This window comes from Hemiscyllium ocellatum, chromosome 32, assembly GCF_020745735.1.
Source record: "Hemiscyllium ocellatum isolate sHemOce1 chromosome 32, sHemOce1.pat.X.cur, whole genome shotgun sequence".
Taxonomy (NCBI): Eukaryota; Metazoa; Chordata; class Chondrichthyes; order Orectolobiformes; family Hemiscylliidae; genus Hemiscyllium; species Hemiscyllium ocellatum.
The window spans coordinates 32,767,558-32,839,646 of record NC_083432.1 but is presented as its reverse complement, the minus strand read 5'-3'; the positions used below and the strand labels follow the sequence as shown (position 1 = coordinate 32,839,646).

General features: G+C 39.5%; 1 protein-coding gene across 1 annotated transcript; it reads left to right on the top strand.

The window, feature by feature from the left end:
• Positions 1-28,966: 28,966 nt before the first annotated feature.
• Positions 28,967-52,362, top strand: znf281b (zinc finger protein 281b). The gene is made up of 7 exons (XM_060848645.1): positions 28,967-29,054; positions 36,189-36,587; positions 45,673-45,798; positions 47,327-47,447; positions 47,645-47,728; positions 48,732-48,850; positions 49,720-52,362. Exons 2-7 carry the CDS (start codon positions 36,234-36,236, stop codon positions 51,271-51,273), a joined length of 2,358 nt encoding a protein of 785 aa, XP_060704628.1. The 5' UTR covers positions 28,967-29,054; positions 36,189-36,233; the 3' UTR covers positions 51,274-52,362.
• The last annotated feature ends 19,727 nt before the right edge of the window (positions 52,363-72,089 follow it).

The window sequence follows — 72,089 nt, the reverse complement described above, 5'->3', positions numbered from 1 at the left end:
AACAGAAATTGCTGGTGAAATTCAACAACTGATGAAGGGTCACTGTCTTGAAATGTTTACTTGGCATTCTCCCCACAGATGCTGCCAGATGTGCTGAGTTTCACCAGTGATTTCTGTTTCTGCTTCAGATCTCCAGCATCTGCAGTTCTTTGTTTGATTAAAACATTCCCCATGCCCCCATCTCTGTCCCAAGGTTACCTCAAGCAGTTGATTCGGTCAAAATTAGAGACATATCAGCCTCAACCCCTTGTCTAGAGAGGTTACAGGTAAATTAAATAAATATCAATTGGGTTAGCTATACAAAATTTGAATGTTAGCCCTTTTCTAAAGGGGTTTAGAGTAGGGAAGTCCTACTGCAACTCCACAAGGTGCTGGGGAGACAACACCTAGATTATTGTGAGTAGTTTTGGTGCCCTTCTTTGATGAAAGATATTATTTCATTGGAGGCAGCTCAAAGAAGGATTACCACGTTGATCCCTGGATTAGAGAGATTGTGTACTGAGGAAAGACTAAATGGCTAATTACCTACAAACCAGAAAATACCAGCAGAAACGAGAGTGGCATCTCTCCAGCAGAATATAATTCCGAGGCACAAGCCTCATGACAACACAAGCCAGTTACAATATTCAATAGAGAATGTAACCAACTTCCCTTGATATCCAATGGGTGTTGAATCTCCCACCGCCAACATCCTGGGCATTACCATTGGCCAGGAATTTAACTGTACCAGTCACGTAAATAATGTCACCACAAGAGTATGTCAGAGGTTGGATATTCTGTAGTGAGAAATTCACTTTGTAACTCACCAAAGCTCTCCACTATTTACAAGGCACCGGACAAGAATATGGTGCCTGAAGGAATTCATTTACAGCAACATTCAACAAGTTTAACACCATCCAGCAAAAGTCACCTTGCTTCCTTAAAACCTGGTATACAATCTTAAGTATTTCATGCCTCCACCACCAGTGCACACAATGGCAGCAATACCATCTTTAAGGTGCAGTCCAGCAACTCACTAAATCTTCTGTAACATCACTTCCCAAGTCTTGTCATCTACCAAGAACAAGAACAGCAGGTGCATAGGGACCACACCGACTTCAGGTTTTCTTTCATGTAGAATACTTAGAAATATATTCCTGTTATTTTATTATTGCTGCATTAAAATCCTTGAACAACCAATCTAATTGACCTGTGAATTTTCCATATCATTTCAGGCTGCAGCAATTCAAGGATAATTAAGGATGGGGTAGAAATGCCAGTGACAGCACAGTCTGTGAATGTATTAAAAAAAAGCTTAATGTATTGAAAGTTCATATCTGTCATGTCTTAAAGCAGCTTTATCAATATCTTTCATCAGTTGTACCATGACTCCTTGCCGTGTTCAAAGTTAGGCGTATCAAGTTGATAAATTCAGGTGAGTTTTGCAGTAAGAATTGATCAAAATCATTATTTTTTCGACAGCTAGTTGCCACTAAGAAATGTGATGTGTCATGTTTCCTTTAATCTAATTAAAATTTTAGTTCAAAGACAAGAACAGTATTAGTTGAGATTATTCTGTCAGCTGCATCTTAACACTTGATCTTTCCTTAAGCACTTGTTTCATTATAGTTCTCCTCTATTTGACATTGTAGCACTGCTGAAGTTCTATCAGCTTCCAAAATGAAGTAGGAAAGGTGTTCCATTCCTTTTCCAACATAGGAAGAAAGTTTCTTGTACTGGAAATAATAAATTTAAACAAGTCCTGAAAGGATCCTCATATTGGTCAATTCAGACCATACTATGAGGGAGCAAGAATATGCCAGTCGACTCCACCACACAATAGGATTATGGCTGATCTGGTATTCCTCATGTCCACTTTCCTCTTGTTTTTGAATGAATGAATAATTCAATAAAAGAGAGTCCATCAGTCCTAAGTCAGCTCATCAACAACCTCTGTGCCATTATTCCTCCTCCACTGCCTTGCTGCCATCTACATCAGGTGCAGCCAATGTTGAAGTTGCCACACTTCAGGCGCTATCTTTCGCCGCTGGCATGACTCCCCTCTGCTACCACCTTGCCACAACCCATATCAGACCTACCAATGCCAGAGTCGCATCTCTCCCCACTGGGCCCACCTTGATGCAGCTGTGATAACCACCATTAAAATGTTTACAGCCAGAGTGCCTGGCACTTGTTGCCTAAAGATGTGTTTCTTCCTCTGATCCACCTGGTTTCTGTGCTTGCACCTTGAGGAATCCACCTCAACTGGCTCTATCTGGGCACCACCATCTTCTTCATAACCCTTGATTCCATGACTGACCAAGAATCCATCTATCTCAGGCTTAAGTATACATGAGGACTCTGGCCCAAAGCTCTCTTGTGGCGACAAGGTCGAAAGACTCACAACCCTCTGAGTGAAGTAATGTCTCCTCATTTTGGTCTTAAATTGGTGCTCCTTTATTCTGAGCCCTATGCCCTCTGGTCCTAGATGGGAAACATCCTCTCAGCATTTACCTTGTCAAGCCCCTTAAGAATCTGAAATGTGGGTGTAGGTTTGCTCGCTGAGCTGAAAGGTTCATTTTCAGATGTTTCATCACCATACTGGGTAACATGTTCAGTGAGCCGCCTTTGGGAAACCTAAGGAAACCCAAACACACGGATAGAAAGCAGGAATCATCAGCAGTGCTTCATCTGGAGGCTCACTGAAGATGTTACCTAGTAGAGTGTCAAAACGTCTGAAAACGAACCTTCCAGCTCAGCGAGCAAACCTACATCCAGAACCTCAACCTGAGCTACAAGTCTTCTTAAAACTCTGAAATATTTCAATGAGATCACTTCTCATTCTTCAAACTCCAGTGAGTGGAATCTCAACCCATTTAGCCTTTGCTGAAAAAACAAATTCTCCATGCCAGGGATCATCCAAGTGAACATTCTCTGAACTATCCAATAAAGCAATATATTTCCTAAAAGAAGCAGAGCAAAACTGCTCACAGTACTCAAGTGTTGTCTATCCAGTACCTTGTACAGTTACATTAAGACTTCCCTACTCTTATGCTCTAAACCCCTTGAATTAAGGACCAATATTACCTGTGCTAGCTTTCTGGGTTTTTGTGCTCAAGTGTACCCAAGTCCCTTGTATTGCACCTTCTGCAATTTTACTCTATTTAAATAATATTCTGTTCTTCTATGCTCCCTCACTTGCAACTTCACATTTTCCCACATTAGACCCCATTTGCCCACTTATTGCTCACTTATTGTCCAATTATTTAACCTTGCAATATCTCACTGTAAACTGCTTGCATCCCTCCCGCAACTTCCCTTTCCACCTATTTTTGCACTCTCCAGTGGACTGTGTTTTTACATAAGTACTTATTCTTCAAGAACTGATTGTATGAGTGTGAAATATAATTATGGACCATATTCATTGTGTAGGAGCGGTGGTCATTGCTTTGTGCAAGTTCAAGAGTGCCTGGTGAAATTGAACTGGGTTCAAAATTGTTGCAATCCAATGAGGTACAACATCTCAGCATTTACATTCTATACTAAACAGAAGGACACCAGGTTCAAAATTTACTCCAGAATAAATGTTGTAGTCTAAGTTTTAAAAACGTCATTGTGCAATCAACTTGAAACCAGGGGCTGAACTAACCAGAACCCTGAGTGGAACACCACCCCTGCTCATGACTCCACCCCCATTCCCCCCACCACTACGCCCACTCCAGTTACAGGCTCTGCCCCCACTCCCAGCTCCACACCCACACCAGGCCCTAGCTCTCAGCCCTGCCAAGTTTTCACCAACCCTCCAGACCTACCCCTCACTGAGGACGAACGATCAGTCCTCAGCAAAGGTCTCACCTTCAATCCCCTCCACCCACACATCAGTGAATTTAATACACATCGTGACGTCGAACACTTCTCCCGCCAACTCCGCCTCCGAGTGGACTCCTACTCACTTTCCGAAGACCCCTTCACCTGCCTCCAACACACTCCATCCACCTGGTTACCCCATGTTGGCCTATTACCCACCCTCGACCTCTTCATTTTCAACTGCCGCCGAGACACTAACCACCTCAACCTGTCTACACCCTCCCCCATTCCAATCTCTCACCCTCACAAGGCGCAGCCCTTCACTCCCTCTACTCCAATCCCAACCTCACCATCAAGCCAGCAGATAAAGGTGGCACAGTGGTAGTCTGGCGCACTGACCTCTACAATACTGAAGCCAAACGCCAACTCAAGGATACCTCTTCCTACTGCCCCCTCGACCATGACCCCACCCCCATCACCAAACCATCACCTCCCAGACCTTACAGCACCTCATCACCTCAGGAGATCTCCCACCAACAGCTTCCAACCTCATAGTCCAGGAACCCCGCACTGCCCGGTTCTACCTCCTTTCCAAGATCCACAAGTCTGACCACCCTGGCCAACCCATTGTCTCAGCATGCTCCTGCCCCACTGAACTCATCTCTACCTACCTCGACACTATCCTATCCCCCCTAGGAACTCCCACATATGTTCAAGACACCACCCATGCCCTCCACCTCCTCCAAGACTTCTGTTTCCCCGGACCCCAATGCCTCATCTTCACCATGGATACCCAATCCTTCTACACCCTATCCGCCATGACCAGAGCCTCCAAGCCCTCTGTTTGTTCCTCTCCTGAAGTCCCAACAGTACCCTTCCACCGACACTCTCATTCGTTTAGCCGAACTGATCCTCACCTTCAACAATTTCTCCTTCAAATCCTCCCACTTCCTCCAGACTAAAGGGGTCTCAGATCTCACACCTCCAACCGTAACAAGGACAGAACGCCCCTGGTGCTCACCTTCTGCCCTACCAACCTTCGCATAAACCAAATCATCCGACGACATTTCCGCCACTTCCAAATGAACCCCACCACCAGGGACATATTTCCCTCCCCACCCTTTTCCACCTTCCGCAAAGACCGTTCCCTCTGTGACTACCTGGTCAGGTCCATGCCCCCCAACAACCCACCCTCCTGTCCTGGCACTTTCCCCTGCCACAGCAGGAATTGCAAAGCCTGCGTCCACACCTCCTCCCTCACCTCTATCCAAGGCCCTAAAGGAGCCTTGCACATCCAATAAAGTTTTACCTGCACATCCACCAATATCATTTATTGTATCCGTTACTCCCGATGCGGTCTCCTCTACACTGGGGAAGCTGGACGCCACCCCGCCCCCTCCAACTGACTGGCCTGGATAGATAGCCCTGACTGAAGACTGAAGACTGGCCAGATCCCAGACTGATCTCTATGCAGTTTCCTGATTGACTTACCAGGACTCCCCAGACTAGTTGCATTGCGACTCACTGAACAAACTGTAGTGGTAAAGACCCCCTGACTCTGGAAACCCTCAGCAACTGACTGACAATATCCAAGTTCCAAGAATGATCTCAGATGCTGCCCTTTCCTTACTGTGTTAAGTCTTCCTTGGCCTGACTGTGCCAAATTTTAGACTTTAAGATACGGCTATTTAGACAAAGCATATGAAATGTGTTTGCCGAATATGCTGCTGGCTTATGGTGCAAGGAAGAAGTTGATGTAGCTCGGTGCTGTACAGCAGCATTGCCCACCCCCTCAACTGATGACTGCTAACATCCATGAAAGACCGCCTGGCTTTGTGCTTGCTCTAAACAGGAAAGCAAGTCAGATGCACAGTGAGCCTTTACGTTCTGGCTGATGAGGCAAAGCATAAAAAACCAAGGCAAGGCAGAGATGGTTTGAGCATCCAAGCTGGTGCAAAGTGAGAGAGCACTAAGAAGGCAAGTGAGGAGCCTTGCACCCTTATCCAATCCATGAAATGAGTGATTGTCCCTTCACTCAATTCATCTTGGCAACAGCATTGCAAAGAAAGGAGCCAGTGCACTCCAACTGCAGCATTAGAGTGCCTGAGGGTGCTGTGAGGCTGGTATATGTCCCATGCCAAACTGAGGATGTGCAGGTGGTCACTGCCTCTTCATTTTGTGCCAAAATGCTAAAAGAGAGTGATGAAATCTTCTATGAGTTCTGCAGAACAACAAGCCTGTATGCTTTGGTAATTCTAGGAGTGGGAAAGCCCAGGCTGAGACTGACTGAGAGCAAATTGTAAAATGTTCACCTTTGTAAACAAAGCTGCTGTGCTGTCTGTGGACAGGCTTTTCATCTGTAAGCTTTGAAAAGAGAGATTGAGAAAGGTCTCACAGAGACTGTAGCCTATAATCAGCAGAAAGGTAAGAGTGTTCCCTTTCTATGGGCTGCTTGGCAAATGTGGGCAAGAAAATAGGATCTAGTTAAAAAGACACACCCCATGGAATTCTTAGATATCCGGGGTGATGGACAAGGATGGAGGCAGGGGGAGGAATTCCAGAATAGACCTTGTTGCTGGTATTCAGTTCAGAAATTTTCCAGAATCTAAGTGCTTTTTGATGATCACTCAAAGTTACAATGTGGCAAAATGAGGAGACACGAACCTATAACAAATGCATTTCTACAGAGAGGGAGACATAAAGTATAGCTATGATGTGGAGTCAGAAGTTAAAGAAGGGCTATCTTTACTGTAGTTCATCACCAGTTGCCTACGAAATATCGTTCAGTCAATGTTGCTTATAATATATTTGTTACAGCAAAATACTCAAAGGTGATATCTTATGAAGTGATCCTTCTAGTCAGTCGGATCTCTTGTTTAGACTTAACAATCTCCGTGGGGATCATTAACAACCTCCATTAAGTTTTGAAATCTTTCTGTGATCCCTGAAAAGAGAGGTCTCCATGTGCAAGACTTACTCTACAGGCTTGGTTCTACCTTATTCAGGTACTTCAAAAATAAAGAGATATCTTTAATTACCCCATCCCTCCCCAAATGATTCATGGTTTAATATGACAGCAGCATGTTGCCTTTCTGTATCAAAGTTACACAGTCTGAAATTCTAAATAGAGAGTCTTTCTTCTAAACATCTAATATGAAGCACTTAACAAAACAAGTTCTAGTGTGTTCATCCCCAGCTGAAATATGCAGAAAAACCCACAAATATCAGTTCTGTAAAGTGCTTAATTCATATAGTTATCGTTCATGTAACACTGCTATTAAGCTTCTAAAATCAATGTACAAAAGCATGCAAAATGAAAAGCACTTTCTTCCAATAAAGCATATGATAAGGTTATCTTCCTGACCTGTAATTTGTACATTAAAGACCTATTGCTGCCTTGGATTAAATGACCCAAAAATCTGCTATTTAAAGTATTACTCTCTCTTTTTATTTCATGACTTGGAGATGCTGGTATTGGACTAGGGTGCATAAAGTTAAAAATCACACAACACCAGGTTATAGTCCAACAGGTTAATTGGAAGCACTAGCTTTTGGAGAGCAGTTCCTTCATCGGGTGGTTCATCAACCACCCGATGAAGGAGTAACGCTCCGAAAGCTGGTGCTTCCAATTAAACCTGTTGGACTATAACCTGGTGTTGTGTGATTTTTAACTTTTTATTTCATGCTCTTTGCTTCGAGCCCTCCTGCCACACAATGCTTCCCTCAACGCTAATGTTCTTCGCCTTCCCCAAAGCATCTGCCCACTGCTTTCTTTCTGCTTGTCACTTACCCTCTCCCAGTCCTCAGGTTAAGACATCTGAACTTTCCCACTTGCTGTTTAATGCTCCCTCCCAAAACTGTTGCTGATTCCTGCTCACTGCCATGCTGTATATTAGTACTCTCAGCAGAGGGTTAGGAACAGAGGCAAAAAAGCAGGAGGGATGGCAAATGGGATAGAGGGAGCAGGAGTGACAGGAGAGGGAAGCAGTGAACAGGAGGGGGTTCCGACAGGGAGCCACAACATAGCAGTTTGCTCCAAATAAAATTAAGCATGAACGTGCAATGTGTTAAAATAAAAGTCAAGGCATTATTAGTTACCGAACTTTTAATACAAACCACACAAAAACAAAAACATGTTACTGTTACACACTTTAAACGGCAGCCACCAATAAATTAAATGCTGCAAAATCTGAGTTAAAAACTGCAGTAACTAGTAACGAGACAGATTTCATCACCCACAATGCTGTCTGCGTTACTTTATAGATTCCTTGTTTTTAGTTGAATGAAGTGTATTGTCAACTAGTATCTATGAAGTAGTCTTTCAAGACTGAAGTATTTTTGATAAATAAAAGATGATTGCTTGGCACAGATCACCATTTCCATCTTCTATAAAACAAAAGCTAATTATTTGTGCATTTTATTGATCTGAAGGGATTGCTTCAGTAAAAATTCCTTACAAATAAGAATATAACTTTAAACCTCTGATATTTTTGAGAAGCATTTGATCCCCTTTCTCTATAAGATTAGACTTAGAACACCCAAATGCATTATTTCACACTCTGTGATCACATTCTCAAGTAGAGAGAATTCAGACCAAGCAAAAAGTGCACACTGAGTCTTTGCACATCCTCCAGGGAGTGGCAGCTTTAAAATAATCATGATCATATTCAATTTACTTTAATGTTTTAGAGAAAACATTGCATAGAGATCCCAAAACGATACTTATGATTACACTAGTGAGGCCACTCTAACTTAATAACTGAAGTGAATTCAGTGGCGTGTGAACAACCAATCGATGGAAGTAGAAAGCACATTACACAAAGCTCTGTACAGCAATTTGCTCATAGTAAGTAAAGTTCTGAGGAAAGCTCATTGACCTGAAATAGTAACTTCAGGCTGAATTATATTAGGTGCTGTGGTCACTGCCTGGCTAAGCCAGGGTGAAGGGAGAAATTAAACAGGGGGAGAATGGCTGTGCCACAATCAATTAAAGGCCAAATGGACATTAACAGGCTTGAGGTGGGAAGTCCACTCCTCAGCGATAAGAATGTTCTTCTCAAAGAATTGACAGTCCATCAGAAAACCCAACTCCCAATGTATCGGTCGTGCCAGAAGGGGGTGGCAGAGACTGTTGGTACTCTATTCAGGCAATGAGGAGGCAAGGTTGCAATGGATAGAAAATATTTGCTGATGGGCTGGGGTGAGGCTTGATCTTGAAGGCCAGGTAGGGAGGGAAATCAGGGTGAAGGAGAGCACGACACATTGACTGGCCCTCCAATGGGCACAGGGGTCAGATAAGGACAGACATATTATCTTCTACTCTATCCACCACCAGGCCATGCAGAAGAACCTGCTTAGGTGGCTATAAGACCAGGAGGAATAGGAGTAGAATTAGACCATTCAGCCCATAAAGTCTGCTCCACCATTTGATTATGGCTAATATATTTCTCAACCCCCTGCTTCTGCCTTGTCCACCTAACCCTTGATACCTTTGCTAAGCATGAAGCTATCTATCTCTCTCTCTCAAGTATGATTTAGCTATATCAATCCTCTTCAATGGATTCCACATGTTAACTACCTTCTGGCTAAAGAAATTCTTCCTCAATTCAGTTCTAAAGGTTGTCCTATCACTCTGAGGCTCTGTCCTCAAGTCCTAGTCTCTGTTGTTCGCAGAAATATCTTCTCCAGTCTATCTAGTTCTCTCAGCATTCTGTAAGTTTCAATCATCCTTTTAACCTTCATAAAGTACAGACCCAAAGTCCTCTACCACTTGTCACATCAAAACACCTTCATTGCTGGAAGCATTCTTGTAAACCTCCTCTGGAACCCCTCCAACACCAGCACATTCTCCTGATTGGAGATCAGTGGTGAGCTGGGTACTGTAGGGGTCAGTGTCAGGCCTGCAACTGTTCCTGATATATAAATGATTTGGAAGAGGAGACCAAGTGTAACGTATTCAAGTTTGCTGACGACATTAAATTGAGTGGAAAGGCCAACTGTGCAGAGGAATTGGAGGGACTGCAGAGAGATTTAGATAGGTTAAGTGGATGGACAAGGATCTGGTACATGGAGTGCCATGTTCATAAATGTGAGGTGATCAACATTGGAAGTAAATGTAGCAGATCAGTGTATTATTTAAACGGTGAAAGATTGCAGCATACTGTTGTGCAGAGGGACTTAGGAGTGCTCGTACATGAATCGCTAAAAGTTGATTTGCAGGTGCAACAAGTAATCAGGAAGGCAAATGGAATATTGGCTTTCATTGCTAGAGGAATTGAATATAAGAGCATGCAGGTTCTGCTGCAATTGTCCAAGGTGTTGGTGAGGCTGCACCTGGAGTAGTGTGTACAGTTTTGGTCTCCTTACTTGAGACAGGATATACTGGCTTTGGAGGGGGTGCAGAGGAGGTTCACCAGGTTGATTCTGGAGATGGGGGGGGGTTACCCTGTGAGGAGGTACCTGGGACAGTACTCACTGGAACTTAGAAGGGTGAGAGGGGATCTTATAGAAACATATGAAATTATGAAAAGAATAGATAAGTTAGAGGCAGGCAAGTTGGTTCCACTGGTAGGTGAGACTAGGACTATGGGACATGGCCTCAAGGTTAGGGGTGGCAGATTTAGGACAGATATGAGGAGGAACTGCTTTTCTCAGAGAGTAGTGAATCTATGGAAGCAGTGGAGGCAGCTTCATTAAATATATTCAAGACACAGTTGGATGGATTTTTGAATGGTGGGGGAATTAAGGGGTATGGGGATAACGCAGGTTGGAGGAGCTGAGACAATGAATAAATCTGCCATGATCTTAATGGATGGCGGTACAGGCTAAATGGGCCAAATGGCCTACTCCTGCTTCAATTACTATGAAACATTCCTTAAATACAGGGCCCAAAATGTTTCAAAATATTCCAAATGTTGTCTGCCTTGCATAGCTTCATCAGTACATCTCTGTTCTTGTTTCTTAGCCCTCTTGAAATTGCATTTGCCTTCTTAACTACCAATTGAATCTGCATGTTAACCTTAAGAGAATCCTGACATAGAACTCCCCAGTGCCTTTGTACTACCAATTTCCAAAACCTGTCCCCATTTAGAAAATGATGCATGCCTCCATGCTTCCATTAAAATGTATAGCCTCACACTTTGACACATTGTATTTCATCTGCCACTTCTTTACCCACTCTTCCTCCTATCCAAGTCCTTTTGCAGCTTCCCCGCTTCCTCAGCACGAATTGTCACTTCACTTTGTATCATCTGCACACAAAGCAACAATGCCCTCAGTTCCTCCATCCAGACTGTTAATGTATAACATGAATAGTTTTAGTCCCAATGCAGAACCCCACAGGACACTTCTAGTCATCAGCTGCCATCCAGAAAAAGACCCCTTTATCTCCACACTCTGCTTTCTACCAACCAAACAATCCTTTATCCATGCAAGTACCTTGGTCCTAATAGCATGGGCTGTGATCTTATTTAGCACCTTCCTGTGTGGCACCTTGTCAAAGGCCTTCTAGAATTCCAAATAGAACACTCCCATTGGCTCTCTTTTCTCTAACTTGCTCATTACTTCCTCAAAGAATTCTAACCAGTTTTGTCAGACATGACCTCCCTTCGATGAAGCTTTGCTAACTTTGATTTATTTTATTATACACTTCCAAGTACTCCAAAATCTCAATCCTTAACAATGGACTTTAAAATCTTAACAATGACCAAGGCCAAGTTAACTGGCCAATAGATTCCTGTCTTCTGCCTCCCTCCCTTCTTAAATACAGGTGTTACATTCAGTATTTTCCAGTCCCCTAGGACCCTCCCTGACTCTCGTGATTCCTGAAAGTTCACCACCAATACCTCTACAATCTCCTCAGCTATCCCCTTCAGGTGTAGTCCAACTGGTCTGGATTTATCCACCTTCTGATCTTTCAGCTTCCCTGGTACCTTCCCCTTAGTGATGGCCACTACTGCCCCTCAGCCCTGCCCACTGACTCTCTTGAAGTTCTAATATGCTACTGTTGTCTTCCACCATGAAAACTGATGCAAAATACCTATTCAGTTCCTCCACCATTTCTTTGTTCTCCATTATTTCTTGATCACTTTCTAATGTCCACTCTTGCCACTCTTTTACCTGATAGATAGCTAAAAAAATGGCTCCTGCAATCTTTGTTTATATATTACTAGCTGGCTAACTCTCATGTTTCAACTTCTCTCCCTTAATTGCATTTTTTTAGTCATCTACTGCTGGTTTTCAAAGTGTTCCAATACTCTGGCTTCCCACTCATCATCATCACATTGTATGTTTATTCTTTGGTTTTTATACTATCCCTAATATACCTCATCAGCCATGGTTGCCTCATCCTCCCCCTAATTTTTTTCTTCTTCTTTGGGATGAATTTCTGCTGTGCCTCCCAAATTATTCCCAGAAACCCCTGCCATTGCTGTTCCACCGCATTCCCAGATAGGCTCCCTTTCCAATCAACTGTGCCCTGCTTCTCCCTCATGTCTTTCCGCCCTCGTTTAAAGGTAATTACAAAGACATGAGATGGTCACTTGATGTAAACCTCTCCCATCGCCAGTTGAGCGTGAGCACCAGTAAGATAAGGCCTTTAGGCGGGCATCAAATACCCACTTAAGTGTTTCAATTGGCAAAATAGCAGGTGGGACACCCAGAGCCCTCACTGGGAGCAGGAGAGCAAGTGCCTGGCAGCTTTTGGATTTAATGGGACCCTCCTCCCTCAAACCCACAGTTGACAGAGTACTACATGCAATCTCTTGTTTCTCTGAACATGGACATAACTTATGAATTTCTAGCATTTTCAATTTTTATTTCAGATTGTGGCATGTTAAGTGAAATATATAACTGAACTTTGAGGAGAAACCTTTCAAATGTGTTTGATGGTGGGAATGTTAATAAAGAAACCTGCAGTATGACTGCCCTCCAATGATGAGTCAGCAAAATCTCAAGAAACAAGAAAGCAGGCTGTTGGGTATGGATTTTTGTATCATCTGAACTCCGACTCTACATCCGTTATGAATTAATCATTACAATATCAGTAATGGCATTACAGACATATGTTAACTATTGGAAAAACTAAAATAAACAGATTGCACAGTGCAACATTGCAAGTTTTATCGAAAATTGTATTATTGAATCAAAGTAAATGCAAATTTTGTTCTTTAGAATTTGATTATAAAACAAATTTCAATCATGTACAATTTTTCAAAGCAAATTGGAAATCGACAGACAAGTATCAAATACAAAGTTCATATTGGTATATAAAATGACCCAATAAGACATCCCAGATTAAAATAGAAAATACTTGAATCTGTGAAAAGATCAGAATTAACTTTTCAGGTCACCTTGTGGGCCCTTCAACTGGGGTCGGGGGCTAGCTATGGGGAGACCCTCCCAATGTGGAGCTCACACAAGGCTCGTCACTTGTCTCAGTCCTCCCATTGTTGATTAAATGCTGTAGGCAGTGAAATCAGTTGAGGATGACCCACCTTAGACTTTGAGATCTGGTCATTTGGTTGAAACATATGGAATGTATTTGCTGCACATGCTGCTGCCTCAGTGCGCAGGAGTGTGATTTACATAACTCAGTGACATGTCCATACCTTTGACTGCTTACTGCAAATAGCCATGACAAGCTGCCTTGCAGACACAAGACAGAAAATCGTGAGCCTTTAAGTTCAGGCTGAAGGGCAAAAGGACAAAAAGTCAATGCAAGGTAGAGATGCTGCAAATTTCCAAAGTGAGTGAGCACTGGGAAAGCAAGTGAGGAGGTCCAATCCATGAGATGGGGGCTTGTCCCTACCACAAAGTATCCTTGCGACAGCATTATGACAAAAGGTCTGGGATACTCAAAATGGCAGCATTGAGGTGCAGAACTGTAAGTAGGTCAGAGATATGCCATGTGGGTGCAGAGAGATTGTTATGTGTTCAATGCCAACCTACAGGGAGCAAGTGGTCACTGCCCAGGAAGCAAGTTCTGGAATGTTGATGACTGCTATTCAAGAAGGAGAGCCAGATGAGGAACCAGCAATCTGGTATCACAAGGTACCCAGTTAGCTTCTCACATTATGAATGTTTGCTGTTTAGTTTCTATCTGAGGGTGGGAGAATCAAACATTATCAGAAATACTTGATGTTAATAAGCAAAGTCCAATTGTCCAACCAAGTTTGGAATGACAAGATGAGATTTTTGCTAGTAAGTGGTCAGAGGCCTATTTTCACTCAGTTGCATGCATTAGCATGCTAATATTTCCGAATTTCACCTCATTGAAATGAAATTTCTGATTCTCCACTATCAGGAAGACTGAAGTTTTTTGGTCTCCAGTATGAATTCCAATCCCTAACTACTGACTCCAGCTTTCTCACTAGCAACAGTTTGAGACCATGCCAGTCTGTGTGCTGCTTTGATATTATACTTGACCTTAAAATGAACTTGCAACCACATATTTGCAGTATCATTAGTAGACCCTATTTCCACTTCCAGAACGTGTCCTGCCATTGTCTTAGTCGCATCTTATCTGCTGTTGAAATCATCGAGCATGCCATTGATACCTCTTGACTATATTTTCACACACCCCAGCTAGTTTTCAACTTACTTTCCTCCAACATACTTGAAATCATCCAAAACTCTAACGCCCCTGCCTTAACTTGCCCAAAACCCATTTGACCAATACCCTTGAAAAACAATGGTTACCTGTCAAGCAAAACATTAATATTAACAATTTTGTTTCCAAAACATTCTGTGGCCACATCTTCATTGTTTTTGTAAACGTTTTCAGCCTCAGACCCCCCTGTGATATCTGCACTCCTCTAACTTTAGCTCTTAAGCATTTCCAATTCTAATTGTTCCAACATTAATAATTATGTCTCCAGGAGCTTAGAACTAAGCTCTGTAAATTCCTTCCCATACTTCCACATTTTCGACATTCCTTAAAACCTCCATCTTTGACTAACCCTCTGATCATCTGAGCTTATATCTACTTGATTTGGAGATGCTGATGCTGGACTGGGGTGTACAAAGTTAAAAATCACACAACACCAGGTTATAGTCCAACAGGTTTAATTGGAAGCACACTAGCTTTCGGAGCGGCGCTCCTTCATCAGGTGATAGTGGAGGGCTCGATCGTAACACAGAATTTATAGCAAAAATTTACAGTGTGATGTAACTGAAATTATACATTGAAAAATTGATTGATTCTAATCTAAAAAGTGAGAAAGTGTGTGTGTGTGTCTATAAGGGTGTGTGTGGGTGTCTGTGTGAGCACCTGTGTGTACCTGTGTCCGTGTGTATGTGAGAGTATGTGAGAGTGTATGTGTGTAGGAATATCTGTGTGTATGTGTAGTGCAATGGTGATCACCTGTAATGTGACATGAACCCAAGGTCCTGGTTGAGGCCCTCCCTATGGGTACTGAACTTAGCTATCAGCCTCTGCTCGGCCTCTGCTCGACCACACACACCCTTATAGACACATACACTCCCACACTCACACATGCACCCACTCACATATTAAGACACTCTGCATTCAGTACACACACACACACACACACACACACACACTTTCTCACACTCACAATCCCCACTCCAGACAGACATACGCATATAGACAAAGATCCACATGCACACATATATTTTGTGGGGTGAATTTGTACTTGCAGAGTTACATTGTACTTTGCTCAAAAACTGCATGCATTCATGTAGAACTCTGAGCTCAAAAACTGCATGAATTTATGTAAACCTCTGTTATCTCACTTTTTAGATTAGAATCAATCTAAACATCATGGCATAGACAGAGAACACAGGGGGCCAACACCTTCAACATGTTGTCTAGCTATTACCATTGTTAACAGCTAACCCGAGAATGCAACCTTTTAAAAAAGGTTTTGAGATTTACACTTGAAAGAAATGAAACTATTACTGTACTCTAACAGATGAAAGGCTTAGCAGACAATCAATTAAACCTGTTGGACTATAACCTGGTGTTGTGTGATTTTTAACTTTGTACACCCCAGTCCAACACCGGCATCTCCAAATCATTAGTCCATTTAGTCTTGGAACTGGTTGATGAGAAAATATTAACCAAAACTTAGCGTTCCTGTGGCGCAATGGTAGTGTCCCTTGTCTCTGACCCAGGAGGCCTTGGTTCAAGTTTTACCTGCTCCAGAGGAGTGTCATAATATGCCTGACCAAGTTGATTAAAAATTGTTCTTATTAACCAAACATTAACCTAATATCTTCTAATCATTACTGCAAGATCTTCACTTTAATCATGCAAAGGTGTAATGAGCTTCCTGTAGTCTTTGCTCTCAGCAATAAAGAAAACTAAATTTCAGTGATGCCATTGCAGTGTAGTCACAATGATACAATTAGAACTGCAGATAAAAGCTGAACTGAAGCAAAAGCCCAATCAAACAGATGTTGAATTACAGATGTTGCTGTGGTCTGGGTTTCGTCAATTCAGCAAAGTTGCCTGTGACCTGAAAATTTCTTTGGTTAATTCATTATTTGTCAGAAAACAATCTATTTGAATTATTCCATGAGTGTAGTTACGTTGTGCTAAATTGAAGTGTTTAAAATTAAAGCATTGCTTTGGCATATGGAAGTCCTGAGTTTTAAAAGTGCTTCCATGTAAATTTACAGCAGAACTATATGTATTGTTTTTCAATATTTACCTATCAGCCCATGTGTCTTCCAGGGAGAGTTTACCTTAAGAAGGGAAAGAGAAATGTGACAATGTCCCTTCACAATTTTCTGCATTTTTTAACCACACAATAACACATTCTAAAACTGTATAATGGTATCAAACTGCCTGCTTCATGTCAAAATACATTGACTCTCCAATAAATAAAGTAATTGCCTGTTCAGCAAGATTCGATTCACTCTCCTTTACAAAGGTACAACAATGCCACCTACTGTTTGAGAGATGTTTGCAAACTATAATGGCTGCACTTCAGCTTTTCCAAATGGTGTGATTCAATGAATTGATACTTGGAAATAAAATATGCAATAATCTCAACATGTTGACAATTCAAAACTTCAATGTAGGTAATGCTCATTCTTAACAAAGGCTGAAAGAAAGGACAATCACTTAACAAATTTCTCTTGATCATGATAAAGCAGAAACAAAAAACAGAAATTGCTGGAAAAACTCAGTAGGTCTGGCAGCATCTGTGGAGAGGAAGCAGAGTTAACATTTCAGGTCCAGTGACCCTTCAGAACTAATTGCAGTTATGATTTAGAGGTGCCAGTGTTGGACTAGAGTGGACAAAGTCTGAGGCCAGGTGACAAAGGAACAGCGCTCCATAAGCTTGTGATTTTGAATAAACCTGTTGGACTATAACCTGGTGTCATATGACTTCTGACTTTGATTGACATTAGGAAAAGATTGGTATATATGCTGAAGTTGGAGTGGAGAGAGGGAGTGAGGGAAATAAACTATAGGTGGTGATCAAGCCCAGACAGAGATAACAGCAGATGGACACAGGAATTGGTGTTGGTTAACAATATATTAATTTTGCAGTCTCTCTGAAGCTGCTGCCGCACCTGCTGAGATTTTCCATCAATTTCTGTTTCTGTTTTCAATTTCCATCAAACATGGTTCTTTGGTTTTTTTTAAATTGCAAGCTAAAGCAGACTTGGCCAGCCCTGATGAGTTTGAAAGGTTTCCAGGGTGGGGAGTATAGGAAAATAATGGAGAGATGGTGAAGTTTCATAGAGGTGCTCTGAGCTACCTGATGAATGGAGCGGAGGAATTAATGAAGTAAAACCTAGATTAGGGGCAACTCAGGAGGCCGAGCAGCATCCCACCTGCAATAGAGTGTTCTCCTGCTCATCCTGGGGAAGCTGCACCTCACCGCAGGTCACCCTCCTGAGGGAAGCTGGGACCTGTTGGAATGGAAGAACCTGTTGGGGCAGGAAGCTTAATAGAGATTTGAGGCTAACGCTGACCTTAACATCCCAACCACACCCCTCAGCGGGCTTCCCCACCAATCTGCAGAGCGTGCTGTGCTCTCCATATCTAAAAAATGTGATTCACTTTACCTTGCATTCTCCTACCTGTCTCCGCAGTGTCACAACCCTATCGTGGTTCTGCCGAGACTCTGGAATTGTTAGTCTTGTGATTGGACCTGCAGCATCAGAGCCTGTCAGCTTGTCAAGCATGGAGGCAGCTATTGAGGAGATTGAATCCAGGGATATAGCCTTCCTGGTCTGGCTGCTGGCAGGTGCAGAATCAGGACTCTGACATGGCTCTGATGTCAGAGATCTGAAGCCAGCAGCAAAATCCCACTAGTAACTTCTAATCAGCTGGTGTGGAATAGGGAGGAGGCGTGAATCAATTGAAGACAAGTAGCTGTATGTCAGTTTGTTGGTCTTCCTCTCTGAGATGTAAGGCAACTTAATATATAACAATGCAATATGAAGCCAAGCTGGAGTAAGGCAAGGCTATTAAATCGGAAATCTCCAAAGCGGTTAAGAAAAATCCTGGAAGAGCCCCTAGAGGAAAGTTGATAGACTGTCATTTTTAACTTCAAGGGGAATTGAATATAAAAGTTTGGGTGTTCTGCCTGATTTATACAGGATGGAGAAGTGCCGGTGTTTGACTGGGGTGGTGAAGGTCAGAAGTCACACGACAACAGGTTATAGTCCACTGATTTATTTGAAATCACAAGCTTTCGGAACACTGCTCTTTTGTCATTTATACAGGGCATTGCTAGGACCACATCTGGTGTTCTGTGTGCAATATTGGCCTCCTTATTCAAAAAAGGAACTCATGCATTGTAAGCAGTTCAGTGAAGGTTTACTAGAATTATAGATGGAATAAGTGTGTTGACCAATAAGGAAAGATTGGGCAAGCTAGGCTTGTATTTGCTGAAGTTCAGAAGAGTGTGGAAAATTTGATTGAAACATGCAAGATACTGAAGTCTTAACAGGGTGGATGTGGAAAGGATATTTTCTCTTGTGAGAGAGTCTAGAACTAGGAGCTACTGCTTAAAGGTAAGGGGTCACCCATCTAAAACAGAGATGAGGATTTATTTCTCTAACAGAAGATTAGATTACTTACAGTGTGGAAACATGCCTTTTGGCCCAACAAGTCCACATCAACCCACAACACACCCAGACCCATTCCCCTACACCTGACACTATTAGCATGGCCAATTCACCTAACTTGCACATTTAGCATGTGCCAATTCACCTAACCTGCACATTTTTGGATTTTGGGAGGAAACCGGAGCACCCGGAGGAAACCCACACAGACACAGGGAGAATCGCAAACTCCACACAGAGAGTCACCTGAGGCGGGAATTGAACCCAGGTTTCTGGCACTGTGCCACCATGCCGCCCACAAAGCCATGAGCTTTTAGAACTCTCTTCCTGAAAAGATAGTAGAAGCAGAGTCTGTGAGCACTTTCAAAGCGAAGGCAGATAGATTCTTGATAAACATAAAGATGAATGTTTATCAGGAAAGCAGGTAATGTGGAGTAATCAAATCGTCTGTGATCCTATTCAATGATAATGTCGACTCAAAGGGTTGAACAGTGTACCTTTACTCCTAATTCACATTGGCATATGGAGGAGCCACTCTAAATATTCATAGCAGGACCAACCAGGTGTACTGCATATCTTCTTCAAACAGCTGATTAAATCACATTCTCGCGAAAGATAACAGGATCGGAAACTGGGGCCTTGATTTCAACATATTTCTGGTGGTAAAAATTGGGCCTTTGATTTGGTTTAAAAAGTGTCTCCAAACATGTATTGTCATATCTAACGCATTAAAATAAAATTAAGTAGTTATGAATTTTAGTTCAACAAAGCCAATGTGTCAAAAGCATAAAGATTACCTTAGCAAGAGATGAAAAATAAAGAGGAGAAAGTGAGGACTGCAGATGCTGGAGGTCAGAGCTTAAAAATGTGTTGCTGGAAAAGCGCAGCAGGTCAGGCAGCATCAAAGGAACAGGAGAATCGACGCTTCGGGCATAAGCCCTTCTTCAGGAATCATAAGTAATGAAAAATAAAGAGGCCAGTTAGTTCAGTTGGCTAGGTAGCTAGCACATGGTTCATGATAACACCAATGGTGTGGATCTGATTGCAGTTCTAATCGAGGTATACTCAGGATCTGCCTCCTCATCCCTGTTCCTGAGAGCTGATGGCCAAGCTCTAGGTTGTCATCAACACTTTCATTAAGGCAATCAAAAGCATGAGCCTTACTATACATATTGATTATGGAACCCAAGAATCCCACCTTTCCATTCCCCCAATTACCATCTGCTCTCGCTATGGCAGAGCCTATAGGTCATGGGTTGAACATCACTTGAGAAATCAGTGTTACTCTGGAAGCCTAAGATGAGCTCCTGAGGGTGGAAGGCAATGACAAACAATAACTGAAAATAAACCAAGGACGAACCATCAGCATACAATGAGTCAAGCACCTGCCTTCAGGTACAGCTCACATGAAAGAATGAATTGCAATAAAATCTTCAGCTATTAGGTTAGCCCAGGAGTTCCAAGTTAATACTCATCATCTGCAATTAGAGATTACATTTTGATTCAGGAACATGTATTAAAAATAAAAATGGAAAAATCCATTTAGAACAGATTAGTTAGTAAAGATGAAGTTACAGATCTAAAACAACTGTGGAGACCACGCAATGATGTAGCTAGTTTGTCTACAATTATAATACACTGTGCTGGGTAGAGGCAGATTCATAGCTGTGACTTTTTCAATACAGACTGTTTAACTTATAGTAAGATTTATCTTATCAGTTTATAAATAAAACTTTTCATTTCTACAAGACACTGAAGCAATATGTTGCTGTTAGACTTTTCCGTGTATTTCCGGAACACAGCAAAAGTGTGTATCAAATTGTCACAAATAGGCTAAAATCCAATAGAGTAAGTGGGGGAAATTTCTAACTGTCCAAAATGGCCAAGTTTGATTTAGGGGGATCAAAACAACGACCAAACCAATTCACCTCCAACAAGCCAGGTTTTAGTTTTAACAGGGGCATGCATGGATTTGAACAATCAATCTAAACACAGGAAGTAGTTTTGTCAATTTAAAGATTATATGAGGTTGCATGCTTCATGATTTCTCACCAAATTAAATTTAATTCTGATCTCAGGAAATCTGGAAGGCAAAGGGAGGTAAGGTCTAAAAGATCCAAGAAGTACAGGAGCAGAATTAAGCCATTCAGCCCATTGAGTCTGCTCTACTATTTGATCATGGCTGACAACGTTTCTCAACCCCAGTAACCTTCTCCCAATAACCCTGGATCAGTTTATTAATCAGGAATCTATCCCTGTCTTAAATACACTTGGCCTCCACAGCCCTCTGCATTAATCAATTCCACAGATTAACCGTCCTCTGGCTGAAAAAATTCCTCCACATTTCAGTTCTAAAGGGTTGTTCCTTCACTCTGAGACTATGCTCTTGTGTCCTAGTCTCTGTTACTAGTGGAAAATCTCTCCATCTTTCCATGTCCATTCTATCCAGGTCTCTCAATATTCCAGAAGTTTTAATAAGATTCCTCCTCATCCTTCTAACCTCCATTGAGACCAGACACAGGATCCTCAACCCCTCCTCAGATGACAGGATTATTTTTGTAAACCTCATCTAGACCCCCTACAATGCCAGCACATCCTTTCTTAGATATGCTCACAATATTCCAAATGTGGTCTGACCAGAGTCTTCACATCCTAAACAATACGTTTCTGTTTTTGTGTTCACGTTGTCTTGAAATGAATGCGAACATTTTCCTTCCTAACTGCCAACGGATCCTGCGTGTTAATCTTAAGAGAATCCTGAATAAGAGTCTTTATGCTTCAGATTTACAAAACTTTTTCCCATTTAGAAAATAGTCTACATCTCTATTCTTCCTCTCAAAGTGCATAATCTTGTGTTCCCACATTGTATTCCACCTGACACTTCTTTGCTCACTCTCTTAGCCAATCCAAGTCCTTTCGCTGCCTCCCTGCTTCCTCAGCACCAGCTGTTTCTCCACCTACCTTTGTGTCATCTGTAACTTTAGCAAAGCTGCCCTCAGTTCCTTTGAGCAGATCATTAATGTATAACATGAATCGTTGTGGTCCCAACACAGCCAGTAGAACTCCTTTAGTCACCAGCTGTCACCTTGACAGAGACCCCTTTATCCCCACACTCTGCTTTCTGCCAGTTAGCCAACACTTTATCCATGCCACTACCTTGTCCCTAACACTTTGGCACCCAAAGGGGAAGGTGATGGCCTAGTGATATTATCGCTAGATTATTAATCCAGAGAGGTCAGGCAGCATCCAAGGCAGCCTGACCTGCTGCACCTTTCCAGCAACACATTTTCATCTCTGATCTCCAGCATCTGCGGTGCTCACTTTCTCCTATTAATCCAGAGAGACAGGTAATGTTTGAATCCTGCCACAGCAGATGGTGGACTTTGAATTCAATAATGTCTGGAAATCAAACTTTAATGATGACCATAAAACTATTGCCAATTCCTTTAGTGAAGGAAATCTGCCATCTTTACCTTTTCTGGCCTATGTGTGACTCCACACACCCTGGGCAATTAGGGGTGGGCAATAAATTCTTCCAGCCAGTGGCACCCAATCCCGTGAACGATTTTTTTTTAAATATAGACTCATCTTATTTATCAGCTTCCTGTGCAACACAAATGTCTGTTTTAGCAACAACGTCCCAAACTCCACTCCTCTAATAGGACCCATATCCTCCAATCTTATCCATCTGTTTGATAACCCATTTGTTCTCCTCCTGCAACTTTTCCAATCTTCTCCACATTCTTTCTAATCTTCTCCAATAGATTCAGGCCTCAGAATCATATTCTAATCTCTCCCCTTCTTTGGATGTGATCCTCCCTGTGATCTCCACCCACAACCTTCCACCCCAATCATCCCCCAACCTTCAAACACTCTGATTTCTCTTTCTTGCTCCTCTTTGCTCCATGGCTGTTGCCATGGTGACTCAGGCAACCAACCTCCCAAACTGCCTGACTGTGGCTGGGAAACAGAGATAAAAGTTGCTAACCAGGACTTAATGTTAAATCCAGCAGGGAAGCCCATTCACATAACTGGCGAACCTCAAGTCATCACCCACTCATTCCAACACAAATTAACATCCAGCCCGATGTTCCCTAAGACAATAATCACAAGGTCACTATTTAAACTATATATTTTACATATTACATAATATTTTATATATTATTCACTGTCACATTCAACTGAGGAAAGTAGCAAGCAGAATATTTTGGTAAGATTGAATGTCCTCAAAATATCATTGATGAGTGAATGTGTTGGAGGGGAGAAGATCTTAATCTGCAGGCAGCTGTTTCTCCTACATGATAATTTTCAGCACACAAACACAACAAGGATTTTACTGAGCAGTAATTTTACTATTAGTTGAAAAGCTACATAAATTTGTAACTAATTTTGCTCCATCAGTCACGTAGATCGTCTGCATATGTTCTGTAACTACCTTTCAGCTCTTCAAACACTCCTACTACTTCACAAGCAATTGAATAATTTCAAACATTGCTTTCTGGTTAGTCACAAATTTAGTCGTCTACTTTTCCATGGTATTCTGTAGTAATTTAACATTATGAGTAACCACAATATTGCAGGTCAGTGCACTTAAGTTTTATAACAAAACCATTTCAGACTCCATTGTCTATTTTCTTAATTCTTCCATTCAATCTCTTGGTGCATCAACTGACAGCAATTCTGTGTACGTACATGATATTGCTGCCCACCTCCCCCACACTCAACCCACCTCCCCCCCCCCCCCACCAACACCTCCACATATACTCTTTCAAACATTCACAAAGCATTGTATCATAACTAATGTAACCTGTTGTTCTTTGTATGAATATTCATGATCTTTACTTTTCATTTTTCGAAACAGAGTTAAATTAATTTGACAGAAGATTAAAGTGCTTTGAATGGGAAGTACTGCAGCTTAATGCATTTTAAAATAAAGTAGTGCTGTTAGCCTGTAGCACTAATGTGCATTACATCATACATCCAGTCACAAGAGTACATGATCTTCTTGTTAATGTACTTTGTCCTTGGCTGCAGGTTGCTTATCTTGGGTTTGACAGTATGAGGTTGTATAATGTGAATGTTTTTTTTTCTATTGCACAAACAAATATCTTGGATACATATTACAAATTATTTTTGAAATATATATGTTCAACTTAAGATGATCGATTTGCTTGGAAGACATTGATATACGTTCAGCCTTATAAACTGTCTGAATTTAATGCATAAAATCTGCATTAACTTTAATAAGTAATGGAAGGTGTTATCCAGGGCAAAGTTTGACAATATAATGCAACAACTGAAATTAATAATGTCTTATTGAACTCTCCTTCCTGTTGTTGTTTTTATACAATTGCAATATCTCATCGCATTTATTTGTCACCAAAATTAAGACTATTCACTTATCTGCCTCACTCTGCTCAAATTCATGATTCCCTAACTATGTCCAACTCACTCGACATACAAAATGAATGTTACAGTTTGTCCCTTGCTTCATGCCAGTACTCACCAGATTAATTTCCCAATGAGGTCTATCTCATAACTTAGCTCCTAACCACTCACCTGTTGTCAACTGCACCATCAGGTTACCTGGATCTTGATGACCTTGGTACTCCGTTTGTAACCTTCAATCTCATCTTTCCCACTGATGGTTTTCAAATGTTAATTCTTTTAACACTGCTCCCTCTTCCATCAGGTTTTTAATATATTCATTATATGTGGTCCTGGCTGGTTGGGCCAGCATCTATTGCCCATCTCTTACTGTCTTTGCGAAGATGAGCTGCCTTCTTGATATGGTAGGTACACCCACAGTGTTGATAAGGAGGGTGTTGCAGGTTTTTGACCCAGCAACTGTGAAAAACTTCAATCTTTTCAAATTAGAATGTTGAGGGCACTTGGAAGAGAACTTGTAGATGATCCCATGTATCTCCTGACCGCCATCCTTCCAGGTTTTAGTGGTCATGGGTTTGGAATTTCTTTAGTGCAACTTATAGATCATATACACTATTGCTTTCTCAGTGGTGAAAGGGGTGAACATTTGTGAATATGGAGCCAATCAAGTGGGCTGCTTTGTCCTAGATGGTATCAAGCTTCTTCAGTAATAGCACTCATCCAGGCAAAAGAACAGTATCCCTTGATACTCCTGATTTATGCCTCGCAGACAATGGACAGTCTTTGAGGAGTCAGAAGGTGTGTTACTCACTGATGATTCCTTGCTCCTGATCAGTTCTTGTAGCCATCCAGATTGGATTTTGGTCAATGGTAACCCCCACGATGTCTTTGAATGTTGGAGGGGTGATGGCTAGATTCTGCCTTGTTGGAGTTGATCATTGTCTAGCACTTAAGTGGTACACACGTTACTCATCACTTTCCATACAGTTCACACAACTAACAGAGCCCTGGTGAAAATTATCAACAAAATGTTGTATGATTGATACATTGCATCTTTGAAGTTTTCATTTAACACAATCATCCTCCTCTACTATCCCATTTCATTATCCACCACTCTGATACTGTCCTAATATAATTATATTCCTGCTGACTAAAGACATAGCTCATTCTTGTAAAGGCTTCTCCTCCTGAACTCATGGCATTTCCTCCAAAACTCATCGTGAGCCATCTCATTTTTCTCATTTCTATATTGCTTTTTGAAAATATTTTTCTTAAGTATGGGGTTAGTATATGTATGTGAACCAATAGCATCCAGATTTAATTCTCATGCTACGGTCTCTGTGTTCTCTGCTTGTCATCAAGTAATGAATGACCCAAAACATTTTGCAGCTCTGCATTAGCATGACCAAAGTCATCCTGGTGAGCTTTGGTCAAAACTTTGTCTTAACTTCTTTCCCCTCTCCTAAATGTTCAGGTAGATAATACCTGGAAATGGAAGCTTGACTTATGAGCAAAGGCTAGACACACAATAGGCTTGTATCTGTCGAAGTTTGATTGAAACACAAAAGATCTTGAGGAGACTGGACAATAAGAAGTCACTTACTGAAGTTAGAAGAAGGAGAATTTGTTTTCTCGCAGAGGTTTGTAAGTTTTGGAATTCTCTTCTCAAATGGTAGTGGAAGCAGAATCATTGAATATTTTTAAGGCAGTGGTTGATAGATACTTTGTAAGCAAAGAGGTGACACACTATTAGGTGTAGACAGGAATGTGGACTTGCGTTTAAAATCACATCTTATTGAATAGTGGCACAAGCTTGGCAGGCCACGGGAGCCACTTCTGCTCTTAATTTGTACATTATGATGCACAGCTTTAATGTGCTGCTCAATCCTGAACTGGGCTTCAAATTCTATAGTCATTCCAAAAACCAAAATTATTCGACCTTCAAAGCATTATCCTTCTCCAATAATGTCTCACTTCCATGCTACTGAGATGCTTTTCACCGTAGACCAAACATTTCCAATATTTTCTTTGTCACTCTCCTAAGCATGTATCTCCACATGTTCTAAACCATCAGCTTTCTTGCCATTCTGATGTCATTCCACCCTAACTTACATTGATTGGTTCTCCTCCATCACATATCCCACATCCTCAAAATTCATTATTCCTCCAGCCTGCTATTCTTCCAACTCTAATCTATTATGCATTCATGTCATTGTTTCTTAGGCAAAGCCATCATGTGTCTTCCTTTGTAGAAAAATTCTGATCTAACCCGATATATTTTATTACTTTTCACCTAATCTTTTAAATGTGCTCAAAACATTTCCCTGCAGCTACATTTTCAGCCATCTCCTATGAATCTTTATCAATTTTTGTTTAAGTCTCACCAACCACATTTGTGACACCACTACAATCTCTGAATTACCTTAAGGTGTTGTATGTAAGTGTTGTTCTATAAACCTGAGTAGCTTTCTTTATTGTGATACACATTTCATCAACTTTATAGACTTTTCAAGAGTCTGAATTCAAAATTATTGATACAGACATGTTTTAGAATTTATTCAACAGATTGTTCATAATATCGACAGTATTTAATGTTCTGACTGTACAGAAAATTTAATACCAAACATCTCAAATGGTAACACAAATTTATTTTTGCTCCTTTCCATTTTCAAATCAGCTAATGGAAACAGTATACCAATTTTAACACATGACCACCAAAATATTAAATCTCTTTCTAAATAATTTAGGTGTGAATACTATAGTGATGTGTTCTTAACTGTGTATTTATAATCTAAACTGAAATTTTCATGTAGAAGTATGGAAATGCTGCATTGTCAGTGAGATAGTCCACCTTTGCAGATTGATATTAAACCCCTTGCTAACAGCTTCGAAGAAATGCATGAATGTCATAGAGTCATAGAGATGTACTGCACAAAAATAGACACTTCAGTCCAACTTGTCCATGTCAACTAGATATCCTAACCTAATCTAGTCCCATTTGTCAGCACTTGACCCATATCCCTCTAAACCCTTCCTATTCATATTCCATCTTTTATACAAGCCTCCACCACTTCCATATAGGCACCACCCTCTGCAGGAAAAAGTTGCCCTTTAGGTCCCTTTTAAATTTTTACCCTCTCAACCTATGCCCTCTAGCTCTGGACTCCCCTACCCCAGAGAAAAGACCTTGTCTATTTACCATATTCATGGCCCTCATGACATTATAAACATCCTCTGAGGTTCCAGTGAAAACAGCACCAGACTATTCAACCACTCAAATTCTCCAACCCTGGTAACATCCTTGAAAATTTTTTCTGAACGCTTTCAAGTTTCACAACATTCTTCCTACAAGAGAGACAGCAGAATTGCACAGGATATTTCAGAAATGGCCTAATAAATGTCCCGTACAGCTGCATAATCTGCCAACTCCTATACTCAGTACTCCGACCAATAAAGAAAGCATACCAAAGCCTCCTTCACCATTCTATCTACGTGTGACTCCACTTTCGAAGGACCTGGCCAATGTTTCTCCCTCAGCAATTAAAACATTAATTGATAAATTATCCAATTATTTTTAGTGAGACGTGATTATAATGTCATGATTACCATACTTCCCAAACAATCAACAATGATTTGCATGGATCAACTGTACATCTTTAATACAAAAGGATCAGTAAAGTTGATGAAGAATCAAGGATAGTTCGTATTTTGATAGCAACGTTAATGTAATAAAACATTCCAACACATTTCAAAGGCATTACAAAAAAAATGACATGGCATAAAATTTAAAAATCACACAACACCAGGTTATAGTCCACAGGTTTAATTGGAAGCACACTAGCTTTCGGAGCGACGCTCGCTCCGAAAGCTAGTGTGCTTCCGATTAAACCTGTTGGACTATAACCTGATGTTGTGTGATTTTTAATTTTGTACACCCCAGTCCAACACCGGCATCTCCAAATCATGGCATAAAATGAGTTGTTTGGGCAGCTGATCAAAAGTTTGAGCAAAGAGGTAAAGGTATCCAAGAATGGAGCACCTTAAAAAGGCAAAGTTAAAAATCACACAACGCCAGGTTATAGTCCAACAGGTTTCATTGGAAGCACATTAGCTTTCCGAGCACCGCTCCTTCATCAGGTGGTTGTGGAGGACACCTGATGAAGGAGCAACGTTCCGAAAGCTAGTATGCTTCCAATGAAACCTGTTGGACTACAACCCAGTGTTGTGTGATTTTTTTTAACTTTGTACACCCCAGTTCAACACCGGCATCTCCAAATCTTAAAAATGCAGAAGAGGTAGGAGCATCATAATGAGGTAGGTAGTAACATCATAAACAGGTTGGAGCACCTTAGAGATGTGGGAGTGTCATAAAGAGGTAGCAACATTTTAGAGAAGTAGCAGCATCTTCAAAAGGTGGCACTTGTATGCTGTAATGGGGCACAGTCAATATTCTTTAGATGAACATAATCAGGTCATTTCGAGTTAACCCAGTGAACATGAATTCAATCATTAGAATGTCATCTGCCTCGTAATTTTGGTTGGTGGTGGCTTTTTGTTGTTGTTGGTTTTGAACAAGAATAGGTTGCGAAGGTGGCCTGCAATGGAAAGCAGAGCAGGAATGCTCAGCCAAGGCTGGGGTGCAGGCCATAGCCGGGGCAGCGCGGTACTGCGCCTGCGCGAAGGGCTCGGTCGCGTCGGAATTGTCCCCGTGCGAGAGTCCGTATTACCCAGCGTGCAGCGGGGAACCAAGATGGCGGGGCCGAGCGGCCGAACGATGTTGACAAACTAGAGACGGGATCGGGCCTTGGATTCGCGGAGCCCGGCGATGCGAGGTAAGAGGCCGAAAGGGCGGCCGGGGAAGCATCGGGATGGAGCGAGTAAAGGTTGGTTTGGCGGGGAGGGAAGGGGGGAGTGTCTCTCTGCAGCATCAATGTGCGGCTGCGGCCGAGGGCATGCAGCTCGAGAGGCGTCTCGCAGCGAGAGCGGGACAAAAGCGGCGCAAAAGCCGGACACAGCGCCGCTTGCCCTGCGTCCCCTCCAGAACTGCCCCGCTGCCTCCTCCTTTTCCCTCAAGCTAGCCCCGGGGAGTGGGGTTTAAAAAGGACTTGGCCGGATAGAATTAATCCGAGCAGTGGAGCGCAGCGCAGCCCTCAGTCTGCCGGCGTCGGAGACAAAGCCAAGGACGCCCTCCCTCCATTCCAATTGGCTTAACTTAAGTGAGGCGAATATCTTGGAAGTTCTGGCCCGTTGGAAAACGGGGGCCTGTGCCACTGTTGATTTTGCATGTACGTGTTTCACGATTTTCAGGCACTTTTCTCACTGATGCCTGCAGCAAAATGTATAAGTCCGCAGGGGTAATGCAATCCTGAGCATTTAAAATTAAAATCTTCATCCAAATACTCGGAAATAAGCAGTTTTACCAGTCTTTTGGCCGGCCTGATGGCTAAACCCGAAGTGATGCATGAGTATACTTCATTTGCTAACCATCAGGTATTTTATGCGAAAGGGAGGTTGGTTTTGTTTAGAAATGCTTTCCCACGTATGAATTGTTAACATCAGGAACGTTTGATTTTTGGTTTCCATGTGGATGTTGAAACTCACTCGTCCCAAGGTTGACAATCACTGAGAATAATACCCCCCCCCCCTCTCCAGCAGCTCCATAGGAATCAACGTGAATCAGACTTGAGTGCTAGTATTACAGTGTTTTTGAATTGGTACTCAATTGTAGTTGAACCTTCTGTTTCCCATGGAATTATTTGTGCTCACAGGCATGTTGACAATGTAGTTGAAATTCTCTTCACAAGAACATGTGTCACTCTATGCTGTTGCAAATTATTTAAGATTTGCATACATTTCTTTGGAGGTTAGCACGTCCCATAGTATGGATTGGAGGGTGGTTTTTCTCAATTTTAAAGCCTCCTGGTTTTCTCTCCTTGTTTTGTTGTGGATTTTTGGTTACTCTCCAAAGTAAACAGTTACTGTTCTGAATCCAGAGTTTAAAGCTTAACAATGTAAACTGCATTATTACGTTTGCCATCTTTGTACCTTTCTGAAATTCACATATCAATTGTGTTTAATTAAGAACAGCATGTAGCATTGTGTCAGAACAGTTTTGAAGTGGATGTCTGATGTGTGGAATGCTAAACGTTCCAATAGTCTTTATTTTAACTAAGTCTGCATGATTATAAATATGATACTAAATTGTCACATCACAATAGTAAATGTATATTCAGTAAATTGGAGGACTGCCAAATTCTTGAAAGCCTAACTAAAGTTTGGAATTTTGCATTCTCACGCAGTATTGTGGTTTTCAAGTTTAGGACTGCTGCAGACTGGCCACTGAGTCATTTAAAGTACCAAATGGTGTGTATGACAATGCCTGCCCAGAGTGCTCCCTGTAATTGATGCTAGTGGATCTCTTTACAACAGCAAGCATTAATATTTTTGTACACAGATAATTTATTTTATGAGAATGAATATGTTGTATTGATTGCACCTTTCTACCACCCGTATACGTTTCTTCTGCTTTGAATGCATTATCATTGACGGATTGTGCATAAAACATGATTGTATGTGTTCTCCAACTGGAATTTTGAAAGCATTCAGTATGGCAGTGAGGGAGAACTAAGTAATGGCTGACATACCTTTAGAGTAGAAGAAAGTGAGGACTGCTGATGCTGGAGATCAGAGCTTAAAAATGTGTTACTGGAAAAGCGCAGCAGGTCAGGCAGCATCCAAAGAACAGGAGAATTGATGTTTCAGGCATAAGCCCTTCTTCCTTTTAGAGTAGTCAATTTAGTATACTTGTCGCATAACTGATGAAATATAGCCCAAGAGAAATTATTTACTTTGTACTTCAAAGCCTTTGACAATTTTCACACACCTTCAAATTTCACATTGCTTGTTTCTGTCCTGTCATTAGTAGGAGATGCTGTATCCAGAACTTTTGGTTCTTAATTGGTCCTCACTGACTGTTCAGTTTACACTGAGCAGAACAATTGCATGTAATAAGTTGAAAGATCTGTATCTAAATCCTAGTCTTGCTGCCAAAGCATGAGCTTTAATAAAATGATGTGTTAATTGTAGATAAAGTGAGTAGGTAAGAAAACATTTGACTTCCAACCAAGCGATATTGGTAAAGCTAGCAAAGATTTCTATAATTGTATACCCAACCCGTCTCTCAACCACAACTAATGTTGTGTGACCGGGGTGGGGGATTACATGCGGGATGTAAAGACCACAACTTTTATTTCCTTTATATGTGGACTGAGAAAAGAAGATATTGCTTTAAAGCAAGGTGACTGTGCAAAGTGATAGCTAGAGTTATTTTTTTTTAATCATGTTTACTCAAACATGTTGTGGATTGTATACATTGTTGCACGTTCCTGAGGCAGTGAAAGCAAGTACCACAAAATGAATGGTTTATGAACTAAGGGAAAACTACTTGACTACAATATTTTGATTACCTCCTGACCACATGACTGTGCCTTGCGTGGGAGTAGTGCGGCAAAGAACCACCTAGCCTACAAAGAGAAAGCACCAAATAATCTGTGTCTATCTCTTGTATAGGTACTGGAAGATCTCCAGTAAAACTGGTTATCTTTCACTCACCCTTTTTTCTCTGCAAGTCCTGTGTTGAAAGAGGAGCTAAGCACCTTTAATGACTGCAAAAGGCAAACTCAACCAGAGAATGAAAGAGAATAAGTTTACAAACAACCTCATCTTATTGGCAAAGAATTCCAAGGAACAGAAAGAAAATAACTCATTGAATCCTGTGGTCCAGACTGGTGCTATTGAACTGTGTTTCCCTGACATTTTTCTTTTCTCTCATCCTCTCTTAATATACATATCCTGTGTGTCTTCCTGTTGCGTCTATTTGTGAAGAGGGAATTTGAGATGAAGTTTAAATTGTAGAATCATAAGTTAGCAATTTGTAACTGTTCTTTGCCATTAGTTAAAAGATTATTTGTTACAAAGAAAGTTATTTTCTTGTTTGAGTACAGAAACCTGATGAGTGTTTTCTTTTAATCTCAGTCAGGTAAATCAGGGACTTTGGGTAGTTTGACTAAATCATTTCATGTTTGTGTCAACTTCAGGAATAGTGGAGCTTGATTTTCAGCAAACTAATTCAGCAAGGCATGACAGGGAAAGAGAGAAAAAAATTAGCATTTCACCCTACAGGCATGCTCCGCCATTCAATATGATCCTGGCTGATCTGTTTGAATTTGGAATTCCATGCTTCCATATACTCCTAATAACCTTAGATTTCTGTTAGGCAAAGGAATCAATTTTGCTCTACCGTAAAAATATTCAATGACCCCACTTCCATCACTGCCTGACGTAGCACTTTTCAAAGTCGCACATGCTTTGGCGGAAAGATTTTCCTCATCTCTGTCCTAAAGTTAGGAATTACCCCTTTTAAAGCATTGAATATTTGGATGACTCATAGTTATGATTACATTTAATAGTTCATAAATCTGGTTAGAAAAGTTCCATCTAAGTAAAAAATTTAAGTGTGTATACATTAGTATCTATGTTGTAATGTTCTTATTTATATAAACGCACAGACAAAAATGTTTAAATATGTAACGTCAATGTCATATGCAAGTCAGTTATGAGTGTAACACCTGGATCTTGCAGTCATGAGCAAACAAATGATGCAAGTCATTCATTAGACTTCTGTTTGACTACACATCTGTAGAAGTTTGCACTGATCTAGAATTCAAAGCTGTGCAACAACCACTGTACATGTTCTGGGACTGTGGTAACAGGACAAGCAACTATGTATCTCCTTTTTAAATTTCCTGAGTCATGTAAAACACAGAATAGGTCATTTGGCATCTTGACCCTGATTCACCATTCAGTAAAATCATAACTAATGTGATTCTGGCCTGAACTTCACTACTTTCTCTGCCCCTCCAATGTTCCTCAATTCCCCTGTTAATTGAAAATCTGTCTAACTCAGCCTTGAATACATTCAGTAATCTAGCCTTCACAATTCATTGGGGAAAGAATGCCAAATACCTTTGACCTATATTTAAGAAAGAAAGAATCCTCCTAACTTGCTCTTAATAGGAAACTGCTGAATGTTAAATTGTGCTGCCTAGTTCTGGATTTCCCGTGAAGAGAGATATCCTATCAGCATCTAGTCTGTTCAACACCTCTCTAGATCCTTGTGTTTCAAAAGGATCACCTCTCATTCTTCTAATCTCGAGTGTTTGTAAACCCAACCTGCTCAACTTGGCTTCACGAGAAGTTCACAATTCAGAAATAATTATAGTGAACCTTCTCTGTACTGTTTCCGATAAATGTGCTTTCCTTAATAATAAGAGGACCAAAGTATGTGCAGAAAGTCAAATAAAGAAAAGATTAAGAAATAGGTAAAAGACATAAAGAACATGACATAAAAATGATTTTAAAACTTTCAACAACAATCAATTTCTGAAAGAATGGAACTTCACACTTTAAAAGTAAATTTTAAATGCAAGAGAGTTGGTTTGGCAGTAGTTATCATGCTATATACTATATTTGAATGAATAAGCCTGAGCTTTTCTGTCAAGTTTAATTGGTACCTGTCTTTGTACATAGTTGAATATCATGCTTTCCCATGCTGAGTCTCTTAGAGATTCTATTATAGAAACACCTCTAGTGGTGGAGGCCATCTCCAGATAATAACTTCCTGATTTCTGTATTTAACTGCACACATTGTGGGAAGTTGCTGTCCGTTTTACTCTTTAAATTGAGAACATGGCTGGTATTGCCATTATTTTTATTGTAACATCTGCACCATTAGGTGTTATTAAAAGAAGAAAGTTATCAAGGTTTTAATACCTTTCTCTATACTCAGATTCAGATGGTCTTACTTGCATGCCAGCTCAAGACCTCATTTTTTAACACCATTGAAAAATTACTTGATTTTGAGACTTGTGCTAGGCAATTTTAGTAAGTAGGATGAACTCCTGTTAAATGAAAGTGTGCAGTATAGGTCCTTAATATTGCATGAATACTGATTTTTAAAAAAGCAGGTCCACCATAATCTGTAATTTTCAATTGATGAACTCTGGCTTAATTACTTAACCTTACTAGAAATATCAGCAAACTGGGGTTGATTGCCTAATGATAATCAGTAAAACTATATTTGTGCCAAGTTTATATTCATGAACCAATGATGTTTGTCTGATGATGAAAGAAGGCTTTACAGAGCAGACACAGAAACTAGTCTGCCCAATCTCATTTCCTGTAGAATCTTCATACCCAAAAAACAGACAACAGATTTGCTTTGGGCTTCGAGGTGAGAGAGCAGTGAAACCAGGTTTTCTTTTATTTGTAATAAGTTGGCTATTTTATTTGGCAATTTTCTCCTTTCCTAAAGGCTTTACAGTATCACAAGCTTTTGTGACAGATTTCTAGCATCTGCAATATTTTGTTTTCATGATGCTACAGGTGCAGCTTAGCAATGAAACAGTGGACTGGCCAGCTTTGCCCTCCCTATCCTAGAGGTTTTCAAAGGCATATGATTCAAGTCCAGTTGATCTTTGGCTATTACAGTGGTTGAAACTGGAAACTCTGAGCTTCCCGGGCAACTATTCAGTCTGTGCTGTGTAACTTATGTACACAGTTAATAAGTGGCAAAGTCTGTGTCTGAGTCCTAGCATCTACTGTCAAAGTATGAGCTCGACTAAAATGATAGGTTCGGTGTTGATGAAGTCAGACTGTAAGAAAAAGTTGGCTTCTAACGGAGTAATATTGGTAGAGTTCTTGACTTCCAACCCCACACCCTCTTTCAGGTGAGGGTAATCAGCCATGATCATAATGAATGGTGCTGCTGGCTCAAAGGGCACAATGGCCCACTCCTGCACCTACTGTCTATTAATCCAATAAGTTAGAAGAGGTGGTAGGGAAATATTGATAACCAGTATCATAAACTGACCTTCCTTTGAGGAAATTCACATCGTTGACATGACTTTAATACCACCCTTAAGGTTTAAATAATTAATACTATTACCTGATGTGGTAGGTAGTTAACACTCTTTGGTTTGTTCATGTAATAGCCATCATTAGTTTTAATTGCACACAAACATTATAACACATTTGGGCATGTTGAACGTTTTGTACTTGTCTTTGAATAGTGATGTAATCAATGTTCTATAGCTATTGCTTCATCATTAAGAGGACCAGTGATGAAGAATGAACTTGTGTATTATCCAGCTGAAAGAGGAGTCAGCAGTGCTTTCTTAAGCAGAGCATTAGTCTTCCGAATGTACCGCCTTCTCGTAACCAAATAAGTAACTGGGGATGGCAAAGGCAGGTTGTCCTGTAATGAAATTAAATGAAAGTTGCTCTGTTTTTCAAACAAAAACAAAATTCCTGTTAACCAACACTTGATCCTGTTTTGCCTCAATTCAATAATATCTAGGTTAATGTCTAATTATTTTTGATCCAGTGCTTTGTTGTGGACATGTTGTTTCCAGGCAAAGAGTTACACTTTCTGTTATGTGACTTGAGTAATTTGTCTGTTGGGAGAGTACAGTTCCAAAAAACTAGGTATCAAAGTTGAGCCCTACCAGCACTTTTTTGTAAAATTCAAAAACAATGGAGAAGAAGCTGTTACTAGGCAACAACAAAACTGAGTGATTATGATGTCATAAGTATCAAGAGCAAGGTTTTTGACTGGCTTATAAGCGGAACTTGATCTACAACTATACCTCCTGATCTGGGTTGTGTCTTTGTAATTTACTTTTACAGGTAAAAGGTACTCGTACCTAATTACTAATTTCAACATAAATATCCCCCTTCACCCATGTATTAGGACTGCAAACGTGTATCTGATGCAATATAAATGTCACAAGTTTTGCTGTGACCTGTAAACCTTACTGCAATATTTTTATCTACTCTGTACATGATTTAATGTATAATTTTGTGCATATCGACATGACAGCTGTCTTATATTTTCATCTCTATTTCAGGAGTGTGCTGCCGATCTGGCTTTGAATAGTTTTGGATTTTACATCATGAGCATTGTTCACGATAAACTAGCGAACGAATTCCTCAGGAACGGTGGGATGGAACCAAACTTCTCTTCTGGTATGATTATGTTCAGTCACCTCCCACCAATCACAAATTTTTCCACCCTTGCTGCTCATTCTGTCGCACCAGCTGTACCTCAGGATTTGATCCTTAAAAAGGATCCCGATGCTCCAGCAGAAAAATATCCTTCAGACTATATGCAACCCACCTCGGATGTTAAAGAGAAAAAGTTCTCCGCACATGATGGATTTGTATTTTTTAAGAATAAACTTCTCGAAGAAGAGGAAATGGGCAGGGGACAGAGCATCTTAACCCACAGTCTGACTCACACCAGTGTAGTAAGTATTGCATTACCATCCCATCTCTGATATTACTTGTTAGTAAATTTATTTCTTGCCCTGTACATCAATGAACAAAATTCTACCATCTGCCCAGATTGTGCTAGCAGCAGACTTGAATTTTATTGCTGCAATTAAATCTTTGGAGCGATCACTTGACTCTGTTTTCAAAGTCGCCCTTGAGTTTGAGAGATCACCCTTCACATTTAAACTCAAGACAGACATTCTATTTTACCATGTGCAGATGATTTTGTTTTAGCTAACCATAATTTAATGTCATCTTATGCTTTCCCTTAGGTAACCCAACACCATCAATGAAAGATGGCACATTTACTTTCTCCCTCTTCTGTATCCGTAAAGCTGTCCATTACCAGATCAATGAGCTCAGCACAGACTTGTGATCAAACCTGTCTGTGGTTCAATATTATGCTGCATTCTCTGTTGAATTGCTGGGAAGTCCATCATTTGTTAACTTTGTTCTCTTTCTCCACATGCGCCACTTTAGAATCATGTTGTACAGAAGAGGCCCTTCTACCCATCGAGTGTGCACCACCAGAAATACACTGCTTCATTAGTTCTTTAACCTTGAATGTTATGTAGTTCAAGTGTTCATCCAAGTACATTTTAAAGGCAACTTGCCTCAACTACCCTCTCAGGCCATGTATTCCAGACCATGTCTCCCTCGGCTGAAAAATATTTTCCTCCTATCCTGTCTACACCTTTTGCCTTCCATTTTAAAAGTGTGTCAACTTTTTGAAAAGTTCTTCAGTTTGCTTATTACAGTCAAAGCTGAAAGGTAGAAAACTTATTTTCCATTTTGACACCTCATTGTCAGCAACAAGAATTCCCAGGTCAGATATTCTTGAATGCTGTACTTCAACAATATTGCATAACTTAAATCTCTGATGAATTGCCTTCACCAGACCAGCATGAATTTTGATGTTTCTCACATGCGGAATGAAGGATGAGCAGTCTCACTCAAGGCAGGAGTTATTCAAACGATCCTTTATATGAAGCTCCAAAATCCAAAGGTTTTTTTGTGAAGTTTTTTTCTCGTTAACAAAGTCGTTTGGCGTACAAACAGTTAACCCAAGTCGACACCCACTCGATGCGTGTCACTCAGATGCGACTTGGGAGTGCGTGTCCGAGCATTGGCAAGCCTAGATTCTCCCTCAAGGCCTCTTTTTTACTTAATAAGTCTGCTCCTTCGATTACACTTTTAAAAATTTTACCATTTAAATGTGAATATAAATGGATATAAAGCCTGTCTGATTCATGTTGCCGTAGAGATGGGCTTCAAGAGGGGAAAATAGGCAGCCACTGAAGGATTAGCCTACAGGATGAGTTTGTAAAAATGTCATTGAACCTCACAATGTCTGCCAGAAGTCAGAGAGAGATCTGAAAGATAGTGGCAGCTAGAGTGGGTGGAAATATATGCTCTGAGTGAAGAAATCAATTTGTGAATACTTAAACAAGACAATCAGATTCACCTACCTTTGGGTAGGAAAACAAATCTCCAGAGTACTCCTTGTAATAAAAAGCATTTAATTGTTGGGAAGTTATCTAACTGTAAAGAGTAGAAGAAAGAGTAGAAAAGGGAAGGGAAGGGAAGAATAAAGTCGCTGGTGAAGGAACAGAGTGAAGTAGATGGGAGATGTTCAGTTGCATTAAAACAGTAACAAGGGAATTTTTCTCCAGTTTAGAGTATAAGTTCCCTATTAAATAGAGTTTAATTGATGTTGCTTTAAATTTGTTGAATACATTGAGAATCTGAAAACTCAACCCTGTCATGCAATTCCATTAAATTAGTCACTGGGAATTGTAATTTCTTTTTCAAAATAAGTTGCCAATCTCTGCGGGGATTGCAACAAGTTTCTTGGAGTCATGCAACAAAGAAAGAAACCATTCAGCCCATTGTAACAATTCTTTAAAATAACTATTCAGTTAAACCTATTTCCTTTCTTTCTTCCATGTACACTGTAAATATTCCACTTTCAATTATACAGCTAATTTACTTTCAGTTCTGTGTGCTTTTACCATTCTCTGCATTCTCAATCGTTATAATTCACTGTCATAAAAATATGTGTTTCCCCATTTGTCTGCTCGTCATGCTTCTGTAAAGGCCTGCTACTAATGCTTCTATGCCCTTCTAAACAGTGGTTCTTGAGCAATATACTGTTAACATTCGGAGAGAGTTCTTTGTATGTTAAATAATTATTTTAATCCGCTTGCTTAGACATGCTGTGATACACCTCTGGGTCAGGTAGGATTTGAGCTTAGAACTTCTGGTCTAGAAGTAGAGATATTTGCCATTGTGGCATGGTACCCTCTTGCACATAAAGTATTCCAACCAAAACGGAAGCCATTTCATTTATAGGCCAGGTAATTGAGAGCTCACAATATTAGATCACTGTCTACTCTTCCTATTTGCAGAGCTTTGATTAGTTCATGCTAGGCATCAACTGATAATCTTCAACTCAATGTGGAAGTATTTTGTGATGAGACCAACTAGATACATTAGCTGTAAACCTACGGTTACAATTTATTCTTGTCAATCAATTTCATAGAAGAATATATTTGCATATGAGCATCTTTAGGACTTTCAGATTGTTCAAAATGATTCATAGTTACTGAAATATTCAAAGTGTAGTCACCTTTAAGGAAAGGAAACACAGGTAACTTGTGTACAACAAGGCTCAACATTTTGCAGTTGAGTAAAGCACCAAATAATCTGTGTTAGTCATGTTGATCTAACTGGTTTCTGTTTGATTTTTGTTTGAATCTTCCATGATGTTTGAATCAGTTAGAGCCTACTTTACCTGCACTGATCAATCGGCAAACTTATATTGTTGTCTTCATTCTTTGAACCATCTATGTATCCAATGTTGCAGCTGCTAAGCTGCTTTTAATGTATGTATCCAGTACCTCATGCTTCCAGAAGCTATTCTGCTGTTCTATTCCATGAACAATAGATGTTGTGCAACACTCAAGAAATTAAGAAAACCTATTAAGTTTATTTTTCCATTAGAGGCCTTTTAGAGCAAAAATGAAAAAAGAACAGCTATTCTGGGAAAATAATATTCAAACTACAACATATTCAAAGTACAACATATTTTTGTTCCAAATTTAATCATAACTTTTGCCGAACTTTGATTATTGGAAATGTATTGCTTTCATAGATTTTTTTTAAAAAATTGTTTCAGCGATCACCTTGTGAAAAATAAAGTATTCTTCTAACCCCTCCCCTTCGCATTTATTAGAACTACTATTGTAGTGACTGTTGCTATAAGATGTGTCCCATTTGTTAAATTTTGCTTACTTACTCTTCCCATTGTGCCCTAAGGTGTTTTGGCAAAAATCAGAGTTTAATTCCAAAGCAAATGGCACCTCTTCAATGCCTCCTCTAAATGAAGTTTTCATGTGTGAACTGAGGAAATATATGAAGGTATCACAATGAAAAAAGTTTTGGAACAAAAGTGGCATGCATCTTGCAGCTGCCCCTGAGTTGCAGACTTTTATTACAGATTTCTTATGGTTATTATATTGCAGAGGCAGAAAATTTTTATTTTAAATCATTTTTGGAACTTTTATAATCCAAAAAAATGCAAAGAAAGTAAATGTGAAGGAGGAGAGATTTTTTTCCCTCAGCATAGAGTTTATGGAAGAGGCCCATGTTGAGTGTTGAAAGGGATTTTTTTTCTGTATGGTACTTTTATTCAAAAAAAATGTGACAAAAGAATTTTTTAAAAGACACGAAGAAGGAGAGGCCTTTCCACGTGTTTGTTCAATGGTTCTGGAGAGCGATTTCTTTTCTCTCTTTATCTGGTGATTTGAAAGCTGACTGGAGGACTTGAGGAGGGGTCTCGTTTTAGGTTAATGAGAGTTTTAGCTAAGTGCTTAATTTTTTTTAAAGATTTTAGTTCTATCTTTTTCTTGCTTAAGATTAAAATCTGTGTGTAAGAAAGGGTAGTTTTCGATATGCTTATATAAAGTATGTATATGAGAAAACATGCTTTTAAGAGCTTTTTAGGATTAATATCACTGAAGAAGGGTTATATCCAAAACGTTGACTTCTCCACCATCTGATGCTGCCTGGCTTGCTGGGTTCTTCCAGCCACCTGCCTGTCTACTTTTCAATATCACTGAAAGCATTTAAGAGACAGAGTATGGCAGTTAGTACGTTTAGAGAGATGGTTACACAGCAGGATCAGTCAGATAGTCACCCATCTATCAGGGAAGATGAGAGGTAGTTCAGAAGTCTTCTGCAGCTATTCCTTTCTCAAATAGATATTCTGTTTTGGGTATTGTTGAAGGGGATGGTCTCTCAAGAAAATAGATATGGCAATCAAACCTTGGGCACTAAGAATGAATTTTAAGTGTGGTTTTGTCAAATTTAAAACAACAATTGTGATAGAGGACTGTCCTACTAGGCACAGACAGGAGGATTTTGCGGCTGAGAGCTTGAAATTTGCATAGTATGTTACCTTCCTGTCGCAAAGGTTCAGGACTTTTCAAAATGGTTGAAGCGTATCGTTAAAGGGGAGATTGAAAAGCCAGAAGTTGTTCTACACATTGGTAACAACAGCATAATTAGCGAAAGAGTTAAGGCTTTGCAGAATGAATAAAAAAGGTTAGATAGAAGAAGGCTATAAAACCGGACCTCAACTCTCTGGTTTACTGCCGGTCCCACATTCTAATGAGAGTGGGAATAAAAAGATAGGACATATAATTCAGTGGCAGAAAAAAATGGTTCAGTATGCAAGGATTCAGATTTTCAGATCGTTGGGATCTCTTGTCAGGCGAAAAGACTAGTCCAAAGGGATTGGTTTCACATGAATGGGAAAGGGACCACTGGGGAGATTTGCTAGTTGTATTTTGGGAGCCTTTCAACTAGAAAATTGGGTTTGGGGGACTCCTAAGTAGCAGTAAAAATAAGAAGACAGTTGAGGATAAATCTGAATCAGAAAAGAGCAATTTAGTTAGAAAAAGCAATCAAGAGCAAGTCAGGATGAGATAACTGAAAAATTGAACTTCATTTATTTCAGTGCAAGGGCCTTGCATGCAAGACTGATGAACTCAGGCCATGGATGGGAACATGGGACAGGGTGATCATAGCTACTACCAAAATTTGGCAGAGGGAAGCAAAGTACTGACTGCTCAATATCCGGGGTTTTAGATGCAATAGGAACAATATAAAAGGAAGAGAGTGAAGAGGGGTGGCATTTTTAATTAAGAAAACTTTTTACTGTAATTTGAGACGATATTTCTGTAGGGTCGTCCAGTGAAATTGTATGAGTAGAAATTAGAAATAAGAAAAGGATCATCTTGGTGGGATTGTACCAGAGGCCCTCCCAAGTGTCAGAGGGAAATTGAAGTGCAAATATATAGAGAGATCTTAGATATATGTAAGATTAATAGGGTTGTAATAGTTGGGGATTTTATTTTTCCAAACATTGCATCATGTTTATGGCTTGGATGGTGAGGAACTTGTTAAATTCAAGAAAATTTTCTTTATCAATGTAATTGTACTGACTAGAGAAAACAGGTTTTGCTCATTCTCATGGGAAATAAGGCAAGATAAATGACTGAAGTTTTAATAGGGGATTGATTTGGAACTAGTGATATTAATTCTATTAGTTTTAAAATAGTTATGGATAAGGATAAGCCTTCCATAAATGTTAAAATTCGTCATTGGAGTAAGGAAAATGTTAATTGAAGTAAACTCTTCATAGGTAAAGAGACAACTGACAAGTGGGAGGCTTTCAAAAATATGACAATGAGAGTTCAGAGGCATTATATTTCTGTTAGAGTGAATGGTAAGGCTGATAAGAGTAGTGAACAATGGATGAATAATGATATTGAGATTCTAGTCATGAATAAGAAAGAACCATATATTAGATAACTGGGATCAAATGAAATTCTTGAAGAATATAAAGATGGAGAGACATTCTTAAGAGGGAAATCAGGAGGGCAAAGAGGGGATATGAGATAGCCTTGGCAGATAAGGTAGAATCTCTCTGGATTATCCTCAGCAAGTACGTTAAGAGCAAAAGAGCAACTAGAAAGAGAATAGGGCCCTTTTAAAGATTAACAAGGTTGACTCTTTCCCTCAGGAGGTGGGAGAGATACTAAATGAATATTTCTTGTTAGTTTTTACTGTGGAAAAAGAAATGGAGGCTAGAGAACTCTGGGGAAATAAATATTGAAGTTTTGAAAACCGTTCACATTACAGTTCACAGAAGAGAAAGTGCTGGAGGTTTTAGAAATCACCAAAGGTGGATAAATCTCCGAAACCTGCTCCAGTGTATCCCAGGATACTGTGGGAAGTTAGGGAAGAAATTGCAGGGTTCCTCACAGCGGAATTAGCATCAATAACTACAGGTGAGGACTGGAGGGTGTTGTGCCTTATTTAAAAAAAGGCTGTAAGGAGAAACTGGAAATAAAGACCTGAGAGTCTGAAATCTATGATGGATAGGTTGTTGGAGGTGATTCTGAGAGATTAGATTTATGTGCATTTGGAGAGGCAAGGACTAATTTGGGATAGTTAGCATGGTTTTGTGTGAGGGAAATAGTGTCTCACAAACTTGATTGACTTTTTTGAGGAAGTAACCAAGAAGCTTAATGAGGACAGCATGTTGTTTATGTGGGCTTCATTAAAGTCTTTGACAAGGTTCTGCATGGTAGACTAATTAGTAAAGTCAGATCACATGGGATTTGAGGTGAGCTTGCCAATAAGATACAAAATTGCCTTGATAACAGGAGACAGTGGTGGTAGAGGATTCTTTTTCGGACTGGAGGTTCGTGATCAGCAGTGTTCCACAGGGATCAGTATTGGGTCCACTTTTGTTTCTCACTTATATAAATGATTTGGATGAGAGTATAGGGGGCATGGTTAGCAAGTTTGCAGATGACACCAGAATTGGTGGTATAGTGGACGGTGAAGGTGGTTTTGTATGAATACAAAGTGATCTTGATCAATTGAGTCAATGGGCTGAGGAGTGGCAGATGGATTTAATTTGGATAAATATGAAGTATTGCATTTTAGTAAAACAAACAAGGGCAGATCTTATACAGTAAATGATTGGGCTCCAGGTAGTATTGTAGAACAGAAAGACCTAGGGGTTCATATACATAATTCTTTGAAATATGCATTGCAAGTAGACAGGTGAAGGGGTTTAGATGCTTACATTCATTGCTCAGACCTTTGAGTTGGGACATCATGATGAGCTTGTACAGAACATTGGTGAGGTTTCTTCTGGAGTACCTTGTGCGGTTTTGTTCGCCCTGCTTTAAGAAGGATATTATTAAATTGAAGGGGACTTAGAAAAGATTTACCAGGAGGATTTGAGTGTTTTAAAAAAATATAGAGGCTGGAACTTTTTTTCACTTAAGGATAGGAAGTTGAAGGTTGATCTTATTGAAATTTATAAAATCAAGAAGGACATAGATAAGGTGAATAGCAAGAGTCCTTTCCCTACGTGGGGGAGTTCAAAATTAGGGGGAATATTTTTAAGATCAGATAAGAAAGTTTTAAAAAGGACATGAGGGGCAACTTTTTTCACATAGGGTGTTTCATATGTGGAATGAACTACCAGAGGAAGTGATGGATACAGGTACAGTTACAACTTTTAAAAGATACTTGGATAAGTACATGAAAAGGAAAGGGTTGGAGGGATATGGGCCAAACATGGTCAGATAGGGGTAGTTTAGTTTGGGAACATGGTTGGCATGGACTAATTGCACTGAAGGGTCTGTTTCCATCCTGTATGACTGTATAACCTGATTGTGGCCCAGTTATACAATTTCCTGCTGTGTTCATTAAATAACAAGTAAGAGTTGAAGTCCGTGCAGGTTGGGTATTGTCAATAGGAAGTGAAACCAGTTCAAAATTTGCTTCATTTTAATTTTCTGAATCCAGTTATTACTGAATATGAATTATCACTTGACATATACTTGAAGATTTCCACCTGTATTCACAATACTAAAATTCCTATCTTTCTACACTTCCTGGGCTTGCTACCTAAAAACTGCTTTGGAAATTTTGAATATTTATAAGTGCCCAGACTATTTGAATCAGTAGCGAAGGGGAACAGCATTTAAAGGAGTGGTTCAGCTCATTGAAAGATTTACTTGCTAAATATGTTTGTTCTTTGCTGTCTTTCAGTGCTTTGAGTTGGAGGCCAGAATGACCTGTTGTACATTATTGAAGTTACAGTGCAAATGTATATACATGTAGTGTTTTTGATATTTAAATTAGAATTCTTATAAGTTAACATTTTGAGTGCCTTTTTATTGAGCCCAGTCATATCTGTGAAAATACTTAAATGTGCTTTTTCTCTTATCAATATTTGGTCAACATATTTCTCAGAAATATCAATACAACAGTTTATTCCCTGAATATCCTATTTTGAGGCCTAATAAGTTACAGTATATCAGTTTATTGAAACTCGTACAGTGACAATATTTTGACAGCAGTTGAAGTAGCTTACCACTGCAGTTCATCACATGGACATTCTGGGTTTTAGACTGATCTTCCTCTGCACTAAAATCTATTGTTTTATTATGTTTACTGAAGAAGGAATTCGAAGGATGCCAGACACCTTTACTCAATCGGGTAAGGTTGATCCTCACTTTAATGCTTGCGTCCTCCAGTTAACTAGAGTTAATTTGCCAGTATTCTAGTTATGAGTTGCATAATCACCTTTCTAAGCCAGGCCAGGTATATGAAGAAAAAGAAAGAGCCTTTAAAACCATTTTTGTACCTCCCATTTTTCAATGTGATATCAATTAATAACTAATTGACATGTTTATTGAACTGTTCTAAATTGTCAATATGTTTTGTTGAAAACTTGGAGGAGAAAGTGTTCTAGAACCCAAGATAAAGCAAAAGGCCCCTCTGGACATTAACATCCTCCATTATTGTACTCCAAAGAGGAATCATTAGACTCAAAACATTAACTCTGTTTCTTTCTCCACAGATGCTATCAGGTCTGCTGAGTTTCATCTGCAATATTTTTCATTTCAGATCTCTGGCATCTGCAGTATTTTGCTTTTGTTAACATTTTCTTAATTTGTTTCCCTCCAGTCTCAAGTCAGATATGAAAAAGATTACCTCACTGTTCCCAAACAAGGGAATGTCAAGAGGGCTAAGAAGCAGAACTCTCAATCTCAGGATACAAAACCCAAGCGAAAACGAAGTGAAACATCCAAGGTAAGGATTTTCTTTCACAGTGCCTTGATTACATGGAAGATGGCTTGGAAAGTTAACTATTCAATGAGTTACAGTTTTAGTTAATTCTTTTAGAAATTAACTGGGCAGCTATTAAATTTTAAAATACTCAACTGTGTGCTTGTTGATGATTATACTAAAATGTGTCATTAAAATTACAGTACCAAATATAGTGCACCACATTATTTTCAAAGGTTTTCAGAATATAAACTCAAGGAAGAGGGACATTTTTAATTTGGTTGAGTGATGAGTGCTGATCAGTTCAAATGCACCATTTAGAGGATTTGTCTCTAACCTCGTGATTGAACTGAAGTAATGAAAGCAAGTTTGGTAATGTTCTTTCAGTTTACTTCTAGTACCTTACCAAACTGTTGCTACCAATTACCACACTTTGTTTTCTTAAAAAGGACAGTGTAAGTTATGGCAAAAAGTGATTTTTCTAATGATAGTTGCCATATACTCAACATTGTATGTAAAATTAAACTAAGAGGTTATCTCATGGATTGCAATTCTGGATTCCTCAAGACTGGACCTAAACACACACACTGTTTTAAAAAGTATGGCACTTATTTTGGAAGAATTGCTCCCCCCTAATAAGATATTCCAGTTTTCATGTTTTAAAATTTAATTCACTTTTTTCTGTATTAATCTAAATGGTAATACAGTTTGAATGCATCATTATTTTTATTAACAACATGACACAATCAAATTTTTTCATTAGATTCAAAAAGAAATGCTTATAATTCATGGGCAATCAAAATGCTCTTGAAAAGCTGCAGTAAATCTCTGATGGAATTAAGCAGAATAATGCATGAATGCCATTCTATAAGCACTGTAGAACCTTGATTAAAGTAGTCTTTTCTAAAGTCTGCTAAAGCCCTCTGTGTGCGTGCACTGAAAACATGTTGGTATGACTGAGAAATTTAGGTAAAGGTAGGTCATTGTTCACCTTGTTCAAGAGTCATGTTATCTTGTCAGAATAAAAAGATTTATTTACAAGTTTTATATTTCACATCTCCTAGATGTTCTTTTGTACCTGTTGATTCTTCCATTTACTTGATACTTTCTTTACTAATAAATGTTTCAATGATGCATTCCCTTGACCATAATGCCAGGAATATAATTAAGTCATGACATAAATCCATTACAAATATGGATAAAATAATTGAAATTGACAATGCAGGAATAAAGATAATATATGACTTCAAAACACAAACTGAATTACAGTTGCCAAGTATCGTCTGCACTCTCTGCTGCTAAATGCTACTGAAACGTTTTGCAACTTGTGTATGATGTATTTTGTGCCCCTATGTTCTATCAGTTTTGTTCATTAATTGTTCTCTGAATTCATAGCATTACAATTATGTTTTGACCATAGAAGGAAATTGATTAAATTAATAAAGTTACCACCATCACATCTAAGTTTTTAACTCTCACCACGGTATCAAGCAGAAAGTATGTTAAATCAAATTAATTCTTGGGCTTTAATGAAGTATATTTTCCCTCGTAGTCTTCAACGGGTGGAGACGGTACCAACCTTCTACACGGTCCGAAGGTTCATATATGTGAACATTGCTGTGCCTCTTTCCGTAGTTCTTACCATCTTCGTCGCCATGTACTCATTCATACTGGTAAGAAATGAAAAGTATTGATAGCACTGAAAGTAAGCTATGAATTTTCCCAATATTTTCCATGTAATTCTTAATGCTTTTTCCTGATGATTTGCTTTTTACTAATGAATTTCTTTCTTCAGTTCTTGTTTGAAACTATTTAGTTTGACCTGACAGCCTTTGTTGGAGGGATAATTCTAAAATTGTTCTTGGTGTAGGTGAACGACCTTTCCAATGTAGCCAGTGCAACATGTGTTTCATTCAGAAGTATCTGCTTCAAAGGCATGAGAAGATCCACAGTGGTATGCACCTAGCAATTTTATTGGCAACTATTTCAGCTAATTCAATGTTGAATTTTTCTTGTAACTTCTTAAAATTCTATAACTATTGCCTATGTGGTGTATTATGATACTAGCTGATGGTACTACTGGACAGGCCAGATCCCAGAACTAAATCTGGCCCAATCAATCTTGCATTTTGTTTAATCTTGGCTAACATGATGGTCATTCACTGAAACATAGTCACATGAAGCTGCAGAGTCTCTTTAATCAAAGAACTGATGTTTACAACACGAGACAAAAACAAATAGAATTAACAAGCTTTCTACATACAGAACTCAGCCAGAATAACCTTAAAGGCCTCCAGCAATGATCCAACTCTAGGGCAAACTGATTCTTCGCAGTTTCTGACCTGTGAACTGTAGAATCATCTTGCGTGAATACTCTCAAAACTGGGAGCTTAGACTTTCTCAGTTTCTATGAACCTGCAGACTTCTAATCAAACATTCCTGGTCTGGAAATTGCATAAACCAAACTTTTTTACTGAGAGAATTTTACTCCCTGACCTACTGATAAAGCTCCTTTGTAGGAGAGACTATACTTGCATCTGACCAGTCAGATCTCTTCCAAGCTGCCCAAAAAATGTGAAGTCTGTTATTTTTCTAAACCAAACAACAATTCTTGATTATTCTGAACTTAAAGCAAGTTAATGGCCTCCAGTGTTTACTCCACCTATCATGGGTTCCACAATATATGACACTCAAGGGGTTAATGGCTAACTGACACATTAGCTTGGGTCACTGTTGCAGAAAGACTCTGACCTAGTTGATTGGGTTTTGTTTTAAAATACCTTCACAAAATTAACCAACACCCAAATGTCTTTACTTTGAAATGCAAACACAAAATGTAATCCATGTATATATACATCACACATCTTTCTTTCCAGGTGGACTTGTGTACAGACATTGATACTTGTATATATTTTCAAGTTTAAAATCTGAAGTGTATATGCATATATCATTCTCAGGAGAGAAGCCATTCTGTTGTGATCAGTGTAACATGAGGTTCATCCAGAAATATCACATGGAGCGACACAAACGGACACACAGTGGAGAAAAGCCTTATCAGTGCCACACTTGTCAACAGGTATCCGTGAACTGACTGCTTATGAATGCAGTTCCTGTGAATGAGAAAGATGTAAATAGCAAGGCAGTGTTGTTAAATTAATAAAAACAGTTTTGTGGAATGAGTCTGGATTTATATAATCTAGCTCTGTAATTAGGACCACCATATATTGTGCTGCTTTACTTAAACAGTTTTATAATAATAATGGTTGGAGTAAGTCATAAAGCCTGTTGGCCAGTATTGCTAAACCAGTGAACTTATTAATTATACTCCGTTCCAAGAGCTGATTCAGTTTCCTGTGTGTGTAGGCCAGCTGAAGTGTGTGTGGCAGGGCAACATATGGGAAAATATTCTCTGGCTGCTGAGACTTTCAGGAAAGAGCTTGTAGAGAGTTAAGTATGTAATCAAAGAGTAGGCCAAATGTTAACCTATTTTGAAATGTCCATGTTGTATAAACCAAATTAATTGCTACAATTTTTACAATTCTGTTTGTAGTGGACGGGAGGTGGATTTTTTGAAAATGTTGGAAGTGACCATAGTCAATATTTGCAGAAGTGTTGTAAATTTTACCCCTTAGATTGAAAATTTGTAAAAGAATATACAACGTCATATAAGAGTCACCTGTGACACCCTGCAGCATATTGTTCATTATCATGGAAGTGTCATCTACTGTTAGTTTTCTCCACTTCTCTGCTCTCAAGGTTGCTGCTTCTATGAAATATTTATTTTTGGGAATAGAGCTCCTATTTTAGTTTCAGTGGTCATTCATTACTAGTGTGTATATATATTTATCTACTGCAACCATTCTATGATTCTCTACCCATGGCATGTATGTGAGTGTAAATTATTGTACAAGAGATTTATAAATCTCCTTTTTGTCTTTTTCCCAGTATTTTTCTAGAACAGACAGATTATTAAAGCACAGACGAACATGTGGTGAAATCCTTGGTAAAAGTGAAAATGGAATGGAGCCTGGGCCATCAAATCAAATGGGGAATGGTTGCTTCACATCAACTCAGGGAACTACAGGTCCACGCAAGAAAACAAAATCAAAAGCTACATCTCAGGAGACTAAGGAGAAGACAGCTCGCAAAAAGAACAAATCCAACATTTCTGAACTTCCAAGTAGCTTAACCGCCTGCAAAGATAAATTGTCTGTATATAATATGCATGAATATGCTGTTGAGATGCCAATGGTGTCCTCTAATATGAAATTGGGAAATGAAGAGGATTTGCAAACCCGAGCACCAAAACTGGTCATCAAAAAAGTGAATCGGAAGAGCCCTCAAAGGACAGGTCCGAACAATGCAACGCCTCTAGTTATACCTGCCACAGAGCTGGTGAGGCAAAAGCTGATGACTAATAAACAAGGGACTTTGGCATTGAATAATAGCACCAGCATGGATAATATTGTCTTACTGCAGAATACAGGCAATAAAGCAGAACAGGCTAGCAACTGCAACTATGATGATGCAATGCAGTTTTTTAAGAAAAAAAGATACCTGCAGGCTGCTTCCAGTAATAATGACTATGCAGTAAGTATAGGACAGATGGCATCTCAACAGTCTGTAATTCAGGCAGCAGTTGCGAGTGTTATGGATAATGAAAGCTCACTTACCCTGCTGGACTCTTCTCCAATGAATGTGGATGTGAAAGTCTGTCATGAAAAGTCTGGAATTCCAGATGAGGTCCTTCAAAGCCTTCTAGACCAATATTCCCACAAGCATGAGGGCCAGCATGATGTTCCTTTTGATATTGCTGACCAACATATCCCAATCCATTCTTCAGGAGAAAATCCAGAGATACATGAGAATGCTGTTTGCCCAGATCCACATGCATCTCGTGGTGACAAAACAGGAATGCTCCAAGAATATTCTAAGTACCTGCAGCAAGCTTTAGAGAGAACGAGTCAAAGTGATGGGTTTTCACTAAACCCAGGGATGCAGTTTTGTCCCACTAGTCTTCCATCCAGTCTCCCCAGCCATAATTTATTCCCTGATAAACAGGCTTATACTACACCTGCACTCGAGTGTGGTTTCAGTCCATCTATTACCTCAGTATTGCCAACCACCTCACCAAAATCACATTTTGGTTTGTTGATTGGAAGTTCCCAACCTGGCATTCATTTTCCTGGTACAGAAGCTGCTCATCAAAGGCTGACGCCATCTCAGGAGTTAGTGGGGCAGCTGGAACAACAAAAGAACTTGGAGGCTGGCCTGAACCATCAGGTCTATCAGATTGAGAATTTTGCCCAGGCCTTTGGATCTCAGTTTAAGTCAGGTGGTAGAGTGCCAATGACCTTCAGCAGTGGCACCAACGAAGAGGCAGGCCACAGAATAAGGACTACAGTTTCTGAATTCTCAGGGTACACTAATTTGTTGTCTGATGCTAATGAGCCAATTAGTACAGGAGCCAAGACTCCAACCAGCCAAAGTTACAGGTAAGGTCATAAGTATGACCAGGCTGGAGGGCCTTGAGTGCTTGATACCATGTTTTTGACCATGTGTAAGCACATTGCCAGTCCAAATGTTTATATATCAGGTTCTGAGAAAAAAATGTATGAAGCCCTTCCAATGCAACATTTTACCATTTTGTTTGGTGCATTCAGTCTGTAATCATGTTAGAACAGTTTGTATTAGGAATAAATTTTAAACACAGTGGATAGGCAGAAAATTAAACAAGTCTGGAATTTTTTTCTCAGTGGATTGGGAAATGTTTTAGCAGAATAGCATGACTTGGATGGGGTTAAATGTTTTTTTTTGTGGGATTTGTGTTTTTTAAAAATTCAACTGTACTATTAATGGAAAAAAAAGAGTAACTCAAAACATCAGGGAAGTGCTCAACGTTCAATTTTCAAAATAGAGACATCAATAATATTGAGCTATGACTGTAGTTTGTAGTATGACTCAGGAAACATTTGATGCAGTAAGGGGAGATTTCTATTGAAACAAATTCCACAAGCACTGACTTGAAAGGGGAGCAGAACTTTGATGTTGGGAACTTTGCTGTGCACATCTGTGCGTGAAGTATTTGGTCCCTGATAACAGCTTTGAAGCTGTAAAGCAGTAACCTCATTGAGTCAAAAGGAACTAATGACCAATTTCATTTCAGTGTAGTAATAAAAAAAGGTTTTAAAAAATCTTTAAAAAAAATTAGGTAGGCAAGACTTTATTTACCTCATTCTGCATTTTGAAAGCCGTGAATAGGCAGGTACCAATGCAAGTATCAGTAGTACAAGTAGCATGAATCAACATTGTGTAAATATAATAATTCCCACTAACATTAGCGATGTTTACAGGAGAAAAGATCTTTGTTTCAGAAGACTGCAAAGTACAGGGTGAAAGGTTGAAACTGCAGTTCTGTACAGTGAAAACTATGGGTGCAAAGTATGTTGAAAGGTTCAGTATGCTACATAAAGTCTTTTTATACATTTCATAGTGTTGCAAAAGCATAGTGTTACAGTTCAGATTTGCCCATCAGTTTAATGGTAACAACCTGCTATTATAATAGCCATTAAAAGTGTGTGGTAATTTGCTGCTTTATGTTTGAGTTTTAAGAAATTAAAAACAAGAAATGGTCAAAAGTAACAAATTTAGTTAAACCTACACATGCCTGATTTATTCACCTAGTTGTATATATTCAAAGTAATTTTACTTTGATTCTGTATTCCATCCTGAATGCCTAAGGACTCAAATGATTACAGTACATAAGCTTTGTTATTTATAATTCATAAATAGTTTGTGTAGTATCAGAGAGAGATCTGTAAAATTGCTAACAGTTATATTGTATGTTTTGAAAAAGTTGTATTTGACTTGAATTATCTCAAGGAACAGTTAGAGAATTTCCCTTATCTTGGAAAAGCCAGTGGAATAGTAAGTAAACTTTTAGTTGTGGATTGTAAGTCTAGAGTCAAGGATATCTCCTAGAGCTTTTCAACCCATAATACATCTAGTGGTAAAGTGATCAGAAATTGTCTAAACAGCAGTAATCAAGATCCACAGCTTCTTTTTCCTTGAGTGTGTTGGTTATAATCAAGACTGGTGTTAGACCTGCTTTCAAATGATACCAGCAGTGTTCATGTTGCTGATTGAAGTACATCAGTTTGTTGCTAAAATGACCAAGCCTTTAAACCATTGTAAACTAAATGCTAGGTATCCTATGTTTTTTTTTCAGTTTGAGGCTATGTGTCCTGCAAGTCAATACACTGCCTTATTTTTGGTTCCCTGATTGAACAAAGAACTTAATTCAGTCTCCAGTGGAACACATGCACGGAAGAAAATTAACTCTGTTCTTTGTCCATTGTAATGAAATGAGATTCTTTTTAACTGATAAAATTCTAACATTGCAGGACCTGAAATTTAGTGTCCTGATTGGTTCAGACTAAGGAGGTCCTCATCCCAATTTTAGCGTTCTCTTCATAATACAAAATCTGTTGTCTTCCCATTGCAGCAACCAACTGTTTCATAAATTAATCCAGTACCCTCTGATCGAACACACTTCCTGATAACCCATTCCATTTGTCCCAATTTTGCCATTCACTCCTCCACATCCTTGTATCTTGCTACCCTGAATTATCTAAAGTTATTGCTTTTGATTTTCTTTACTCTGATTTCTCATCAGAGAATTTTCTTTGAGGTGCAAGAGCCCCATCTTATCGCCTTATTCATATAAAGATACTAATTAGGAGCTGGAGTAGGCCACTTGGCCCCACCAACCCGCTCTGCCAATTCTCCCAACATTTTTTTTCTTCTTTGTTGATGGACTTTACCTCACATCAAGTTGTAAACTTGGATTCTTTGCCAAATCAGAACCCAATCCAGTGGTTGAATTTTTGTTGTGTTCTCATGCTTTTTGGAGTCATTACTGAGCGTAGTTGGGAAAGAGGTTGGTTGGTGGAAGGGAACTGGAAAAGATTGAAGCCCTTGCTTCACAATAGCATCAATGAGCAGGCTACACAATGGGAGGAAAAATGATCTTAATAATGAGGAAGCATTGATGTAGTTTTCCCAGTTGTGCTTGTCTTGATTAGGGAAATTTCTTCAAGTGCAAATCCTCATTTTAGCATGGCATTTAGATGGCAGATGTTTAGCCACAACCCAGTGAGATTAAATCATTAAGTCACAATTTATCGATCCTCGCCTTGTTATAATGGAGTAATATTGAAGTGAAATGATTCTGTACTGATTATTTCTTTTGCCAGAAGCGGGAGACCATCAAGTGATTCCCAAAAATGGATTTCATCAGTTTTTATTTTTACAAACAGTTTGCTGGTAATTGGATTCAGACCATTTTTAAAGTGACAATACATCAGAATGGTTCTGCATCTTCGAGGCATATCCATTCTTTTGCTATTGAGATCATAGACTTTTCATTGTTCAAAAAAGTTATAAAAGCTTACAATTAAAATTTTATACCAAATGGAATATGCCTACAAGCCACTTACTACTAACTTTTCTGGTTACTTTTATCTAAAAGTGGATAGAGGAGTTAACACTAGTTTAAGGTATGTTGTGTATAATGTACTAATGCAATTGCATGTTTTGTGGAGCATTCATTTCACTTTGACTTCTGCTATTTCCATTATTATTGCAGACTTTTTTGCTTTCCATTTTCAGTCAGCAATTACATCAAATTTCCATTTTCTGCTTGAAATTATAAATGCCAAGTGCTACCCCTTTTTGCCCCATTTCTGGTAGTTGTCTAGTTGGAAACTTAGATTTGCAGTTTTGTTCCAATTTTGGTACGTGTAGCTAGTGACTTCATTCATCACTGATCTAGTTTTCACTGATATGTAGGATTCACCACAATGCCACAATAAATGGCCAGCTATAAACACTTTGGAGTAATCTTTTAAAACCAGGTGACTAGAATATTCTAATCTCATACACTCCATCAACTTTTGTCAAAACATTATAGACTGAATCAGGTATTGTATATAACTACTTTTTATCAGCTTATTTGCTGTAAAATACATGTCAAGTAAGTCTGGATTGTATGTTCAGAGATACTCATCATACTAAATGTGTAATTTCAGTAGATTAGGTGAGATAATTTGCTGGCAATTTAAAATTACTCTTAGCAGAGATCACACTCTGTATACAATACATCTTTCCACAAGCACCTTTATCGATAGATTATGTCTTTAAAGCCATAATTAGGCCTCACGAAATCAAGTTTTTAAGCGCTGTAAAGCCACTTACTAAACCATTCCCCTGTGCACCTCTGTATGTGTATCACAGTGTTGGTAAGAGTAATCTGTAGTCGCTGTAATATTTCCCATTGAAAATTTTGTGAAATATTCAACTGATAAAGGAAAAGTTTGAGTTTGGATTTCAGGAACATTCAACTTTTAGTCGCACAAGTGCTATAAATTGGTTTTGTTATGTGATCATCACGCCATCTAGAGAAAATTGAACTGTTAGGTTATTAATTAATTAGCAACATGAAACAAAGGCCTCCTATGACCTCAGCAATAATGAATGTTATATGTGGATTCCTGTTTCCTGCATTCATGCAAAAGAGTAGAGTAAAAATTATTTTAAGTGATTGCACACTTGTGCAGCTAAAGATGTAAAAATTTTAGTCATTTTTTAATATCAATTTATTATCAGTCATTCGGATGACTCTTCCAGTGCTTTAATGCATTTTATCTGGCAAGACTTTATGAATCTTGTTCAAAGTTATTTGCTGCTAATAACTTAGATCAGATTGTAGATCTGTCTTTAGGGAGTTATTAGATCACATCTCCCTTCTCTAACTACGTGCTATGACATGTAATTATTGATTGCCAATTGCCCAATGTAGGCATATTTCTAGATGCAACTGACATGCTCAGCCTAGCAATATATAAAAAGGAAAGAACAAATTCCTCCAAATATAATATTTAGTTTAAAATATGTATTCCAACAGGTCTAGCTAAGTTTTTTTTTATCACCTCATTATGAACTAATTTGACCAATTTGTTTGAAAATAGTAATGAAGGCTTAGTCTCTTATAAACTACTTTCAAAATTAAATTTACTTATTTGGCATTTTATAGCTCAATAATACTTTTGGTTCAATAATACTGTGAATATCTTCAACAATGCATTTTAGAAAATAATAGAATTTGTGACTTTGTAATCTAGCCAAATTTAGCAGATGCTTTTAAAGTATAACTCAGTGATACTGATTCAGTAATGATGTCTTTCACAAACTACTCCCAAGTGTGAAAGGCAGAGTTTGGAAAGAGGAATCCAAAAAGATAGATTTAAACCTATATTTCTGCCATAATATTCTATTTTATGCTTGTTCTTAAAATTCTGGCCTGATTGCCTAGAAGTGACCACAATGTGATTACAATTAATTAACTAATCTTGCTTAGTATGCTGACTACAATGTGAACTACCTTTTTAATTTAAGAATTTTTTTTGCAATTTTTTTTTCCCCAAGGAGGTTATTTCTGATTAGAAGAACTGTAGCACAATGTAGCTTCAAATAACATTATTCTGTGTGCTGCAAGGTCACAGAGTATACTCTGCATGAATGGATTTCTATGTAATTGAGTTATATGGGGAAGTGAACTGGATACTTTTCTGAGACCTTACAGCGCAAGTTATTAATTCATGATTGTGAAATCAGGCTGTGTACCTTCAATGTCAGATATGGTGTTTTTTTTAAATCGTCTATTCACAATTGCCTATTTAGATGTTGGTGTTGCATGAATCACTGATCAGAATTAGCTTCCTGTGTTGCATAATCAATATAACTCATGAAACAAATTACAGACAAATGAACTTCCTGGATGGGCTGTCAGAGACTGGCTCAAATTTTTAAATAATTTTTCATCAGTCCCAGAAAGTCAGGGTTTGTTGCTGATCATTGGGCCCTGAATTAAGCAAAGGGCATTTTGCATGCACTGTATTCTTTCCAATCTTTAATGTGGATTACCACCTTTCTTGTATTTTGTGACCCATCATATGGAGCAGATGTTTCTTTTTAGAACTTTGAAGTTAGGAATTTTCTTCAGTTTTTATCTCTAAGAAAAAAATGCCCTAGTATTTCAACTTTAAATTCTAGTAGGAAATCTGAATGTGCATTAATTCCTGTGTAACTTTGTACCACAGTGTCACATTGAAAATCTTCAAATATGGGTAAATATTTATAGTACGGAATAGATTAACATGAGGTTCCACCTTTAAATATTCAGAAGTAGTCTGTAGTGCGTAATATTTTCTTTATCTAGCTGCATTTATGTCTAGCAAGTTTTTAGTAGATTTTAATTTTGCAATAAAGAAATAAACTGCAATTTGTATAAAGGTTGTACCATTTCATTTGGTGGGTGGTAAGAGAGAAAGATTGGTGTTCCTTTTTTCCTCCCCTTTCCACACACGTACACATACTCAGAAAAAAGAGGTGTGAACAGTGATTTGTAAGTAAAAGTGTTAGAACACTACTTATAAAAGAACCCTGGAGTTACTCTTAGTCCCCTGTCCACATTAGTACCAACTACAGACTGATATCAGAAAAGCCTTCCTTGCATAGTATATGGTTGCCAACTCTGGTTGGACATTTTCCTGGAGGTTCCATCTAGTGATCACTAGCATCTAGCCATACTGCCCGTTCCAAAAGCTATTTTCCCATCTTCAGTATTTTCATAACTAATACAATGAAAAATGCTCCTATGATTTTTTTTCTTCCAGGTTTCTCACAGCAGGAGACTCCTGGAGACTCCTGGGCAATTCTGGAGGGTTAGCAATCCTGACCCCATCTCAATCTTGACACCTTAAGGCTAATTCAGTAGTACTTCTCACCCTGGGCAATATGAAAACAGCAGTACAGAATATTGTAGATAATTAATCCAGGTGGTGATCTATGCAAATTTTATTTCACAAATATAAAAGAACTTCCTTCTTATTGAACATATTTCTCGACTTGCAACTCTTGCGACTGCATTAACAGGACTTCTGGTAGACCTTGAAGCAACCTAACATATGAAAACTTCGAGAGCTATTCTGTTCTGTTGTAGAACTGCAGATATTACGTTTGTCATGAAAAGCCATTACAGTGTATGCCTTGTAAATATTATACATTTATAATATTTAAATATTTTCACCAGAATTCAGATGTGTGAATGTTTAGAGGTCATTTTTTTCATGTCTGTATAAACCTCAATTATCAACTTTATTGACTACTTATCCTGCTATTTCATGAGGTGTGAACAGGCTGACATCAGTTCGTTTGATACACCAACACAAGGATTTTAAGATATCAAATCTGCTAATTACAAGCTTATGAAAAGGCAAAGTAAATGTATAAGTTTGTAGTTTAAATTTCCAAAAGAATTCATGATCTTTCCTATGTAACACAGTTAAAGGGAGTCTACTGTTTTTTTTTGTTTTTTTTGCACATGACTAGTTCTCAACCTGTGTAGAACTTAAATTTGAGATTGCATAATGAACATGAGTGAAGGGGGCAGAAAAGGGTTCTGCGGTAATGCTGTAATAGAAAGCATCTATGTCATGCAGTGGAGACTTAAATCAACATTTGCAGCTATTATTAAAGCACCAAAAACAAATGCAATATTCTGTGAATTAGGAAAATCTGTTATCTCTCTATTTAAACCGTTAGCCTTATATATTAACATACCACATTTACCTCACAATAGCAGTTTTTGTAGAAAGTGTTTAATTGTGCATTTTTTTACAAGTTTGTAAGGAAACTGTTTACTTCCACTCATTATGTGAAATATATTTGTATTATGTAAGAACCCTTCTGTTATAATTGAGCAGTGTATCCTTATTTGCTTCACACTTGATCCAAATTATGTAATGGATTAAGACTTCTACCTTTTTCTTTTGTATAGATCATGAAATATTTCATGTGAACTTTATTAATGGTCAAGCTAGTGTGTGGTGCACCATTTCTGACATCAATAAAATGTTCCTGCCAACCTAATACTTGCTTAAAGGAAAAAAAGTTTTTTTTAATGTTTAATGTAGATGAATATCCCTTGAGCATTAGCTGCATTAGTTAATATCCCTTGAGCATTAGTGTTGTACTAAATCACAACAACCCAGCTCAGTATTTGATCCAAATGTTTGTAGGTGCACAATGTTTCCCATTGCCCATGTAGTCATTGGATATCATTTGGGAAGTCAGCGTATGAAATCTACATTGACACAATGAAAATCTACCCAAATGTATAAATTGTGTTTAGAAAATAAATATTCTTCAAATAGTGGACTATTGTCAAATGCTTAAAAAAAACTCCGTACATTTTTTGTTATATAAAGCAATCTTATTAACAGCTACCACACAACTGCAGATTTTATAACCTATTTTCTACGTAGTAAGTCCACTATGTTGTGATTTAGTACATAGATCAGATAGCAGTAATTGTACAATTGCAATTTAAGGCATTAAGTTCTCTCCAACTTGTCCACGCCAACTGTATTCCCAAACTAAACCATTCCCACATGCCTGCGTTTGGCCCATATCCTTCTAGACCTTTTCTATTCATGTATTTATCAAAATGTCTTTTAAATATGGTAACTGTACCAGCATCCAACACTTTCTCTGATAGTTCATTCCACATGTGAACCTCACTCTGTTCTTTTTAAAAAAAAAGTTGCCCCTTGTGTCTTTTTAAAATCTTTCTTCTCTCACCTTAAAAAATAAGCCCCTGAGTTTTGAACTTTACCACCTTGGGGGAGAAATAGACTTGTGTAATTCACCTTATCTATGCCCCTCATGATTTTATAAACCTCAATAAGTACCCCCTCAACCTCCTGACCTCCAGTGAAAAAAGTCCCAGCCTATCTTGCCTTTATTAAACCCATTCCCAGCAATATCCTGGTAAATCATTTCTGAAAATGATTTTATGAATCCTCCCCAGTTCAATAATATCCCTCCTGTAACAGGGTAACCAGAACTGCACACAGTGCTCCAGAAGAGGCCTCACCAACAACAACAACATTATTAGTAAATATTTAGGATAAACACATTTCTACTAATCTTGTCAATGTTATGTAAACTGAAAAGCTTTAATGTATAACTCTTCAAAAGGCTACAGTTGAGTATGCTAGCAAGTGAGATCAGATTACCTACATAATGGAAACCGGCCTTTCAGCCGAACAAGTCCACACTGACCCTCTAAAGAGTAACCCACCCCCCACCCTACATTTAACCCTAACTAATGCACGTGACAAGGCCAGTTCGCCTGACCTGCACGTCTTTGGATTGTGGGAGGAAATCAACTCTGACACACTGAGAGTGTGTAAACTCCACACAGATGGGAATTGAACCCAGGTCCCTGGTCTGTGAGGTTGCAATGCTAACCACTGAGCCACCATGCTGCCAAAAGTGAGAAAATTTCTTTGCTCAATGGCTTAGCTTTGAATATCTTATGTGGATTTATCAGGTTTTGTATTGAGGCAGTCAGGGCAAAACAGTTGAGAGAAGGGAAAAACATCTGAGCCTGTAGTGTGACTGCAGAGCTTTAATGAAGCTTAGCAGTGTGATCATGCTGGAACTGCTGCCTGTTTTAGCCGGTTCGCGTGCATTAGTTCAAGTTGGTTTATGATGTGACCAGAGGTAAACCTGAGCTTTAATAATGGCCTAATATGACCTAAAGGATTTGGAGACATGCACCTGAACGAGCGTAAAACTTGGGTGTAGCCAGCTCTTGGATTGAAAAAGAATTCTAAGGGAAGAAAGACTTACTGATTTCACTACTTATACAAATTATTATTGTTGTAACATTTCTTGTGGCAAGATTTTTTCCCCTTATCCTAAACAGCATTTGTCCAACTGCCAAATTGTCACCCACTTTAACATGGAGACTAAACTATTTTCAATCCGTATTGGGTGTGTACCACAAAATGGAGATTACAATCCATTGCAGCGATAAGAAAAGTAAATGAACAAAAATGGCATCAACTGGACCTTAAAAATGTCCACTTCTTCATCTGACTCTAACCACAAGGTCAGATTTATTTGGAAAGTAGTATACTGTAGAAATAAATCGTATTACTGGTGGTACAAATATTCTAAACACACCAATTCACAAATGATCAAGATAGTGTCTGCAGAAAATTGAGAATCTGGTGATCTGTAAGGGATGTGGCTGAAACAAATGGTTGTACACTACGTAACTCCAGGAAGCACATTTGTCGTGTGATAGATCATGTCTTTTAAGTTACAACATATGGCGCAAGAGGATTCAAGTATTTATCTCGGCTGTCTGTCAAGTTTAAGGATTCACTGGAGCATCCCGTACCCAAAATAATTTGATGCAACGGCTGATGTAGACTTGTAAATCAATGAGGGGCTTGACTATGTATAACTTGAGTTTTATAATCGTAAAGCATTTGGTCTCACCCCAAAAATAATGCCTCTGTTATGATGTGAGACCAGCAAAATCTAATTCAATCTTGCGTCTTGTTCATATCTATTTTGGTAACTCTTCTGACAGACTAGTTGACCCTAGTAAGGTTTATACTGAAACACAATAAGGCACATCATCACTGATCTTCTATTCTTCACCTTAGCTGAAAGAAGCACATCTTGGCTTTTCTGTATCTCAATGTTTGAAAAATTAAAATAGTAAATTTTCTCCTGAGTGTTGACAAGTCTTTCTCAGATCTTGGGCTGTATTAGAGACAAAAAAACTGCAGATGCTGGAATCCAAAGTAGGCAGGCAGGAGGCTGGAAGAACACAGCAAGCCAGGCAGCACCAGGAGGTGGAGAAGTTGAAATCTATAGATTAGATTAGACTTACAGTGTGGAAACAGGCCCTTCGGCCCAACAAGTCCACACCGACCCGCCGAAGCGCAACCCACCCATACCTCTACATTTATCCCTTACCTAACACTACGGGCAATTTAGCTTGGCCAATTCACCTGACCCGCACATCTTTGGACTGTGGGAGGAAACCGGAGCACCCGGAGGAAACCCACGCAGACACGGGGAGAACGTGCAAACTCCACACAGTCGCCTGAGTCGGGAATTGAACCCGGGTCTACAGGCGCTGTGAGGCAGCAGTGCTAACCACTGTGCCACCGTGCCGCCCACCAGTTTCGGGTATAACCCTTCAGGACGGAGGGTGGGTGTAAGGGGAAGTTGCAGATAAAGGGGATGGCGGAGACAGAGTGGTGAAGTGGGGATAGGTGAAGACAGGTAGAGGGTATGACCTGGTTAGTCAATGGGAGGAATGAATCCAGTTGGTGGGAGGGGCTTGGAAGGAAGTCGGGATAGGAGGGAGGTTATTTGAAATTGGAGAACTTAGTGTTGAGTCCTCCGGGCTCTAGGCTGCTCAGGTGGAAGATGGTGTTGTTCCTCCAATTTGTGATTTTGTTCATTGTGGCAATGGAGGAAGCCAAGGATGGTCGTATCGGAAAGGGGAATGGGTGGTGACTGGGAGGTCTGGTCGGCCCCTGTGGGCCTGGCTGAAATGATCGGTAAACCATTCCCTAAGTTTATGTTCAGTCTCCTCGATGTAGAGAAGACCACGTTGGGAGCACCTGATGCAGTAAACTAAGTTGGAAGAGAGGCAGGTGAACCTCTGTCTCGCTTGAAAGGACTATTTGGGATCCTGGATGGAGGTGAGGGAGGGAGTGATGTACCAGCAAGTTTTATAATTTTTTCAGTTGCAGGTGAGGTGATGCGGTGCTTTGCTGTCTGGACGACAGACGGAGGAAGCACCTTGTTCGAAATAGGTGGACATCTGTGATGCTTGGGATTGGAATGTCTCCTTGACTGAGCAGATGCAGTGGAGGCGGAGGCATTTGGGAGAATGGGATGGAGTTCTTGCAGGATACTGGGTGGGAGGAGGTGTAGTCCAGATAGTTATAGGGATTGTGTTGCCATCTATTAATCCATTCATTGCATTGGTCAATGAACTGTAGCAACACTGTTTGAAATCTTGGAACCTTCCCTTGGCCTGGTAAGCTTAAGATAACCCTGTTCTTTCTACTGAGTCTGCTATTGTAGATCAGTAGGGCGAAGGGGGTTGTGTTGACTGACCTGGCCCATGTGAAGTATGCTCAAAATTCTTTGACCTAATCTGCACTGTCCATAACTGTCATCTGACTTAAAAACATTTGTTTTCAAATTCAGATTGCTATCTGCAAGATTAATTTTCTAAAGGGACTAAATGTCTCCCCAGGGTTACCAAACATAAACTTAGGGAATGGTTCACCGAGCATCTCACCCGGGCCCACAGGCCGACCTGACCTCTCAGTCACCGCCCATTTCAATTTCCCCGACCACTCCTTTTCTGGCATGACCATCCTTGGTCTCCTCCATTGCCAAAATGAACCACAGTGCATATTCTGCTTGGGCAGCCTTCAGCCTGGAGGACTCAGCATTGAGTTCTCCAATTTCAAATAACCTCCCTCCCCATCCCTCAAATCCCTTCCCAGCCCCTAGCCCTCCCTTCCACTCCTCCCTGCCAACAACTGGATTAATTGTTCCCATTGACCAAGTAGGTCGTACCCTCTACCAGTCTTCACCTATCCCCACTTCACCACCCTGCCCCCGCCACCCCCTTCATTGCAGCTTTCCCCACACCCATCTCCTGTCCTGAAGAAGTGTTACACCTGAAACATCAACTTCTCCACCACCTGGCTTGTTGTGTTCTTCCAACCTCCTGCCTGTCTACTTTGGATTTCAGCATCTGCAGTTTTTTTTTGTCTCTCACCAATACTAGCTCCTGCCACTGGGTGCTGCTGTAGAGCTAGGAATGTTGTCAGTGGACTAAATAAATAACTCAGTTTATTCTTTTAGTAGCAGAGAATAATCATTGTGATTTCCTCAGCTTCATGCCAAAAAAAAGTTAGTTTAGTAGGAGAATTGTCATAAGATGTTAGCATAGATTGTTTAAGTCACAGTGTGGTCCCTGAGCCAAAATATCATTTTTCTGTTTGGTATCAATTGTGAGTCAGTGGGTAGTACTCATGCCTCTGGATCAGATGGTTGAAGTTTCACTCCAGAGCCTTACAGACTCCAGACAGTAATTGAAACTGATACTCCATTGGAAGATGCTGGCTTCCAGATTAGACATTAATCTGAGGCCCTGACTGCACTCTTAGGTGGATATAAAGGATCCCAAGACACCATGACAAATGAGGAATGGAAAATGAGGTTATCCTTACTGATGATGTGGAAGAGTTGGTGTTGGACTGGGGTGGACAAAGTTAAAAATCGCACAACACCAGGTTATAGTGTAACCTGTTGGACTAAACCTGGTGTTGTGTGATTTTTAACCTTATCCTTAGTGTTAGGGCCAATATTTATCCATCACCTTTTTAACAAAACACATGATCAGGTCATTCTCACATTATCGCTGTTTGTGAAATCTTGCTGTGTATAAATTGGCTGCTGGGTTTTAAATGTTCCAACAGGAACAATGGTTCTCGAGTACTTAATTGGTCATACAGTGTTTTGAGCTAGGTTTTTTTTCCCCATGCTAAAACATTGGTCCAATGTGAGGCCTTATTGTCCAATCCAGTTTGCTGGCAATGCTGCTTTGAATGGAAGGTGAAACTGACCTGTCCAGCTAAGTACCAAAAACAGGAATTGCTGAAAAAACTCAGCATCTGTGGACAGAAATCAGGATTAACATTTCAGGTCCAGTGACCCTTCAGTTCTGCTAAGTGGTACATACTCTATGGCATTGGGGGGGCAGGGGGTTCCCATTCCCTGCTTGAGCCAATGTCATCTCAGAAATTGCACCACTCACTTCTGTACTTTGTAGGTTGTTGATACATTTGCTACCAACATTTTAATCTAAGCAATCTTAATGGATTTTTTAAAATTCACTCGTGGGTCCCTCTGACTGGCCAGCATTTGTTGCTTCTCCCTAGTTGCCCTTGAGAAGATGGTGGTGAGCTGCAACAATTCAAAATCATATTTATTCAAACAAGACAAAACAAACAACTTCAGATCTGAAACGGAAACTGAAATTACTGGAGAAACTCTGCAGGTCTAGCAGCATTGGTGGAGAAAAAGCAAAGATAGCTTTCTGAGTCCAATGATCCTTCTTCAGAAGTCACCCGACCATCTGACGCCAGTGAGGCTGAATTTGGAACACAGACTGTGTGGAGTTTGCACATTCTCCCCGTGTCTGCGTGGGTTTCCTCTGGGTACTCCGGTTTCCTCCCACAGTCCAAAGATGTGCAGGTCAGGTGAATTGGCCACGCTAAATTGCCCGTAGTGTTAGGTAACGGGTAAATGTAGGCGTATGGATGGGTTGCGCTTCGGCGGGTCGGTGTGGACTTGTTGGGCCGAAGGGATTGTTTCCACACTGTAAGTAATCTAATCTAATCTCATCCAAACCCTAATGCAACAAAGATAACTGGTTATATTTGCATCTGAGGCATGAACACAAAGGGGAAGGTACTGTGCTTAGGGTGACACAGAACGCGTGTCCATTGTCTTTGTTTGTGAACATTTGTGTTAACACCAATGTGGAGACAAATTGACAACCAAGTCCAACAACAAGACACTAAATGCTTTTCCTTAAACTATTTTTATTTGCTCCAAACCAATTGCAAAGCACACTACTATGGTCACACAAATATCATCTGGACATGACACCCAAGTAAGAGAAACAGGTGTACGTCACTGACATAGAACTGAAAGCAGCCTTCCACATAAGAAAACGTAGAGGGTGCAATGACAGAACATGAAAGCTTCCAGATTCAATCCAATGCTCAACATGCTCAGCAGAAATAGTGTCTAAAAGGCAAGTTCCTTGCTCAAATCAAGGGAACTGCCAAACAAGTGTTGCAAAAGCTAGTGATGAAAGGTTGGCTTGAAAGAATCAAGGAGGAGAAAGTGAGGACTGCAGATGCTGGAGACCAGAGCTGAAAAATGAGTTGCTGGAAAAGCGCAGCAGGTCAGGCAGCATCCAAAGAGCAGGAGAATCAACGTTTCGGGCATGAGCCCTTCTCGTGCCTGAAGGGTTCATGCCCGAAACGTCGATTCTCCTGCTCTTTGGATGCTGCCTGACCTGCTGCGCTTTTCCAGCAACACATTTTCAGCTTTGAATGTATCAAGAACATGCCTGTTTTAATAAGGGCATATTAGCCGTACAGAGAGGAAGTGAAAGCTCAAGATGGCATATTATACAAAAAAAGTCATTTTCCATGGAGAGTTGAAAGAAGAGATGATAGAACATAACAGCCAACAGTAACATACATGAGCACGACTAAGAGACCAGTATGATTTCACAACTACATGTTTAATGCACAGGCAAAGACTGATGAACAAACTGCTAATGCATGAGAGCAGTTGTACAAATGATGAGTAACTCTCAGTGTAAATGATAAAACATGCATTTTTTTCTTCTTTTATTTTTCATATAAAAGTACAATGATACTGACATGCCACATTCTTGGAGTGAAAACAAATTGACATTCTGAGTCCAGATGACTCTGATCAAGATGGATGCTGCCTGACCTGCTGTGATCTTCAGTATTTTTTTGTTTTCAGTACAGATTGCAGCATCTGCAGTAATTTGCTCCTATACTAATATCCTGCCTGGCTTGATGTAGCCATATGACCTGTACCATGAGGCACTCACTGCAAACATTGATGTTATAACCAGAACAATAAAAACATAGTGAACGTACAGCAGTTGTCCAGTGACAGTCATCTTAATTTCCCAGTCAAGCTACTTCTTGACTTCAAAAGACCAAACTACAATAACCTTGTAATTGATACTGGTCTTCAACTCGTGCTTCAAAAGGTGGGTATGTCAGTTTATTGATGACTCTGTATAGTTAGGTTTTTTGGTAAATATTTCAAAGTTTATTGATTCCTCACTTTTCTATTTGAATTGGAAGCGACATTAAGCCGAACAAAGCGGTTCAGCACAAGCACATGTTGTGTCTTCTATCTGTGCCACTGAAAATGCCATTAAAACATCTTTAAGGTTGAATTCATTTCTGTGAATTATAGATACACCATAGTTCTCAACTGTCTGGATTTCTTTACATCATTTTTACTCTAATTTTTCTTTGCCCATAGCTGTGTCCTTGTCCTTCTGCCATTGGCTGCCAGGCATGTTTCAGTATTTACATAGGTCCTTGGGGGTTGTTTAGTTCAATTGGCTGATTAGCTAGTTTGTGTTGCAAAGTATCAGCAATGGAATAGATTCAATTCTTGCACTGGCTGAGTTTATTATGAAGGCCCCACTTTCTCAGCCTCACCCTTTGCCTAAGGCATGGTTACCATCAGGTTAAACCACCACTTCTCATCTCTTTGTAATGATAGATGACTTTGCCTCTATCCTAACAGTGCATGACCAATTACCATTCGTCACAGAAGGCTCACAGTTCAACCAAGGGAAGGTAAGATATTGAATGTTGGTAACCTGAAAGAAATGTTGGATACTCAATATCAGTAGAAAGAGAAACTGAGTTAGTACATCAAGTTGGCAATGTTTTTCTAACCAAGTCACCAGTACTATTATTACAACAAAACCAAATTGTTGTTCTCATTTAGAATTTAGACCAGGAACAGAAACAGTCATTACTTTACCAGTCCCGATGTTGAGGTCAACTGTAGCATTTCTACTGCAGTCTCAGGGTGATTCAGCAACAGGAACTTAACCTGGGATTCTTCTGGTCTTTGCGATGCAATTACTCATTGAATTAACTGATCATGTATCAGGAAATGGTTATTTCAAAATAAGAAGAAGAATAGTTCAAATGCTTGAGGATTGAAATGGATCACGAAAGCTGAACCTCAATCAATCCCCACAGATCATTTTGCTGTGGGGAAATCTCATTCAGTGTGCAAGGGGCAATGAAACTATGATATGGGAAGAGAACCATTTGTCCATTTTTTTTCTTATTGTAATAACCATCACCAGTACTGTTCAGTGAAGACTTTCACATGTTCTGGATACAGCGGTAATGTCACTGGACTAGTCATTTTGAGGACCAGAATTTCAAACCCCACCATGGTAGCCAGTGAAATCTAAATGTCAAAATTAAATCTGGAAAATATTCTCAGAGATGGTGACCACAAGAGCAACCATTGATTATTGTTTGAAAGATCCATTTGGCTCTTTAGCTACTTTGGTCTGCATGGTCTTCCTGTCAATGCCCACATACCATAAAAGAAACTAAAAATAAAAGTCAAGAATGTGAGGTGCTATCAGCAAGGAAATGAGAGAGAAAGGTGGACAAAAAATAGAGTTTTCATTCAACTACCTTTGGTCCACATCCACAACCTTCTGTAAATAATTCCATAAAAGGAAAGAAAACTTTATCTTTTTGTGGCGTAACAGATTAGTAAATTGAGTGCAGTTTACAATTGTAATAGATACCTTCAAATAATTTGTTGGATTAAGGAAGCATAAAATTATTAATGTAAAATGGGAAAATTGAGACAGGTCATCCTACTTTAACGGATTATTTCTGGCTGAGTCTTTCATTTCAGTTTAATTGAAACCAATCTTTTACAACCTCAGTCACTTTGCATTTGATTTCATTATATAAATATATTCATGAATAATGAAAGAACTAATGTAAGCAAAAGTCAATAAAAATTATTTCATCTGCCAAAACATGTTGCAGTAGTATTATTGTGATACTTAAAACAAATGTTGTTTCGAATCTATAATTTCCCATTAAAAGGATTTCTTATTTTGGCAACAGCTTGTATATTAATGGTGAAATAAAGCTGAGAATTTGACCTGACTGGATCTAATATTGTGAAGAAAGTGAGGACTGCAGATGCTGGAGATCATAGTCAAGAGTGTGGTGCTGGAAAAGCACAGCAGGTTAGGCAACATCCCAGGAGCAGGAGAATCGATGTTTCTGGCACCCACCCCCACCTCCATCTACCAATCGCACTCTCAGCTACCTTCCCCCCAGCCCCAGCCCCCTCCCATTTATCTGTCCACTCCCTTGGCTCACAACCCTCGTTCCTGATGAAGGGCGTTTGCCTGGAACATCGATTCTCCTGCTCCTGGGATGCTGCCTGATCTGCTGTGCTTTTCCAGCACTACACTCTCGACTCTGGATTTAATATTGTATCCAGTTGTAAAATGTGAAACAAAAGAATTTACATTGAGAAAGCACATTTCATGATTTAAGAATGTCCCAATGCATTAATTAAGCACTCTGAAGTAGTATTAATGGTGCATTGTAGGGAAATACAGCAGCCACATTGCACACATCAGCATTGAGATAATAACCAGGTACTCTATTTAAGAGATGTTGGTTAAGGAATAAAATTTTCGAGGACAAAGTGAGGACTGCAGATGCTGGAGATCAGAGCTGAAAATGTGTTGCTGGAAAAGCGCAGCAGGTCAGGCAGCATCTGAGGAACAGGAGAATCGACGTTTCATTCCTGATGAACGGCTTATGCCCGAAACGTCGATTCTCCTGTTCCTCGGATGCTGCCTGACCTGCTGCACTTTTCCAGCAACACATTTTCAGTAAGGGATAAAATTGGCTTGGATGCAAGCAGTAGCATAACTTGAAAAAATTAAAACAGAAAATGACATTATTTATATTTTACTGATAGAAACTACTCCCTGATTTATGATGTAACAGTAGTAATTTTGACAGTTTTGAGTTTGTTTCACTGACAAATAAAATCACAGGAAAGTTGTGTCTTGAATTTGCTCTCTCATATGTTCTTGAATGGAGAGAACTGTTTATCAAAAAGAGCTGTTGAGAGAGGAGCCTATTGTCTACTTTCACCATGCGTTGGACTTCAATCCCCTAAGGAATCATATCAAAGCAAAATCTTAAAGCTCCATACACTCATTGATCTGTCAATGACATGTGCCATGGCCAGTTGAAAGGGCAGTGCAAACTGCTCTATCCTAACCTCTGTCACTATTTCTGAATAATAACCCACATAAAGTAGTCAAGAAAATCCCTGCCTCCAACTTGCCCATCTTTCAAAGAGGAGTTGCCAAATGGCCGATCACTAATTTACTATGTGAGGAATTACAGTCATGGGCTCAAAAACCTATGGGATGACATGATGTGCTAAGTGACCACGTCATTCACATCTGTTGTAATTGTCACAAATGAGCCAATGCCAAAAACATTCCATTCATAATGTGTGGGCTGACAAAATATTTCCCAATTGACTATGTCAGAACTACCTGGTAAAGCAGCAAAAGGATATTGTGATAATCTTTCTGTGCTTTTCGAAAGGAAAACAACGTTCATAAAAAGACTGAAAGATGAGAAGCAGTGAACATGTCCATGAGTTGTTGCCACTAGACTAAGATTCCATCTCCTCACTGGTTAAAGTAATCATTTTGTGAGCAAAATGACATTTTCTTTATTTCACAAACCACATTCATTTGTCGTTTTCCAGGGACTTGAGGCTTAATATTTGTACAAGACCGATAGCATTATTTACTTCATATAAATCTATGATCCTATCCAACCAACACAAATGGCTTCTTTGCTTCATACATTGATTTAATATTAAACCTCCTTTGTTAATGGTTTGGGTATTCTTTCTTCCTTTGAATCTGTAACTGGCATAAGACACACACATATAAAAATAAGCCCAACCAAACTGTTGTGTGGCTGATTTGGAGGTGCTGGTGTTGGACTGGAGTATACAAAGGTTTGCCTGAAACGTCGATTTTCCTGCTCCTCAGGTGTTGCCTGACTGGCTGTGCTTTTCCAGCACCATTTTAATCTAGACTATAAATCACGCAACACCAGCTTATTGTCCAACAGGTTTAATTGGAAGCTTTTGGAATGCTGCTCCTTCATCAGGTGGTTGTGGAGTATAAATCATAAGAGACAGAATTTATAGCAAAAGTTTACAGTGTGATGTAACTGAAATTATATATTGAAAAAGACCTGGATTGTTTGTTAAGTCTCTCATCATTTGGAATGACTATGTTGGTTTCAGTTCTTTCATATGTAAATTCCAGAACTTGTTTTTAAAGTTACATTCTCAAGTGAACTTTAACAATAGGTGCTATGTTGGCCCAGATAATGCATTGAAGGTGTGAGGTGCCCTGTGTGAGGCTGTGTGTGCCACAATGTTCAGACTGATTCAAATCTAAAAAAGGGATTTACAGAATCTTAGGTGGATTCGTATAGTTTTTGAGTAAAATAAAATGTAATTCTGCAAGTACAAATTCACCCCACAAATGTGTGTGTGTGTGTGTGTGTGTGTGTGTGTGTGCGTGTGTGTGTGTGTGTGTGTGTGTGTGTGTGTGTAAGGGTGGGGTTATGAGTGTCTGTGAGAGAGTATATGTATGTGTATGAGTGTGAGTGCAAAGAGATATAAGTCTGTGAGTGGGTATGTGTGAGTATATGAGAGAGAGCTTGTGTATGAGGGAGGGTCTGCAAGAGGGAATGACTTAACAAACAATACAGATCTTTTTCATACTTCATTTCAGTTGCATCACACTGTAACCTATAAATTCAGTGTCTCATGATCTTATACTCCACAACCACCTGGTGATGGAGCAGCGCTCCAAAAGCTAGTGCTTCCAAATAAACCTGTTGGACGATAACCTGGTGTTGTGTGATTTTTAACATTGGGTAGCTGAAGAACATTAGATTATTGCATGTAAACTGCAATGAGTTTAACAATGTCAATATAAATAGATGGAAATTTGTATTAACACCTACTAAGTAATTGGGCCTAATGGCTTACGTTTAAACACTATTTAACCAAAATAGGATATTGGTTGGAACTATGCATGGATGTATTTCAAGTTGATTGTACTATAACTAGTTTGAGAATTGGTATTCCTAAAGATTGCAAAGACACCAAGCCATCGTGCAAGTTCTACAGCGACCTTGAGCCTGCAGAGATATTCGAGTAAAAAATGAGGTCTGCAGATGCTGGTGAGACAGGCCGCTTACTTGCGGAACGCTTCAGAGAACACCTCTGGGCCGCCCGAACCAACCAACCCAATCACCCCGTGGCTCAACACTTTAACTCCCCCTCCCACTCCACCGAGGACATGCAGGTCCTTGGACTCCACCGGCAGAACACAACTACACGACGGCTGGAGGAGGAGCGCCTCATCTTCCGCCTGGGAACCCTCCAACCACAAGGTATGAATTCAGATTTCTCCAGCTTCCTCATTTCCCCTCCCCCCACCTTGTCTCAGTCGGTTCCCTCAACTCAGCACCGCCCTCCTAACCTGCAATCCTCTTCCTGACCTCTCCGCCCCACCCCACTCCGGCCTATCACCCTCACCTTGACCTCCTTCCACCTATCCCACCTCCATCGCCCCTCCCCCTAGTCCCTCCTCCCTACCTTTTATC

Excerpts from the sequence above, each read along its gene's own strand:
- znf281b (XM_060848645.1), top strand. The coding sequence starts at position 36,234 with ATGAGCATTGTTCACGATAAACTAGCGAACGAATTCCTCAGGAACGGT. Across the intron at positions 36,588-45,672 it reads GTCTGACTCACACCAGTGTA|TCTCAAGTCAGATATGAAAA; the intron begins GTAAGTATTGCA and ends GTTTCCCTCCAG. Across the intron at positions 47,448-47,644 it reads CCATGTACTCATTCATACTG|GTGAACGACCTTTCCAATGT; the intron begins GTAAGAAATGAA and ends TTCTTGGTGTAG.